General features: G+C 41.4%; 3 protein-coding genes across 19 annotated transcripts; 1 reads left to right on the forward strand and 2 right to left on the reverse strand.

The window, feature by feature from the left end:
• Nucleotides 1–917: 917 nt before the first annotated feature.
• On the reverse strand, nt 918–38,145 carry LOC124144637 (collagen alpha-1(III) chain-like). Of its 17 annotated transcripts, none has more exons than XM_048389429.1 (14): nt 38,049–38,144; nt 31,793–31,846; nt 31,159–31,235; nt 22,656–22,727; nt 21,690–21,810; nt 18,597–19,022; nt 18,459–18,527; nt 17,751–18,374; nt 16,784–17,152; nt 14,701–14,830; nt 7,479–7,669; nt 6,396–6,575; nt 3,431–3,584; nt 918–1,661 (listed from the first exon to the last, which is right to left on the reverse strand). In XM_048389429.1, exons 1-14 carry the CDS (start codon nt 38,104–38,106, stop codon nt 1,484–1,486), a joined length of 2,703 nt encoding a protein of 900 aa, XP_048245386.1. In that variant the 5' UTR covers nt 38,107–38,144; the 3' UTR covers nt 918–1,483. The 17 variants fall into 17 exon arrangements, with proteins under 17 accessions (XP_048245386.1, XP_048245388.1, XP_048245377.1 ...); XM_048389431.1 differs by having other exon boundaries at nt 17,751–18,335; nt 18,459–18,497; nt 18,576–19,022; XM_048389420.1 differs by having other exon boundaries at nt 17,751–18,911; nt 18,954–19,022; nt 38,049–38,145.
• Nucleotides 38,146–44,550: 6,405 nt separating this feature from the next.
• LOC124144662 lies at nt 44,551–60,076 on the forward strand. The gene is made up of 12 exons (XM_046514198.2): nt 44,551–44,676; nt 45,359–45,480; nt 48,624–48,680; nt 50,166–50,316; nt 52,138–52,226; nt 53,061–53,126; nt 54,080–54,221; nt 55,599–55,753; nt 56,968–57,157; nt 57,557–57,784; nt 58,871–58,924; nt 59,993–60,076. Exons 1-12 carry the CDS (start codon nt 44,643–44,645, stop codon nt 60,004–60,006), a joined length of 1,302 nt encoding a protein of 433 aa, XP_046370154.2. The 5' UTR covers nt 44,551–44,642; the 3' UTR covers nt 60,007–60,076.
• Nucleotides 60,077–65,056: 4,980 nt separating this feature from the next.
• Nucleotides 65,057–71,319, reverse strand: LOC125376871 (ras-related protein Rap-1-like). The gene is made up of 3 exons (XM_048389242.1): nt 71,181–71,319; nt 66,094–66,267; nt 65,057–65,445 (listed from the first exon to the last, which is right to left on the reverse strand). Exons 1-3 carry the CDS (start codon nt 71,317–71,319, stop codon nt 65,057–65,059), a joined length of 702 nt encoding a protein of 233 aa, XP_048245199.1.
• Nucleotides 71,320–72,089: the final 770 nt, after the last annotated feature.

The following is a 72,089-nucleotide window of genomic DNA, read 5'->3' on the forward strand; positions in this document are numbered from 1 at the left end:
TACTCTCACCATATGATGCATAAATATCACACTGTCGTTTCACGTCACATTCAGCAATACTCTCCCCGTATGATGCATAAATATCACACTGTCGTTTCACGTCACATTCAGCAATACTCTCACTCTATGATGCATAAATATCACACTGTCGTTTCACGTCACAATCAGCAATACTCACACTCAATGATGCATAAATATCACACTGTCGTTTCACGTCACATTCAGCAATACTCTCACCATATGATGCATACATATCACACTGTCGTTTTACGTCCTTTCAGCAATACTCTCACCATATGATGCATAAATATCACACTGTCGTTTCACGTCACATTCAGCAATACTCTCACCATATGATACATACATATCACACTGTCGTTTCACGTCACATTCAGCAATACTCTCACCATATGATGCATAAGTATCACACTGTCGTTTCACGTCACATTCAGCAATACTCTCACCATATGATGCATAAACATCACACTGTCGTTTCACGTCACATTTAGCAATACTCACACCATATGATGCATACATATCACACTGTCGTTTCACGTCACATTCAGCAATACTCTCACTCTATGATGCATAAACATCACACTGTCGTTTCACGTCACATTCAGCAATACTCTCACCATATGATGCATACATATCACACTGTCGTTTCACGTCACATTCAGCAATACTCTCACTCTATGATGCATACATATCACACTGTCGTTTCACGTCACATTCAGCAATACTCTCACCATATGATGCATAAATATCACACTGTCGTTTCACGTCACATTCAGCAATACTCTCACCATATGATGCATAAATATCACACTATAGAATTATATGTCCATGATAGTGTTTATGTGCACTTTGAGTCAGTGTATCATTGTTGTGAAAACAAACACAAATGACAATGAGAGGATAATGAAAGCAAGCAGTTTATTGGCATCACACAGAACGGTATTCACGTACATTTGGCAACATCTGGCCAAACGAAGAACACATTTCTATAATACAGGGTACAATTTTATATTCCAGCTTATTCTCGAAGGATACATTTTGGAAATGTGAAAATGTTCTTTGAATTTGAGGAATTGTGAGTGGACCACAATTACTGTACATAGATTGATGCTAGCTATTTATCTTTTAATGGCTGTCTCGTTGCCTTGATTTGGACGCATTTGACCGATCCTCTAGAGCGAATGTTAAATGATGCATTTTTTACTAGCGAAAACATATCCATTCCTATCTTTATATACGTGAAGGATCCGCTGATTCAAGCGAGTAGACAAACATCAATGACGTATTCCAGATAGGAGTCACCTTGAGGTCAGATAGATGGTATTATTGCTGGGAACATTCGAGGTAGGATAGTTTGGAAAGTCTTGGAATGAAAGCATCTTTTTCAATGTTATACATAGAGGTAAATGGAATTTTCGGAGTGTACAGTTGTATGGCAGACGTACATATCAGGCGGATAGGCTCTTCATTTTGGTTTATAAAGAGTTGAGAGTTGAGGTCTTGGAAGTTTGTTACAGCCTGGAGTGGTGCAGCAATAATGGCAGTCAATACTGGCAATACTTCCAGTTTGTTTCTGCATGCATCGCCCCTCGTCTGAAGTCTGGTGGTACCATTGTCTTGAGCAGGCAGTCTGGCTCACGCACCTGTCACGAAAAATATAAGTTGTTTGCTCGACAGCGTATCATCAATTCAAACTACCAAAAGCTACCACAAATGTTGGTGTTTCTTCTCTGAGCCGTATGTTAACTGTACCATGACCTGAAAGCCCGAAGTGAAGTATAACAATTTGGTGAAACCCACGAGAAAAATTCCCAGTGTATTTCTGACATACCCACAGACATAATCTCTGTGTGTGTGTAGAGTGTGTGTCTATGTGTAGTGTGTGTGTGTGTGTGTGTGTGTGTGTGTGTGTGTAGTGTGTGTGTGTGTGTGTGTGTAGTGTGTGTGTGTGTGTGTGTGTGTAGTGTGTGTGTGTGTGTAGTGTGTGTGTGTAGTGTGTTTGTGTGTGTGTATGTGTGTGTAATGTGTGTGTTTTTATGTGTGTTTGTCTACTAGTCCCAACTAATGCCGTTTTGTATTGAGCCACCACGGGACAGTTTAACATATATACCCCACTCAGACAGAGTATACAGACTCCGAGCCAACCAGTCCTTGTTTTATCCCCTTAATATCCAGACAGGGTAACAAGAAATACCATTGTATTACGTCGTTTGGTATGACGCGACCAGCGGTCTCCGACGCTCTAATCACCACACCAAAGAGGATATCCGTTTCCAGTGAATTGTACAGGTTTATGAATACATGTAAAACGTATAACAAATCCCTGGATGAACAAATACCAAAAGAGTCAGGTCAGAAGGTACGTTCCGTGATAACAGGATCCGGATTATAGAGGCATAAAAGCTGCAAGATAGTAGTCTCACCAGACAAACTTGTGATTGATATTATGAGCATCGTCATCTCAATCTCTCCTGTCGGATATGATGACAAGCAGCTAGCCAAGTCACTGCGCCCGGCCACTTGTTCTATTAAGTCGCCTCGTGTGAGCAGTGGGGGCACGGGTGGCCCAGTCGTCTTAGGCGCCGCGATTCGCTGTGCAGAGTTGCGTCCCTTTGGCTCGCCAGAAACCTAAGATTGAGGGTTCGAATCCCGGTTCGCCCCGATTATGTTTCTAGGTTTGTCAGCACAATACCCGTGCTTGTGGGTTTCACCGAAGTGGTAAACGTCTGAGACCTGCATCACTTCGGGCTTTCCTCCCACATTAAGCTGACACGCCACGATATAACTGGAATACTGTTAAAAGCGGCGTTAAACCCAACTCACTCACTCACTCATGTGAGCAGTACAGGTTGGTGCCTCTCATGTCAGTAGCGTTCACACATTTTATTTTAGTGAAATATTTGTGTGTGACATTTAGATCTATCTTGTGGGTGGTTGAGTTGATTGTACACCTCTTTTAGAAATATTCCAGCAATATCCGACAGGGGACAGCAGAAAAGGGCTTCACACATTGTACCAATGTGGGGAATAGAACCCATCTTCAGGGGGAAGTGCGAACGCATTCAGCACAAGGCTAACCTTCTATCTTGTGATTGCATGGTTACTTACTTCGTGTGGTATCTTGGGATCAACAGTGACGAGCAAGTGATTAACATTTTTGGATTTTTTCAAGACTGCAACTCTGGCCAATTGTGAGTGAGTATGGTTTTACGCCGCTTTTAGCAATATTCCAGCAATATCACGGCGGGGACACCAGAAATGGGCTTCACACATTGTACCCATGTTTGGAATCGAACCTGGGTCTTCAGCGTGACGAGCGAACGCTTTAACCACTAGGCTACCCGACCGCCCCATTCTGGCAAATAAGACAACTAGGTTCTTTAAGGACTAATGATAATGCATTGAGTGTTACCTTTTATACGTCGTCTGAGCGCCATTCACGTCATGTAGAACATCAACCATACAGAATTGACCTGCAGGACACAGTTGTTCCTTTGGTACAAACATATCCCTCGGGCTGCACGGAATCTTCGCGTTCAAGTCCCCGCAGACTTGACATTTCAGTCCTTAGTGAAAACAAAATTCTTTGGTCAAAACATTTATTTCGTCAGAATGTCTACACTGAAGAATTTTAAAAATTGTTATGTATTTGATGTAAACGCATAAATAAATTTTACTCAGCTGCATAATAGATTGTTTTTCATCAGTGAACGACGCTGAACTTCCCTAAACAAAAGAAATATAAACTACCGTTACATGGCTGAAAGCAGTCGCCGAAATACTGCAAACTCCAAAACACAATACCCGTGTTCAATATATCACCATCAAATAACCATTTCTTAGCGCGTATTTTTTAAATTTTAGCCACCAATAAACATGGGTGTATTCTTTCTTCTGCCCAGCACTTTATGTTTTTGCATACTACATTCGCTTCTGGACCAGACTCCATTAACTACAGGTCACTGTCATATAGCTGGAATATTGCTGAGTGCAGCAAACAAAGAAACAAAATAATCGTATTTATTTTCTAAAAACAAAGAAATACGCGTTTGTATCATTGTTTTCCTCAGTACAATTGAGGTAGAAGTGGATGGGAATTGAGGTAGCAGTGGATGGGAAATCGAAATAAAGAATAACAATTATGTTTGACCTGCCTATTGTTTTACAAAGAAATACGCGCTTGTATCATTGTTTTCCTCAGTACAATTGAGGTAGCAGTGGATGGGAATTGAGGTAGCAGTGGATGGGAAATCGAAATAAAGAATAACAATTATGTTTGACCTGCCTATTGTTTTACAAAGAAATACGCGTTTGTATCATTGTTTTCCTCAGTACAATTGAGGTAGCAGTGGATGGGAATTGAGGTAGCAGTGGATGGGAAATCGAAATAAAGAATAACAATTATGTTTGACCTGCCTATTGTTTTACAAAGAAATACGCGTTTGTATCATTGTTTTCCTCAGTACAATTGAGGTAGCAGTGGATGGGAAATCGAAATAAAGAATAACAATTATGTTTGACCTGCCTATTGTTTTACAAAGGAAATACGCGTTTGTATCATTGCTTTCCTCAGTACAATTGAGGTAGCAGAGGATGGGAACTCGAAATAAAGAATAACAATTATGTTTGACCTGCCTATTGTTTTACAAAGAAATACGCGTTTGTATCATTGTTTTCCTCAGTACAATTGAGGTAGCAGCGGATGGGAAATCGAAATAAAGAATAACAATTATGTTTGACCTGCCTATTGTTTTACAAAGAAATACGCGCTTGTATCATTGTTTTCCTCAGTACAATTGAGGTAGCAGTGGATGGGAATTGAGGTAGCAGTGGATGGGAACTCGAAATAAAGAATAACAATTATGTTTGACCTGCCTATTGTTTTACAAAGAAATACGCGTTTGTATCATTGTTTTCCTCAGTACAATTGAGGTAGCAGCGGATGGGAAATCGAAATAAAGAATAACAATTATGTTTGACCTGCCTATTGTTTTACAAAGAAATACGCGCTTGTATCATTGTTTTCCTCAGTACAATTGAGGTAGCAGTGGATGGGAATTGAGGTAGCAGTGGATGGGAAATCGAAATAAAGAATAACAATTATGTTTGACCTGCCTATTGTAACGAGCAACCTATTTATGTGTCCCAAGTTATTTGTACATGTTATGATCAGTGTTTCCGTTATATTGATACAAGGTAAACTGCATCTAAAAAAAAAATAAGTAAAACTGTAACAAATGAAACCCTTGGAATGATGTTTACTGACGCGGTAGCTTCAATGATTGAATAAAAGCATGGACGCTGGATTGTCTTAAAGCGGAAGAGAAACAGAAACATGAATCGATAGAGACAAGGTATTTCCCATTTATCATGGTGATTGTTTCAAGACTGTGGGTGCCATTCAAACTGATTAGCAGAGGTAGAACATTTTTCTTTTGAGTCAATAAATGGGATGACGAATCGGTCAGTAGTCCACGGGATTTTTATGATTACGACACATGAGTTCATGGTCGGATTTAGTTTTTAACGAGTCAAATTGATGTATTATGACATGTGACAAAGAAAGGTCAGGTTCGATTACCTTAAAAAGATACCTATAACACTAGTACAGTAGTGTGGGTTTTGTAGTTGACTTCACACAGACACTTCTCTGTTCCCCCCTCTGTGACGAGCCTGTCCTGTCTTGTTCAGAAGGCGTATTTTGAGCGATGGACTGAAGCGTTAGTAAAAGTATTGGAGTACAGTAAACTACAGTTATAACACGCTTATAACGAACTGACGGATATAACGAACTTACTTTTTTGGTCCCGACTATTTGCTGTAGTTATGCTGTATATATCCTTATAACGAACTACGGTTATAACGAACTATAATAAGTAGTCCCCTTGAGTTCGTTATAACCGTACTTTACTGTATAAACCTTGTATTGTGTTCATTGTTATGTGTTAGTGACAGTACATAAATGCTTATGGAGGCACTTCTGAGCAAGGGTCGATGGACCAATTGCTCCTTGACTTAAATGACCCTTGGTTGACCAGGCGAGTTGTGGAGTCATGGCTTAGACTGACCATGATGATGTGGAACACAATACATTTATTAACTGTAGGGTCCTGTTAAGTCCTCAACGCAGTTACGACAATATAAGCTTTTGAGGAACGACCAACGTCATTCAGGTGTTATGTTCTTACCACCCATGAATGGTCATGGCGACATCAAACCCAAAATAGACAGAGATGTGATTCTCGTATTGGAACCCACAGTGATTAACGCTTTTAACGTCTAAGGCATGCCACTTTGCACAGCCCTTTCAGGGACACCAACAGCTATTTAAGACATCTTCCATACATAACAGAATGTCTGATGGAGTCTAATCTGACCTCTCTTTGCTACCGTTGTAGGCGTTGGCGTTGAAGTCGACGTTGAAGTCGACGTTGAAGATGACGTTGACACCGACGTTGGGGGTCCTGTGACTGCTGTAGAAGATGTAACTCCTGAGGACTTCAACTTTACAGAGAGAACTGTCGTTGCTGTGCTGTCTGGATGGGGTTGTGCAGATGCTATATAAATGCAGTTGTGTGATGATTGAAATTAACGTCAATATTTAGTGAGTTGGGTGTAAGGCTGCTTTGAACACTATTCCAGTTTTATCACAGCGTGTCAGCTTGATGAAGGAGGAAAGCACGAAGTCTTAGATAGTTTCCACTTTGGTGAACCCCACGTGCATGTATATATGTAAAATAATGTATTGTATCAGTAAAACTGCAGAGAATTAGAATCGGCGACCGCTACCAAAATAATTCCATTCGGATTTTAGACAAGTTGCTAACGGCGTGCGTTAATAACTTGATCATTAATTATGTTAGTTGTAATAAACAATCATATTGTTTTCATTTCATTTCGTCTGATGACGAAATCAGATGACTGTTGTAAGTCCAATTCGCCCTTTGAAAGTGACCTGGCGCATCCTTGTTTGGACCTTCACACAACTAATCAGCAAAAAATGACGTTTTTACATTGGTAGATATCATTGGAAATATCATTCTATATCATCTTTTCATTTCAGAGTGTGTGATGAAGTACTGCTTTGACTACTGCATCATGAGAAATTTGGTTTCACCGAGGTTCCCTGAAAAGTCACGAAACCAGGACAGCAGTGGTAGCAGTTGGAATCCCTTGCAAATCTGCCGTATATGTGTCACATGCTTGTTGTAGGGCATAACCTAACCCAGGTTGTAATACTCATGAATATTCCAAGCATGAGCTGTCTGTGTGAAAGCCAAAACCAATTGCATCGCCAGATCAGTCATCGTCAAAATGGAGGTTTCTTTACCAACTTTTGACGAACACAAGCAATAATGAATTTGGAATGATAACAACACTACTAGATGAAATCTTATTTATTTTTATACAACGTAAATGTGTATTCTAAGGGTGTACATCAGGGTGGGGGGTTAACTTACTTTTAGGATTATACAGTGCCCCTACAGGCGGTATCGCGTCTTTGTTGCAACCGTCGCCTTGGCAACAAAAGCTGCACTTGTCCAAGGGCATGCCGGAAAAACCGGAAGGTGAACCGTCTAACAGGAAGCAGTCGGCTAAGCCTGCAGTTGACTTCCACCATTGTGTTTCGCACACATGTTCCGTGACGCATCTAAACGAAACAAAGATGATTTCTTCATTCGGGGTAATTCAACATGTGCAGTAGGATGTCTGCAGCAGAATGATTTTTTCATTCGGGGTAATTCAACATGTACTATAGGATGTCTGCAGCAGAATGATTTTTTCATTCGGGGTAATTCAACATGTACAGTAGGATGTCTGCAGCAGAATGATTTTTTCATTCGGGGTAATTCAACATGTACAGTAGGATGTCTGCAGCAGAATGATTTTTTCATTCGGGGTAATTCAACATGTACAGTAGGATGTCTGCAGCAGAATGATTTTTTCATTCGGGGTAATTCAACATGTACAGTAGGATGTCTGCAGCAGAATGATTTTTTCATTCGGGGTAATTCAACATGTACAGTAGGATGTCTGCAGCAGAATGATTTTTTCATTCGGGGTAATTCAACATGTACAGTAGGATGTCTGCAGCAGAATGATTTTTTCATTCGGGGTAATTCAACATGTACTATAGGATGTCTGCAGCAGAATGATTTTTTCATTCGGGGTAATTCAACATGTACAGTAGGATGTCTGCAGCAGAATGATTTTTTCATTCGGGGTAATTCAACATGTACAGTAGGATGTCTGCAGCAGAATGATTTTTTCATTCGGGGTAATTCAACATGTACAGTAGGATGTCTGCAGCAGAATGATTTTTTCATTCGGGGTAATTCAACATGTACTATAGGATGTCTGCAGCAGAATGATTTTAGTTGTCCTGAAATGTTAGAACGTTAAATCACGAGGGCGAAACATTTACAGGCAAATTTATTTCGTATGTGTGGCCATGAGGCCAACAGTACAATGACATTTTGTTGTGGGAGAATTCGTCATGGAGCGCCACGTGTATACTGATTAGATTATAGCTGAATAGGCGTAAACAGTTTTATTAATATTCAATGTATTATCCTTCTTTCAAATATTTTATAAACAAAAACTGCAAGTCGGAGAAGAATGTGGGAGCCGGGGAGCCAATATGCAAGTGTTCACACACGGTCTCCTCCTGGAATGCACTAGATTCTACATTGAGAGAAGCAGCTTCATTACCTCAGTTTTAAAAAACCCAACTGTATAAGTGTATTAAATCAGAAGTGCCTGACATATTCAAAAATATTGGTTCATAAATCCACCGTAAGCTAAGACAAGGATGTAATGATCTGAACGGTCACAAATTTGAAAGATTTATTAGCGATAATGCTGAATGTGTTTTTTTCAACGAAAGTGCTTTACACTACCTATTTACTTAACCAAATTATACTGAGGTTAGATCTGAAAACTATTGTTATGTTAATGGATATGATCTACGAATCGTCCTTTTTGGTAACGTCAGCCTAGACGAAGAAATGCTGCTGAACATCGTTGACTCTGTACATCATTTCTTCTCTATGAGCAAAAGATTTGTCAAAATATGCACTCTTATATAAATCTCACTAACAACTGTTTACCCTTGATGCAGCACATATGACTTAATACCAAGTCGGGAGCATGGTTGGCCCAGTTGTCTAAGGCGCCGCGATTCGCTGTGCAGTTGCGTCCCTTGGACACGCCAGAAACCTATGATTGTGGGTTCGAATCCCGGTTCGCCCCGATCACGTTTCTAGGTTTGTCAGCCCCATACCCGTGCTCGTGGGTTTCACCGAAGTGGTAGACGTCTGAGACCTGCATCAATTTGGGCTTTCCTCACACATTAAGCTGACATGCCGAAATATAACTGGAATACTGCTAAAAGCGGCGTTAAACCCATACTACTGTATAATAATACTAATGCTGCTTGTTTGAATTTTGTCGGGAGAGATATTTATATAGGCTCTGTCTGTTTATCAATCCCCTTTCATTGTACCAAGTGGAAAAAAATATTAATATTGTTTAAAAGAAATTCACACACGGAAGCAAATAATAGTTGATAGTATCTGGTATAGTTTTAAGTAATCTGAACAAATGTATAGTAACAATAAGAAAATTAACAAGTCCGTGGAAAATGCTTTGTTGCACGTTAATGTTTTTTGTTTTCCCTTTGACATGATATATCATAACAGAGTAAGAGAAGGTTTGGGATTCCTCTTGAAAGAAGTAAAATAACAACTGTTGTATACTGAACAGAGAGTCTTTTTATGATAAAAAAAACATTGACTATTAATTTCTTCTCTCATTTTCCAATGTAGTTCACTTCAAATTGTTTCTGTTTTCTAAACTGATAAGAAAAACGTTAAAATGATCACAATGTCATGAACCTGTTGAATGTTACCCTGTGAGATCTGTCACATCTATCACGGATTTTATGCAAAATACAGCCATTTCCAATTTTCTCCACTACTTATTGGAAACGTTTTGGAAAAGATTTCACTTCTCCCTTAATCCCATCTTTCATGCACGCAAAACATTAAACATATACTTATTGAGATCTTTATATTATCCATACAATAAACTAATGTTCATTCATTAAGATATTGATGGGTGTAGGGAACAGTCCCTTTCAATATCTATGATTTAACACACAAATTTATGTACAATTTGACAAATTATAATAATATGAATATCAAAATTCATCACCACTCTCCAAGTTCAGTAATATGTCACCAATTGGAAGTTGTCACAGATAAACACGGATTCTGACCAAGTCTGATCTTCTTTTACATAGAATGCATGAACTGGTTGAGTGACTTCTTTCCATCAGAATTACACACAGAGATAAAAAGGGCTAAGAATCCTTAAGATATCCTGTATACATGGTATTAAGTATTCACTACCAGTTTCCTCTTTTAATAAAATGTTACCTTTGGCATCACCAAGCACCGATACTCAGAAGGACAATTTTGGGCAATTGTACAAATCACAACCCCTAATGTTAAACCCCCACTGATTGTTAAGATAACAAATCCAATCCAATATCCTCCAATAAATAATGAGTAATGTCAGAATGATACCCTCTGAAAAGATACCTCTAGTCCCCCACCAAATATCCTCTTATTAACTTTTACCAAAAAAAAGAAAAAAAGTTGGGTGCCGGGCAATGTCCAGTATTTAATATCAAGAGAACTAATTTTTCGTAACGAGTTACGTTACCTTTCTAAATACCCTTATATACCTTCTATTATAAGAAATACATCTTTTTGTAGACCTTTAAATTTCAAGTGTTATATGCTACTAACGTTTAAATGTATCTAATTTTACCGTTTATAAAGGTGTTGAAAAATATCAATATGTCAAACGTATTTACATTTATCTTCACAGGCAGCGCTTGTTGCATTAACATTCATATATTATCACCATCAATTATAGTTTTTACGTTGACTTCACAGTCAATAGATATAAACCATATTATATTATATCATATCATATCATATCATATCATATCATATCATATCAAATCAAATCAAATCATACCATACCATACCATACCATACCATACCATACCATACCATACCATACCATACCATACCATACCATATTATATTATAGGTATATGACTTGACTATAAATATATAAATGATTTATGTATATACATTTATGTATTATGTAAATATGGATATATTAAATATAATACTAGAACCTATGGCTTGTGTTACAGAGGGAGAAAGTTTCAAATAATGATAAGATTAAGGCCTAATATAATAGTAATGTAAAGCATAGCAGAATATAGTAATATAAACAGTTAGACTGTTTTTTTAGCATGAGGGGCCTGCTAAATACAGGAAAACGTAAAAAGTACAGCCTAGCCTTAACATAGCGCTTGTACAAGAAACATATTCTCCAGCAAAGGTAATTAAGCATTAAGAAACGTAACAGACACTTTGGGCGTTCAATCCGTAATCTGAAGGTTTGTTCATAGGGACAGGACGTCGATCTTTCTGAAGCATTGTTTTCACACAACAGCCGACAATCCCCAAACTTACTCTGCTATTCTCGCCTTATTCCGCGAGAGAAGTTTCTGCTCTAGTGACCTACTGCGAGAGTAGTCTTCCTTCCCGGGAATACCCCTACCTTCTGACTTCAAACGACCGAGGCATGTATTTTGTAATCTAGGCTTACATACATTTACATACATTTACACACGAACGCACGCACACAAACATAAATACACACCCATAATTTCCATACATACATCCATGTAATGGTACATACAGCCAAACATACCATGCACACATACAGCCATGTTATCACACGTACATACTGAATAGGTAGGAAGCGGGTGAAGTGATCTGTTGTCTTAATCACTGACTCATGAAGAGTGTCAGTCAGCATGTATCAAATCTTTATAACCGGTGAGATTGTGATAACTGTCACATCTGACTTATATGTCCGAATGGCATGTCTAGAAAACAAGGGGTGAACCGTTACATAGTAATTCGGTGTAACGGGTGCTATGGAATCAAAGTACAGGCGTGCTGCATGTATATACAGTACATATATGTTACGATGATGTGTCATTCCTTAATCATTATGATGTGTATTATAAGCATAAACACTTAAAAGTAGACACATGTTAACGATAATAATGAAGGAGCGATAAATAAACGCAGGTCGGGTTAGTATTATTTCCTTGGTTAATTATAAATATAAGTTGGCGTTTTTAAAACACTTTTCATGATGAAAGAAATGATGGTGCAGAAAAAAGACTAGCAATTAACAGTGTAACCGTGATGCAATCGCGTTACTCAATACCATCCACAAAGAACAATATATAATTCATAATACATAAATAATTCATTTATGGATACCAAAGAAAGAATCTATATAACAAATTTTGTGTTATTATGTCATGAAATGCTTACTGATATCGCAAATCGATTTGTAGATATCTATAACTGAATGTATTAAATCAAATAATGTACTTTATCATCTAAAAATTCGAATATGATATAGTATCTATAGCCTTCGTCTCCGTGACCTTATGCCCATGTTTTAATAGTTCGTGAAGAAGGGTACAGTATCGTAACATTTACATATATAGTCATATTCAGATGATGTCTCTACATATATGTAAGGGCAAGCTTCTTCCCTTTATTTAATCAGTTTTCCTCCTGGCTCTGAATGTCTAATACAGGCTTTAGGATAACATATGTATCTTGTTATCATTGTGATTCAATGCGATTTGAATATTATTATTTACTATCGTACTTACTTCATGTTTTACATGAGACGTTTTATATTTACCACAAGTTACATTTATTGCCTGTAAGCTCAACACTATTGACAAATATTCTAAAACATGACTAGTAAACTATTAATGTATGTTGGAAAAAAATATATATTGTAAATGCCAAAATGATGTATCAAAGATCAAGTAGAAGATATTTTGACAGCAGCGCTGGGAATTTATTCAACAACCAACTGCTTTAGCTCAATGTTTACCTCTCCAGGCGGCCATTATGCAACGGCCATCTTATACACAACTCTGTGCTCACGTCTACAGGTCTGTGGTACAGTAATTAGTAGAACCCTCTCCCTCAAGTGTATCCTCTATGATATAACCTACTCTCATGAATTAAATGCTGCCCTTTCACAGCGTCACGGCTATGGAGCTGAGACAAAGAGACCCAACCAATAAAGTAATTAGGGTCCAATAAAAACAATGCTCCGCCAAACCTCATAAACATGATCACTGAGAGCATTCGTCACCACTCGCCCCTTTCCGTAACCTGCAAGAAGACTCGTCCCCCTATCGATGAATGTTGTGTGCGAAAATACGACAAACCAATCAGAATGCGCGTATGATTTCGAGTTCTTTGTCAAATAATCCCTCAGAAATAATTTTTGATTTGACATATGTCTTGCATCTAAAATTATACCCAAGACACATTTAAATGTGTTCAATCATACTGTATAATTCCGCATGTCCCGATGTGCTTTAAATTGCATCTGAAATATATATAATATATGGGGAAATATATGTAAACCCTTACGCAACGAGTTGACAATTGTTTTAGGTATGCCCGTTTGCGCTAAGACGGATCCCGGTCGCAAAAATGGCCACGAGAGGGGCACGAGTCGCTATTCGGCTTGTCCCGGAATAACACGAGTTGGTCACGAATGCACTGAGAGTCGTACTACAGACGCTTAATGTCACATTAAAAAAAGCATTTAAATAGCAATCCCATTAACCACAATCATGTATTCTCTTAACACCATCGCAAAACATCATGTAGAAGCCACAACAGAAATCACATCTAAAAATGAGACATCAGCAAGTACATATGATAAAATGTGTATTGACATTTTTCGTCAGGGTATTCAACAATTTCTCTCCTTTTTACCACCTCCAAGTTTAGCTTAACATGGGTCCTCCTTTGATCAAAAGTTTGTTCCCTCTCTAATGAGTGTGTCATGCGTTGCAGACGGGTGTCACGCGCGTGGCGGACGGGTTCCCCACGAGAGACCAACGGGGTGCACACGGGTTGCGTAACGCGTTGCCCATGCGTGTAGGGAATGAACTTCTAGGCAATAGTGTATCACACCATAGACCTAATTATGTTGCTGGTATGTCTTATGCATGCCTGCTTTGGTCCGAATCAGTAATAATACCAGAGCTAGGCAGTTGGTTCATTTTTCACATTGATCAGCTATTATCACAAGTAATCCCCCATTCGGAAAATATCGTAAATATCCGGAGAATGGCGTCTTACATTATAAATTCGAGATACAAAATTCCGCTTTGTATGTTGCAAATGTAATGCCAACATTTCTGCAATACGAGCGGCGATAAGAAATACACCTAACATATTAGCTGGGTACGTTGAAAATGACAGAACGGGTCTCAGACAATCAGATTCCGGGATTCATGTGTGAGGCAAGCTGACTTGATGTTATACAGGTTTTAGATGTTTATCACTTTATTGAAAGCCACCAGCGCAAGTATGGTGCTTACAAGCCAAGAGAAACATAATCGGTGCCAACCAGGATTCAAAATCACGATCATAGGTTTCTGGCGTGCCCAGGGGACGCAACTCTACACATCGAATTGCGGCTCCTTAGACGACTGCGCTACCCGTGCCCTCAATACAAGCAACTAAACATTACCCTTTTGTGAAGTTCCTCGCTCCTGAAAAACTTTGACTGATGGTTGACATGCAGTACGGTTTGTCCGTGGGGCAGTTCACCAGACTCATGTCATAGCAGGAGAGGTCCTTGCAGGTGTAACACTGCACGGCTGTGGAACATCAAGAAGAAAATAAACAGATGGAGACAAGGCACATGCTTACTCAGCTTCTTGGAAAATGGGGGTGGGTGTACCTTAATTAGAATTAATGGAAGTGTGCGCGTGTGCACAGACACAACATCTTATTTTGAACCAGCTTCAGGCTGTGTTGCTATACATGCACGTGCGGTATGTAGTTCCTAGATCAATGCCATTGAATTACAAAGCAAATACCCTGAACAGTTATTGTGTATACGTAACAACTTAGGAAACACAGATTGACAACGTCCTCAGTCAAAGCAAATACTCTGAACATTATTGTAGAAGAACTTGGGGAACACAGACTGACAACGTCTTCAGTCCTAGCAAATACTCGGAACATTATTGTATAACAACTTAGGGAACACAGACTGACAACGTCTTCAGTCCTAGCAAATACTCTGAACAGTTATTGTATAACAACTTAGGGAACACAGATTGAGAACGTCCTTTGTCCAAGCAAATACTCTGAACAGTTATTGTAGAACAACTTAGGGAACACAGATTGACAACGTCCTCAGTCCAAGCAAATAATCTGAACAGCTATTGTAGAACAACTTAGGGAACACAGATTGACAACGTCCTCAGTCCAAGCAAATACTCTGAACACTTATTGTAGAACAACTTAGGGAACACAGATTGACAACGTCTTCAGTCCAAGCAAATACTCTGAACAGTTATTGTAGAACAACTTAGGGAACACAGATTGACAACGTCCTCAGTCCAAGCAAATACTCTGAACATTATTGTAGAACAACTTAGGGAACATAGATTGACAACGTCCTCAGTCCAAGCAAATACTCTGAACACTTATTGTATAACAACTTAGGGAACATAGATTGACAACGTCTTCAGTCCAAGCAAATACTCTGAACATTATTGTAGAACAACTTAGGGAACACAGATTGACAACGTCCTCAGTCCAAGCAAATACTCTGAACATTATTGTAGAACAACTTAGGGAACATAGATTGACAACGTCCTCAGTCCAAGCCAATACTCTGAACACTTATTGTAGAACAACTTAGGGAACATAGATTGACAACGTCCTCAGTCAAAGCAAATACTCTGAACACTTATTGTAGAACAACTTAGGGAACACAGATTGACAACGTCTTCAGTCAAAGCAAATACTCTGAACATTATTGTAGAACAACTTAGGGAACACAGATTGACAACGTCTTCAGTCCAAGCCAATACTCTGAACACTTATTGTAGAACAACTTAGGGAACACAGATTGACAGCGTCTTCAGTCCAAGCAAATACTCTGAACACTTATTGTAGAACAACTTAGGGAACACAGATTGACAGCGCCTTCAGTCCAACCCAATACTCTGAACACTTATTGTATAACAACTTAGGGAACACAGATTGACAACGTCCTCAGTCCAAGCAAATACTCTGAACATTATTGTAGAACAACTTAGGGAACACAGATTGACAACGTCCTCAGTCCAAGCAAATACTCTGAACACTTAGTGTAGAACAACTTAGGGAACACAGATTGACAGCGTCTTCAGTCCAAGCAAATACTCTGAACATTATTGTAGAACAACTTAGGGAACACAGATTGACAACGTCCTCAGTCCAAGCAAATACTCTGAACATTATTGTATAACAACTAAGGGAACACAGATTGACAACATTTTCAGTCAAGCAAACAATTATTGTAAAAGAAATTATAGATGATAAATCTTGCTAATTTAAAGAGAACAATCTGAATTTACTAGTTATTGTGAAAGGAACTAAGGAATAAAAGCTTGATAACTTGTCAATTCAAATACTCCGTAATTACCAGTTACTGAAAACAAATTATTCATCCCTTTAAAATATTTTGTCAATGGCAACGTGATTTTAAAGTGAACAGCTGATATTATCGCAGTCTGAACGTAACCATGAAGGGACTTGTGTAAATGTCTGCCTACGTTTCACAGTGGTAGTTGGAGTAGTTGTCGTTGTGGAAGTTGTTGTAGTCGTAGTTGAAGCGGTTGAAGCCGTTGTTGGTGTAGTCGACGGTGCAGCAGTTGAAGGAAATTTTGGAACAAGTTTATTTGTTGACTTTGTTGGTTGTGCGGTTGTCGGTGGATTTGTTGGTTGTGCGGTTGTCGGTGGATTTGTTGGTTGTGCGGATGTCGGTGGTTTTGTTGGTTGTGCGGTTGTCGGTTGTTTTGTTGGTTGTGCGGTTGTCGGTGTCGGTTGATTTGTTTGTGCTATTGTCATTTTGGGCGACTTCGTTGGAGATGCAGTCGGTTTGGGCGTGGTCGGATGCTGGGTGACTGTTGGTGGGATAGTCGCTGGAACAGAGATGTGACACAGGACTAATATATAGGTCATATGGAGTATAAATAATGGTGTTTCTCAAGAACTATAAGTTCACTTTGTGGCCGCACAGATTAGTGTCCCTTGGGCGCATCAAAAACCTGGATTGTCGTGGATTACAATCCCAGTTCGCCCCGATTATGGTTCTAGGTTTATCAACAGCATACCCGTGCTCTTGGTTTCACCAAAGTGGTAAACGTTTCAGACCTGCATCATTTCAAGCTTTCCTCCCACATAAAGCAGGTCAGGATACAAACCTGGGATAAAAAAAATCTTTTTCCAGTATTTCGTATTTTCTTGAACAAAAGGAATTTTCAAAAATGCCTGTTTTCCCCCACTCAACTCCACTCACTTAAAACCAAAATCTAAAAAACTAATCAACCCAAATTAAAGAACCAAAATCAGTTGCATGTCTTTAAGAAGCAAACCCCCATCCCAAAATAACAAATGAATGATAAATTAATATAATAATACATACGACTCCTAAGAACTCATGGACCACCTGATTCTTTCATATTACATGGCAGATTCACTTTACCCATTGAGTGGCATATCAATTAGAATTGTTCTTACGTTGTGTTGGCGCGGCTGTAGTTGCGGGTTTGGCGTTTTGCTGGGCACAGGGACAATTAGCAACACTCTGGGCTGGGCTCATCTGGTTTCCGGCGCTTCCAAACAATATTCCTCCGAGATGAAGGTTGATGGTTATGTCCAAACCGGAACTGCCCAGGGCACCTATCTGACTACCTCCCTGGTTGACCGATTGACCATTTTGACCAGCTGGGCCATGATTTACGTAGCACAGTTGACCAGCATGACAGTGACAAGGCTGTACCACGTTGTTAGGCTGCTGTGCTGGTCTGTTTTGGGCTGGTGGGGCCTGTGTTTGAGGTGCGTTGGTGGCAGGGGGTTGTGTTGCTGCGGGTTGAGTTGCCGGAGGTTGTGTTGCTGGAGGTTGTGTTGCCGGAGGTTGTGTTGCTCTAGGTTGCGTTGCTGGAGGTTGGGTCTTTGCTTGTGGCTGGGGTGTCTTTGGTGGGTTTGTCTGAAGAGGAGGTGGTTGTGTCGCAGGAGCCGGTGTTTTGAGTCCCCCTTGTGCTCCAGGGCTTTTAACAGGCCCTGACTTGCCGCCTGGTCCACCTGACTTGCCGCCTGGTCCACCTGGTCCACCTGACTTGCCGCCTGGTCCACCTGGTCCACCTGACTTGCCGCCTGGTCCACCTGACTTGCCGCCTGGTCCATGTGATTTGCCGCCTGGTCCACCTGACTTGCCGCCTGGTCCACCTGGTCCACCTGACTTGCCGCCTGGTCCACCTGGTCCACCTGGCCCACCTGACTTGCCGCCTGGTCCACCTGGTCCACCTGACTTGCCGCCTGGTCCACCTGGTCCACCTGGCCCACCTGACTTGCCGCCTGGTCCACCTGAATGGCTCCCATGACCTCCTGACTTGCTGCCATGACCTCCTGACTTGCTGCCTGGTCCACCTGACTTGCTCCCATGACCTCCTGACTTGCTCCCATGACCTCCTGACTTGCTCCCATGACCTCCTGACTTGCTCCCATGACCTCCTGACTTGCTGCCAGGACCTCCTGACTTGCTCCCATGACCTCCTGACTTGCTCCCATGACCTCCTGACTTGCTGCCAGGACCTTTCGACTTGCTCCCATGACCTCCTGACTTGCTGCCAGGACCTCCTGACTTGCTCCCATGACCTCCTGACTTGCTCCCATGACCTCCTGACTTGCTCCCATGACCTCCTGACTTGCTCCCATGACCTCCTGACTTGCTCCCATGTGACTTACTGTCGCCGTCATCTACGTCATCGGCTTCATCCTCCGAAACTGTCCCTGAAAGATGCACACATGGATATTTAGCGAAAACAGGTATGATCTGCCGTCCAACGTTCCCTGTCTCAACAAGTAGTGAAAATTCAAAGTTTTTCACTTCCATCTCAACGCTGTCAGTTGTCGGGGAGAATGCATTACAATAGAAATAGTGAGGGTTTTTCCCTAGCTCATGCTATTTCCGGCGTCCAGTCCCTTAACCGGATCTGACGTAATGTCATGACGTCATGTTATGATGTAATGTGGTCTGGTCACTCTCAACGCTTGGCTGCAGACGGCTACACAACCCAATATATAAGTGAGTATGGTTTATACCGCTTTTAGCAATATTCAAGCAATATCACGGCGGGGGACACCAGAAATGGGCTTCACACATTGTACTCATGGCCGGAATCGAACCCAAGTGTTCGGCGTGATTAGCTAACGCTTTAACCACTAGGCTACCCGGCCGCCCCCACCAAGATATGAAGTAAAATATGTTGACCCTTAAGGTAGTTAGTCTTTCCCGCGGTCGTTGGGTTTCATGGGTTCCGAGGCAAAGAACACCAAAGTATCATCACCAACATTCGGGCCATACACACCATCCAACAGACAATAGATGATGATACCCGTGAAGATCCGGGGTAGAATAAGTCTTCAGGACCCATGCTTGCCGTGAAAGGCGGCTGTGCTTGTCGTAAGAGGCGACTAACGGGATCGGGTGGTCAGGCTCGCTGACTTGTTTGATGCATGTCATTGTATCCCAATCGCGTGGATCGATGCTCATGATGTCAATGAATGGATTGTCTGGTCCAGTCTAGATTATTTACAGACCGCCGTCATATAGCTGGAATATTGCGGCGTTAAACAGCAAACAGACAAACAGTAGAGGATGACGAGACAAGTTGTAATAGTTTACTAGATCACTCTAGTAAGTACATAACAACTTAACGAAGGGGTTACCATCACCAACAACATGGAATCGTTTGTAATCCTGGTCATACTGGGCAAACAACGAGTCTCTAGTATAACCTTTGATCCGACCCCATGAACTCTGAACGAGATCAGCCGGCTGACATCCTCGGATCTCCTGACATCCAGTTTACTAATATACCCCTCCGCATATACCCCTTACAAATCACGGCTGAATTTTAGAAAAGTTTCACTTATGGTTATTAGAACTAAGTTTAAAATTCGTAATCGAGTAACGTATAGGGTCACGACTGGCGCCAGATTGACTTTTATAAGGTCGTCACGTGAACTTGTCACACCCGCGTTCCAATTTGGTTCAGAAGTGTCGAGTGAATGCATTTAATTGCAACCTTTAACTTTCTGGATTCGACGACAAAAACGAATGTGCGAGTGATTTAGGAGAAAATATACCACTACAATATACTGTGTTTTCAATGTAGAGCTAGGTAACCTGGAGACTTAACCGCGCCTAATTGAATTTGGAACCGAACGCGCAGCATGGGGCCAAAATTCCAAGCTCTCTGTTGTCTTCAAAACGTAAATACATTCCCTTTGTAGATTTCTATCGTGTTTTCTGCACGAAATGTATTGCACACAACCTTTGAATATTGTAGTAACCGCATCTGTGCATTTTGTAACCTGTAATTGTAGATATAATTATTTAAATATGCCTACCGACAATGACTGACAAAAGTACTATTCTATGATGAATATTAGCTTCCGCGGTGATGCGGCCGTCAAACCAGCTGTTTCAATCAGAGGGGGTTTATGGTGATTTAATAGCCTCTGATTGACCAATCCGAATCGAGTAAATTCCAAATTCATGGTAGAATATTGCTTAACGTCACATAAACAAGCTTGCAGATATTCGCGGCGAGGAAGGCACAAGGAAATGCGTGATGGTGTCGTAACTGGTTTCGGGCGTCCAGTGCGACCCTAATACAGTTACTAAATGTATTGCCGTTCCTCGTCCTTGTGATCAATTAAGCCAGGACATTGCCCTCGCCTTGTCCACCACGGCTCGGCTCCGTCAAGGAGTGATTGGCCTAATGACCCTTACTCCAAGTTGTCTCTATCAGCATTCACACCCGCATAATAAAGAAACGCAACACCAGTTTATACTCACATAGTTTTACTTACTCTCAGCCCATCTAACAATACAGGACAGGATCAGACTGGCCAGGCTCGTCACTAGCTGGTGGAAACTTCGAACGATCGGGATTCGACTCGATCGACTGTAAACCGCGCACTACTCTCCTAATGTTGAGGGTATCATTTTATAGTGTTCGAGCCTGACCTGTCCTTGTCACATGTCTCAATACCTCCATTTGATTCGTTACAAGTTTATATCTGACCATGAACTCATGTGTGTTACCATCGGAAAAATACCAAAAACCTACGTGCCAGGTTGCTCATCTCTCTATTGATTTCGTGACTCGCTCCGAAGCTCCAAATGGATTATACCTTGTAATTCCCCATTTGTTTTATTAACTCATGGATAATAGCCAGAGACCAATCCAATGATAAATGTGAAATGTCCAGAATACACTTGTGATAAATGTGAAATGTCTTTTCTCTATTGATTCCTTTCCAACTAAAAGTTCTGTCACAAACTATATCTAATGCCACTCCTCATTGCAGCTATAATGGTTCTATTTGTTATCATTCGTTTCTGAGATGCATTTTTAACCTTATAACAATGGTATTGCGCCTGTTTACCATAAGGTGGTAGACCCTGGTTGCAGCCTGGCCCCTCACAACAGAACGAACAATAGCCTTCGAACTCTTCATCGGGGTTGCTGCAAGCGTCCTCGTTGTTCTCCTCGTAGACGTAGCATTTCTGAAATGATAGTGTGATGTACAGCACATTTATACATAGAAAGCATCCCCGCACGCCCGAGAAACTGGTGTTACTTTGTGTTCTGTATACGTACAATGTAATTATATCGTGGCGAAATATATTTCAGTTGTGCAAAATGTGTTATACGATAACATTTGGCAGGATGTTAGATACTGATTTTCCGGAAACAGAAGTTTATTTCCATGGTTTGGGATGTTTTTTTATAGCAACATTTATATGTTTGCTGTCAGGATGTGTCAAGTTTAGGAATTTATCGGTGAATAAAAATGCATATTGTTAGGGTCTCAAAACGGACTCCTTTGTGACTCTTAGGTCTTCATTCGAGTAAAGCAATATGAGAACAGACCTTTTATCTCCGTTATATTCACCATTAATATAGGAGGGACGGGTGGGCCAGTCGTCTGAGATTCCGCAACTCGCTGTGCAGAGTTGTGTCCCATGGGCATCCACAAACCTATGATCGTTAGTTCGAATCCCGGTTCGCCCAGATTATGTTCTTAGGTCTGTCAGCACCAAAGCCATACTTTCATCAGAATGGCAAACGTCTGAACCATGCATCACTTCTTGACTTACCCTGTTCGCAAACATGTGTTGTCATCACTGATCTCAAGTGGTCCATTCATATAATTTCCACAGCTATTTTGCACTTTACGCCAAATGGAATCTGTTTCGGCGGATAATCTAGACTGGTTATTCTCTGTCACTGACATTTTATATTCCCTCTCACATCAGGCTGACTGACACGCCGTGATTTTTGAAATACTGTTCGAAGCGGCGTTAAGCCAACTCACTCACTCAGTATTAAGGTTAAGTGCTAACTGTACCTGCATTGGGGCGCATCTCTTGCCAATCACGATCCCAGAGTCAGAAAACCAGATTTGAGTCAGACATCGGTTCTGTAAATAAAAAACGAGGAACATGACACCACACCAGCACATTTCATCAAATTTAGGAGCAATATAAATATAAATATTAAAAATAAGATGATAAAAGTCACCATGGAAACAGATCACAACAATCATACTCATAACAAGTAACAAATACGTCTATAAATGGTTCAAAGGTCCAACATGTTGTTTTCAAAATGGCTGCCAGCCTTAAAGTCAAATAGGAGTTTTATCCCCAACTTTTCGAGACATCGTTACTGGGGTCATATGCTCAGTGCAAGTAAGTAAGTAAGTAAGTAAGTAAGTAAGTAAGTAAGTAAGTAAGTAAGTAAGTAAGTCTTACAGACCCTGATACAAATATATATCAAATACAGCCCATGCAAGTCTATAATGCTTTGCAAGTCTAGATAAAAGCAGTATGAAGAGAGTCACTGGGCTCCCTTTTATTATATTATTATTAAGATAACCGAACAACTGTTTTTTTCTGTACGATATGTTCATTTCAGAGACTAGATGTTAGTCTAGTAAGTAAGTAAAGTGATATATTACACCGTGTCTTGATTTTGTCCATCCTTATTAACCCTTTTACCAAGTGTTTATGGCAATATATTGTATTGTTGAACAATGTTTGTAGCTGTGCTACATTGTTTCCGTTGAGGTCCGGGAGACGCTCATTGAATTGTGTTTGGACAGTGATTAGTCGTCAGGATTGTAGTATTGTTTAATGTTAGCAGCCGTCAGGAAGTTACTATATTTAGATGCTAGAGTGGTGTGGTAACTTCCGGAAACGGCGAGAGTCGTCTAGCATTGTACAGAGCCTTACAACACTGTGTAGACATTTCCGGTGGCTAGTTCGACCATATATATGTATAGTTGGACAAGGGAGTGTCTGGCTCATCTCTCACACATGTCGTCACACATCTAATCACACATGTCATCACACACTCATCACAAATTTCATCACACAAATTCACCTGAGAATACATCAAGACCAGCTTTCGTGTGAGGATCACCCCGTATTCCCTGCCTTTGCCCATCTCGAAAGCTTGACCACCGTCGCCGCTGGGTGAATATACTATTATCACTGACTTTTGCTATCACCACTGTATTTTAAAATTGTATTTGATACTGACCACTGCTATCATATTATATACTATCATAAAATATTGTACTACCACCAATGTACTAAGGCCATTGTAATTGCTGTTCAGTAATTTGTGTTGATTTGTAAACCAAGTTGATGTTGTAAATTCAATTCAATTGTTAACATTATACCACTTGTTGGTTGTTTCTTGGTTTCACACTAAGTTCTTTTACGTACAGATTTCGGAGTTTCAATTTGGGAATCGAGACGTAACAATAGGGACATTTTAAGTGTCAGTGCTTTCTAGTTTAAATACGCGGATCCTCCGTGGTGTAGTGGGTAGAGCATGGGCCCGGGGAGCGGGGTTGGGGGTTCGATCCCCTGGTCGCGTCGTTCTAAACGATGTTAAAAGATGGAACTGTTTTTCACCCAGTCTGTTGCTCATCATAAGAGGATAAAGTACTGGACGACGCGGAGTCAGTATGCTGTGTCTACGTGGGGTATTATTCATTATTCATTTTACGCTGCGACATGGAATCTCAGAAAGGCAGCACTACACACCTTCATGCCTTTGGTCTTCTTGTACAAGGAGCCACACACACACACACACACACACACACACACACACACACACACACACACACACACACACACACACACACACACACACACACACACACACACACACACACAGACACAGACACACACAGACACACACACACACACACACACACAGACACACACAGACACACACACACACACACACACACACACACACACACACACACACACACATGCCCATTGCTTAATAAGTGACATAATCATGCGAAGATAAACCCATTTTATTCACCTAGTTTGAATATAACTGTCCCATGCATAACCCATATGGGCGGGATGTAGTAGTATTATATTGTATGCCTCATGCTGGTTTGCTAGTTGGCTCTAATTGTTCTATTAAAGTCATCTTTTCCAAAGAGGCCAATCATAAGGTTATTATATGAACGCATTTGAAGATGACGTCGTATCTACACAAGAACTTAATTAAAACTTAGAATTAATTAACTCGGGACAGATAATCCGGAATTCCTCGTAGCTCGTAGAATAGTCTCCAATTACACAATCCCACTTTGTTAGTTAACAGATTCGTTATCTCTTGATTCTATATCTGGCTCCACTCTCAATACACACCTACTTTCGGGTTAAGTTGAGTTGAGCAACAACTGTGTCGTCAAGCAGCATAAGTGAATATGGTGACGTAAGCTGATCACGCGAATATATTTATAATTCTTATCATGTGTGTTTTTCGAAAGCTAGCAGCAGCTTGTTTAAGATGTAGGTCTGTGTTGTAGTGATGCAAATGTTTAATTTAATATTAGATTACACCCTCGAACAGGTCCTGAACAACCAATGCACGAAACGAAACGCTAACTCTGATTGCATAATACTATTAGAACGTGTTTAGATTAACCAATCATGAGACAACACAAACGGGCTGACCTCGCGTTAGCCGGGTCACAAGACGGTGCAAAAAAAAAGTTTGGCGATTTGTATGGCATCGTCTCTAAAAAGTATTGAGATCTGTCAAAGTTGAGGAAAATGGAATCCACTTTCTCATTTCCTGTGACTTTTATTCGGATCAACGTTTCAATCTGCTAAAAAAAGTCAATTTTACCCTGAACTTCTGGCCTTCCAACGTACATCATACAGCGAGACCATTTACTGACGCTTCTATCAGTAAATCAGGCCAATATGTACAGACACAGGCATTATATATGTTACAGTCAATGTGAAAACTGACTCAAATTTTCACTTTGGCAATTTACAAAACTCCTATATATTTCTGTCATTTAAAAATTATGTTACCATGTATTATATTATGATGACGAATTCCAAACATTGTATACTCTAATTCATCACCCGTTGACTGAACATGATATGACAGAAGAAAACGAAAGTCAATGTGAATTTTTTTTAATTTTTGGCTTCTTATCAAAACATAATTTACCTATTGTGACATTTGAAGCCCTCTTGAACTTTGTAATAACTTTTAGTCAATCTGACAGGAAAATAATTGTAAAATGACTGAAATATTATGGTGTTTTGTAAATTGCCAAAATGAACATTTCAGTCATTTAACACTGTACCATAGATATATATTGTTATGCGAGAATGTGTGTTATACTGATTTTACGAAATTAGTTCTTGTATTTCCCGAGTGAGAGCAAGATAGAAGGATGGTGGCACAGATAGATGGTGGCACAGATGGATGGTGGCACAGATGGATTGTGGCACAGATGAAATAAATCAATAAGTCCCAAGCACTGGTTAGATGCACTCGTCATGGTTCGTGCCTGGCTGGTAGTCCAACATCAGATCCAGCAATTTAGCAGACAAAAGGCCCACCTTCAGTCGCAGATTTTGACAAGATCACATCTTGAAAGTATTGCCAAACCTGACCCTTTCCAGAAGACCCTCCAACAATTGGCTTCAAACCCTTATGTCGGCTACCTCCGCCATCAGATTATAGACACCTATCAAGAAAGCCCCCCAAACCACGCCAAAACCTCACCACCAAAGAGAGACATGTCATGACTGAATTTCGGAAAAATAACACCATCACCATAACAAAAGTTGATAATGGTAAAGTAGCCATGAAAACCCAAGATGTTCTTCAGCTTGACAACAATACCCTCTCTGACACGACCACCCACTTCACTATCAAGAAAGACCCCACAGCAAACAAACCTAGAACGTCTTCATAAGAAGACAATGAAATACCTCCACCAGAAAAAGGAATAAATGACACCGTCGTCAACCAGTTGAACCACTTTAATTCCCAAGCCCGTTATGCAAGAACAACAGTCGACATCCGCACGAACCCGCCAAAAGGCAGAATACTCATCTGTTCCAGAACGGGCAAGTACTTCTACCGTCTCCCGTAGGCAAATGTGACAAGTCCTACATCAGCGATTCCTCTTATTTCGTCAATCAGCTAAAGGAAACAAACTTCACAAGCACCATAGTCAGCTATGACGGCATCGACCTCTTCACCAACATCCATATACAAGAAGCCATCCTCTGCAACAAGCTCCAAACCAGAACTGACGACCTAGACACCAAACTCATAGCCATAGCCAGTATCATCAACCTCACCCCCTGCTCCTTTGACGTGTCCCTCCAAACTATACATGATGGAGTGATGACATCAGTTTGCCGCAAGTCAACACACACAGAATAGTACATCCACTACAACTCCTGTCACCATTCCCAGATAAAACAAGCCAGCATCGCCACCCTCACCCGACCCGACGTGACAAATCCGTTTGCCATCCTGATGCCATCAGCAGCCAACTGACCCATCACAAGAAAACCTTCACTTCCCTCAACAGTTATCCTGCCCACCTAGTCTCTAAAACCATCAAAGAGACACTCAGGAACTCCGAGCCCAGATCCACACCTGCCCCATCGCCCATAAGAATCACTATACCATGCCAAGGCCCTCTCAGTCATCAGATGTCTAGCCTCACCAAGACAAAGCCAGCAAAGATGTCACCTTTTCCATCGGCAAGAACTACAAGACCCATCTACGAGCCAATGGCAGAGGCATCAGCAACACAACTCAAAACCCCAGGGAATGTATATACCAATTCCTCTGCAAATTCTCTGCAGAAACCTTTAGACCACTCAACACCAGACTCAAGAGAACATCCGACCTATGTCAACAAACTAGACCAGAATTCCACAATTTCCGAACACACCGAACTGACCACCAAAAACAACAAATAGCTTCAAGGAAATAAAAAGAATCCACTGACATTAGAATATACCGGTCACCCATGAACCGTGACCCGGAAACATCTAAATCTGTGGAACATCTAAATCTGTGCGTGGGACTTACGGATTTAATAAATCTGTGCCACCATCTATCTGTCGCATTATCCCACCATCAAGGCTAATAAATCCATGCAGCTTCCATGTATCCATTGCTAATTACCAGTCACTGTCAATTTACCCCTGCCTTCTATTAGTCCATTGTTTGTTTCCAATCAGTCTAATTAACTTCTGGCTAGTCTTGTTACGTTTCCACCTTTGCTATCTGATTAATGAGATCATTACTGTGATCATTTATAGTGATTTATAAACACATGTTCATGCTATAGTCGGAGTTGTACAATCAACTCTGCTTTATGTAGAGATTTCTATTGGATATGGAAAGGGTCATGTCGCTTTATTTATATGTACACATACATACTCTCTGCATCCTAGCATTCACTCACCTGATGAAGGAGTATGCGTATACCCTGAACGTTTTTTCCTCATAATAAAGAAGTTTACATCCATAAATTCTCTCCCATGTGCATCACTTCTCAATGCTATTCAAAGTTGTTATTCGAAGATATTTTGGGCACATAATCTTTCTTATATTATTGTTTGTCGAAATTGACCTTTCACTTTGACTATCATGTATCATATATGAACTATAAACAAACACATCACTGTCCACCTTGACTATCATGCATCATATATAAACTATTAACAAACACATCTCTGCCCACCTTGACTATCATGTATCATATATAAACTATAAACAAACACATCACTGCCCACCTTGACCATCGTGTATCATATATAAACTATTAACAAACACATCTCTGCCCACCTTGACTATCGTGTATCATATATAAACTATTAACAAACACATCACTGCCCACCTTGACTATCGTGTATCATATATAAACTATTAACAAACACATCACTGCCCACCTTGACTATCGTGTATCAGATATAAACTATTAACAAACACATCTCTGCCCACCTTGACTATCGTGTATCATATATAAACTATTAACAAACACATCTCTGTCCACCTTGACTATCGTGTATCATATATAAACTATTAACAAACACATCTCTGCCCACCTTGACTATCGTGTATCATATATAAACTATTAACAAACACATCTCTGCCCACCTTGACTATCGTGTATCATATACACATGTATTATCTATTTACAAACACGTCAGGACAGGACATGATGAACTAAGGTTACATTAAACACGCAATATTCCCTTGAACAATCTACAGTCAGGTCAAAATGAACCTGCTGCCTAATGGACTGCGGCAGGCACTGTCTGTGAAGAGGACAGTTTGAGGTGTTTGTAAGGGGGGGGGGGGGGGGGGGGGGGGGGGGGGTTTGTAGCCTGGTGGTTAAAGCGTTCGCTCGTCAGGCCGAAGACCCGGGTTCGATTCCGGACATGGGTACAATGTGTGAAGCCCATTTCTGGTGTCCCTAGCCGTGATATTGCTATAAGCGGCGTAAAACCATACTCATTCTCTCACTCACTCACTGTCTTTGATTGAGCATCAGCTAACTAGACTTCCAGTTAGACACCATTTCGCAATGACGAAACTTCATGTTCGCTTTTAATGTACCTTGATAATAGAATCCTTTCACGTGTCTCCCGTGAGATTCGAACCTGGAAAGTCCGCATCGAAGGCTAATAAATGTATTTTTCTACAACGGCGACATGGCGGAAAAAGTGTGTCCTCAACAATCATATATTTACCAACAACAAGACGAATAGTAAACCTAGATCTGTTTATGACAGGCGTGTGGGTCAGTTGTTGCCGTGCGGTATTCTGTACATTAAAAGTACGTGTGATTTAGAAGCTTTTCGTTAAATTACGCCTTTCCCGTGCCCCGTTCCACAAAGCGATCGTAGCGCTAAGGTGATCGTAACCCCCATACTTTAACACAGGCTTATAATAGTCGTAGCGCTAAGGTGATCGTAACCCCCATACTTTAACACAGGCTTATAATAGTCGTAGCGCTAAGGTGATCGTAACCCCCATACTTTAACACAGGCTTATAATAGTCGTAGCGCTAAGGTGATCGTAACCCCCATACTTTAACACAGGCTTATAATAGTCGTAGCGCTAAGGTGATCGTAACTCCCATACTTTAACACAGGCGTATAATAGTCGTAGCGCTAAGGTGATCGTAACTCCCATACTTTAACACAGGCTTATAATAGTCGTAGCGCTAAGGTGATCGTAACCCCCATACTTTAACACAGGCTTATAATAGTCGTAGCGCTAAGGTGATCGTAACCCCCATACTTTAACCCAGGCTTATAATAGTCGTAGCGCTAAGAGCGCTTTGTGGGACGGAAGCCTGATCAGTGCTATTTCCTCTCATACTTGGACCATCACCCTGGGCAAACGATATTTATGTGATCGATAAATGTGCTCGAGTTTGTCCAATAGAAATTGTATATACACTTGCAAAAAAGTCACCTCCCTCTCCTCTCATTTTAAAAACAGATTCGCTTATGAGCGATTTGCACGTGCCAAAGACACAGGGGAAATATATCACGTGCGTCACGTCACGATTCATACAGTGTTCTGACCGATAAGTACAAAGTTCTTGAATGTCTTTTAAACCATGGATATCACGATATGGTTGTGTACACATGTCAGGTGCAAAGGTTCTTTGTATGTAGGCCATGTCTGGGCCACGCCACGTGTCTGGGGTTGGCGTTTTATATATAAGTAGATCAATCCACTCGGACCACGGTGCCTTATCTTTGTCCTGGCGAGTTCGAGTCCTCGTGAACTAACCAGTAACTATTTCATCAAGAGTTCTTGCGTCTGACGGCCATGTGAAGTCTTAATAATATCTAAACGTAAAACAGGCAACACCGTATGGATGTTACGTGCGTGCCCGGCCTGAGTGGGGAGACATGTGGCAAAGGGGAGATGTGAAAAGGGAGAGATGTGAATAGGGAGAGATGTGAATAGGGAGAGATGTGAAAAGGGAGAGATGTGACTAGGGAGAGATGTGAATAGGATAAGATGTGGTTAGGGGGAGATGGGACTGGGGAGAGATGTGACTAGGGAGAGATGTGAATAGGATAAGATGTGGCTAGGGAGAGATGTGACTGGGGAGAGATGTGAATAGGATAAGATGTGGTTAGGGAGAGATGTGACTGGGGTGAGATGTGAAAAGGGAGACACGTGGCTAGGGAGAGATGTAGCTAGGGAGAGATTTGATTAGGGAGTCATGTGGCTAGGGATAGATGTGAATAGGGAGACGTGTGAATAGGGAGAGGCGTGGCTAGGGTGAGATGTGAATAGGGAGGCATGTGAATAGCGAGAGACGTGGCTAGGGAGAAATGTGAATTGGGAGGCATGTGAATAGCGAGAGATGTGGCTAGGGAGGCATGTGAATAGCGAGAGATGTGGCTAGGGAGAAATGTGAATTGGGAGGCATGTGAATAGCGAGAGATGTGGCTAGGGAGGCATGTGAATAGCGAGAGATGTGGCTAGGGAGATATATGGCAAGGACGTCCTACCTGGCTATGGAGACATCGTGTAAGATGTTGACATTCAGTGTTGTTCGAGGCATCTGTGCAGTGGTAGCAGGAGTGACCTGGAATATCAGACAGTGGAAAATCGTTACGTGGCACCGAGAGAGAGAGAGAGAGAGAGAGAGAGAGAGAGAGAGAGAGAGAGAGAGAGAGAGAGAGAGAGAGAGAGACTTGCTCTGATGGAATAAAGGGACTGGGATATCAGAATGTATAAAGCGTTAAGTGAGTCTGCTGTTTACCACCGCACTCAGCAATATTCCAGCTGTATGACGAACCAGACAAACCAGTGATTGACATCATGAGCATCGATCTACGCAATTGGGATACGATGACATGTACCAACCAAGTCAGCGAGCCTGACCACCCGATCCCGTTAGTCGTTTCTTACAAGCATGAGTTGCTGAAGAAAATTTCTAAAGCGGATCTTCACGGGGCGAAGCGTTAAGTCGTCACACCGATGGGGCCGGGTACAATTCTCCGCTTTCGAACACGACCATTCCCCGTGACCCCGGTGTGTCATGGTTGGAATAGTGCTGAAAGAGGCGCAAAACCAAATCGTCTGTACAGATAAGGGTCGTGACAGTTGTTTCTAGTAATAAAACAGTGCATGTACAATTACCTGACTCACTGCTCCTATCAACGGAAGGCGCTCCTGCACAACAGGCCAGAAGGACTGAAATTAGAATTTAGAGAAAAAGGTTTTCATTATTTTGTACAGTTACCATGGTTACACTCATATGTGCCCTATCATAAATTGACATTTGTTTACCAAGTGTATATATTCCAATACGCGGTAAAAATGAACTTTGATGTGAAATAACAGCGACATAAAATGTTTGTAAGAAATCTCTGCTGTAAACATTGTCCAGTGTACGATTCTGACTATATGTTTAGGAACCACATCGTTATGATACCAGGTCTGCGGATCCTGCCGCACATACAAGAAATAATTAGCGCTGAACGTGTCTAGAAATGTGTTTACAACCTCCACGGAACAAAGTTTACACGTGTTGTATCTACACACATAAATAGAGACCATGATCCCACAACATATAGCGACATCCCAAACAATTGCGCGTTCAGAGGTCTAAAACTGTCCATATCTTAGATTGAGGGTTGGTTTATAAGCTTGTTGTTTAAAGCCGCACTCAGCTAAATTCCAGCTATATGATGGCGGTCTGTAAATAATCGAGTCTGGACCAGTCAGTACAGTGATTGACATCATAATCATCGATCTTCGCAATTGGGAAACGATGACATGCATGTGAGTGAGTGAGTGAGTGAGTGAGTGAGTGAGTTTGGTGTATTTCAGTACAGCATGACGTGTCAGCTTTAGGTGGGAGGGAAGCCCGAAGTGATGCAGGTCTCTGAAATTTACAACCTTGTGAAACTAACGAGCACGGGTATGGTGCCGACAAACCTAGAAACATTATTGGGGCGAACCTGGATTCGAACCCACAATCATAGGTTTCTGTGCCCAAGGGACGCAACTCTGCACAGCAACTTGCGGTGCCTTAAACGACTGGGCCACCCGTGTCCCCCAATATATTAGACACGTATACCTCATTAATATTACCTGCCGGGCTGTGAGAGAATACACTTGAAAATTGGATTTGATCAAACAGTTACAAATGTTAACAACACGTTACTAGGCTGACCTGTTGTCAGAGAGACACTGATATGATGGGTGTAATATCGCCCATGTTACCTGTATCACCTACATTCCACGTACCATCGAATAACAAGTTCTTGTTTCTTTTGTTTTAGACACCACCAACCATGGACGTATAAACTAAGCGCAGAAGGAAGTATAGGTTGGCAATTTGTAATTTTCCTAAAAACAGCGATAACTAGTGGAAAGTGGGTATTAGGAATATGATTGCCCAGGGACAGGTACCAAAAAACACCTAACCCGAACGCGCCACCTTTGACGGCGCTCGTGCGGTGACAAAAGAAATGGTGAAACAGGTTCCCGCCTATGGCATAAACTGCACGTGCATGTTAGCTGTATAAATGCGTTCGTCTGCAGGGTATAACCGCGCGTGATGAAAGTCCACAAAAGAAATGCCACGGCTGTCACAGGAGCAGAGAAAGAGAGCCATCGGTATGGCCGAAATAGGGGCAACACAGGTCCAAATTGCCAGAAGGTTTGGTTGTACACCATTGACAGTAGCCAGGTTGATTCAACGGTACAGACAGACAGGGAGGACACAGGACAGGCCTAGAACCGGACGACCCCGAGTGACAACACCACTGGAAGACGGTCAGATACGGCTCATTCACCTGCAAAACAGATTCGTAACGGCGATGGGGACATACTGCAAGACTGACTCGGTACTTTCTAAACCAGCAGAACGTTGACGTTTTGCCCTGGCCTGCCCACTCACCCGATATGAATCCTATTGAACATCTGTGGGACCATCTTGACACACAGATTAGAGCACGCCATCAGCCTCCCGTCAACAGACAAGAATTGCAGCAGGCCCTGAGAGACGAGTGGCAACGGATTCCAGTCCACGTCATCAGAAGACTGACGTCATCGATGAGGCGGCGTATCACATCATGCATTGAGGCAGCTGGAGGTCATACACGCTATTGAAGGCAACTGTGTCGACAATGAACTTGTAGTGTGTCTGACAATTTTTTGGTGACATTTCAGACAACTTTTGAAAATGAAATTTCTTACCCCACCATTGTTGACCTTGAGCTTACATTACCTGTGATTGCATTCAAACTGTGGTTGATCATTTGTTACCCCTCCCTAGATTTTATTATGATTCACAACAAAACCTCTTCTTGTTATTTTTTTATCGATCATGGAACTCGACCTATATTTTCTTTTGCCGCCCAGTTTAGTTTCTTTTGCCCAGCAGTTTATTTAGTGAAATGAAAACAGAGTTCACTTGAGGATTTCAGCTTGTTTGTTCTACTGTTTGTTGATTGTAGGCCACTTGGTGGTTGTTGCTTGGTTTCACTAAGTTCGTTCATGTACAGATTTCTGGTTTAACATGGTGGTTCAATTTGTGAATCGACACGTAATAAGTGTAATGAAAGCCGAGTTGACTTCAGGATTTCAACTTGTTTATTCTTTTAATACTGATACTGGTACAACTAAATGTATTGCACGCCACCATCAACAGATGCCAGGGTAATGTTCTCATCTCCCCATCACCACAGACCACTGTGGGCCAGTAGATACAGCGTCAAGACGGGGAGCGGAAGGTCGCTAAGAGAGATTACTTGTTGTTTCCCTGCCTACCGTTCGACAAGGGAGATAAAACAAGGATTTGAGTCAGTATACAGTGTCCGAGAGGGGTATCCATGTTCACTGTTGCATGGTATCTCAGTGGGCCAGCACTATAAACCGGCATCAGTCCAGACTAATACGAGCAGAAAGAAAACCACACACACATTACATGCACGTCGCTATATGAGCGCAGTAATCTTGAACGCCACACCCATCACTTCACCAACTACAATCGGGTCACTCATGTAATGGCTATTCCCCTTTCGACTGCTCAAAACAAGAGGTGCAAGATGATACCCTTGTGATGGTCAACTAGTCAAGTTACATGGCATCAACACGCTGTTTATACACAACCAAACTACCTGCGGGTTACAGCTGTTGCTGCTATAGGCGACATCCCCTATCATCACTTGTCACTCTGTTTCTTTGTTTGGGTTATCTCTGTGTCACTCAGGATAAATTGAGTTCTGACCTGACAACTAACCCGGTACGACTATGTTAAGGTCCACCCACTGGCGCGTACCATTGGAAAGGTAGGGGTAACGGGTGGTCCCTGGCAAGTGGTACGATGGATATGTGCGTGTCCTGTCATGGCTAACAACTCGTGGCGAGTCCAAAAACAAATGACAGTACGACGGGATGTAAGATACCCGATGACTGTGTAAAATGTGACTGAACCTTTCCTTAGGTTACAACGTAGTCTAGTGGTTAAAGCGTTCGCTCGTCACGCCGAAGACCCGGGTTCGATTCCCGTCATGGGTACAATGCGAGAAGCCCATTTCTGGTGTCCGCCGCCGTGATATTTTCTGGAATATTGCTAAAAGCGGCGTAAAACCATACTCACTCACTCACTTAGGTAACAACAGTTGAGAAGAATCGCGACTATGAAAGGAATTGATTTGCTGTAAAAGTGGAATACTTTATTTTACCCTGGAGTAATATTGCTAGTTGGATTTATATTGAGATAACTGGATAATCACTAGTCTTCATATTTTGATGCTGTTTCTGTATCTGATCCACTCGTCAGACCACGTTTGACAACGATGCTGCTCCCACCTATTGCCATATCCCCCCTAAAACTGCCAACATTTTGGAGCAGTGTTGTCCACATGCAACTACGTTACATGATGACTGGCCGGTTCTCCTCTTGGTCCTTTTGTATTGCCATATCACCCCTAAAACTGTCAACATTTTGGAGCAGTGTTGTCCACATGCAACTACGTAACATGATGACTGGCCGGTTCTCCTCTTGGTCCTTTTGTATTCTCATATCCCCCCTAAAACTGCCAACATTTTGGAGCAGTGTTGTCCACATGCAACTACGTTACATGATGACTGGCCGGTTCTCCTCTTGGTCCTTTTGTATTGCCATATCACCCCTAAAACTGTCAACATTTTGGAGCAGTGTTGTCCACATGCAACTACGTAACATGATGACTGGCCGGTTCTCCTCTTGGTCCTTTTGTATTCTCATATCCCCCCTAAAACTGCCAACATTTTGGAGCAGTGTTGTCCACATGCAACTACGTTACATGATGACTGGCCGGTTCTCCTCTTGGTCCTTTTGTATTGCCATATCACCCCTAAAACTGTCAACATTTTGGAGCAGTGTTGTCCACATGCAACTACGTTACATGATGACTGGCCGGTTCTCGTCTCGGTCCTTTTGTATTGCCATATGACCTCTAAAACTGCCAACATTTTGGAGCAGTGTTGTCCACATGCAACTACGTTTCATGATGACTGGCCGGTTCTCGTCTCGGTCCTTTTGTATTGCCATATCACCCCTAAAACTGCCAGCATTTTGGAGCAGTGTTGTCCACATGCAACTACGTTTCATGATGACTGGCCGGTTCTCGTCTCGGTCCTTTTGTATTGCCATATCACCCCTAAAACTGCCAGCATTTTGGAGCAGTGTTGTCCACATGCAACTACGTTTCATGATGACTGGCCGGTTCTCGTCTCGGTCCTTTTGTATTGCCATATCACCCCTAAAACTGCCAGCATTTTGGAGCAGTGTTGTCCACATGCAACTACGTTTCATGATGACTGGCCGGTTCTCGTCTCGGTCCTTTTGTATTGCACATAATTACTGCATGCGCTTTGCAACAAATATATTTCCGTTCCATTAACACCTTGCGATTTGACTGCGTTTTACACCATCTATATCCCATATGTTTTATCTAGAACCTCATAATTAAAAACACTTTTGATCATGTCATAGACATGTCTAGAGTTGGAAGCTGTTTTCGCACTACATACGAATTGGGTACAAGTTGTCGAACAGCGAACTGGTCGAAATTGTTGGAATTTGATCACTGGACGATTTCGCGACTTACTTGGGCTCATGAGACTCTCGCCTTTGTCACATGCGATACCTTCTGTTCCGATACGTATAAACAGACAGACCAGTGCCAATACTAGCTTTTGACAATGATGGAGATATATTTGTACATTCTTTCTCCATATAATTTATGACATCATTGGCCAATTCCCGAACCTGAGAATGTATGATTTGGCCATGCTTACCTAGATCTGCCATTCTTATTCGTTTGTAATTAACTTCTATCATCGACTTTTATAGGTTTTGTATCGACTTGTCACAACGATCGCTTTATAATCTTATGACTAACAATTTCATCGTCAAATATGTATGCCCCAATTCTGTGTACCGCCTGCCTGTGTTAAGGCGTTTGGTGAGTTGGCTCAATAATCCTTGATCACAAGTAGTTAGTGAGTGAGTGAGTTTGGTTTTACGCCGCTTTTAGCAATATTCCAGCAATATCACGGCGGGGGACACCAGAAATGGGTTTCACACATTGTACCCATGTCGGGAATCGAACCCGGGTCTTTAGCGTGACGAGCGAACGCTTTAACCACTAGGCTACCCGACCGCCCTGATCACAAGTAGGATTGTACAACTACAGATTGGTTTGTTTCTGTCAAAATTATATATATTTCAGAGACTAAGCGTTAGTCTGACTAGTCACGCGAGGGTTAAGTGAAGAATCTTATTCACTTAACTACAATGAAAACTACAATGCTTAGAATTGGCTTACCTCAACAGTGGGGCGAACAATATTTTATCAATGTTGTCAAAACTGGAGTCGTAGCGTAATGACCAGATATCACAACCTCATAATTCAGTTCAAATGAGTGTATTAATAGCGTAAGAACGCATGACTTTTCCTACACTTAAACATGATGTTCACAGCAGCGCAAGAACTAACGGTAACTCTTCACGCTGTATAAAAAGGCGGATTGATGAACTGGAGTCATGTCGACAATCACTGGATTAACTCAAGTGGTTTGGTGAACACCTCGATCTTATATCAGAGTGGTACCACAGGTAACTAAAAATATGAGCTTCATCGTGAACACTGCGGCTGCCTAAATTACAAATATGTTCAGAAAAAGGTGTTTTAGGGCGCGAAATGCGCCTCCACAAACACACAAAAAATTATTATGATTTTACCACGGAAATTATAACATGTTTTTAAACAAAGGTTTGAGCAACTAATATCGCATATGATAGATAAATTAAGAATAATTTAATAATTTAAAATGTTAAAGATTTGAAATGATTACAATCCTTGACGAAATTGTGAAAAAAACTCTCTCTGCTTACCCGTGAGGCACAACAACACTTGCCCGGCCATGTCTGAGCAGGTTCTAGTTGACGGCATTCTATGTGAAACCCCTATATTAGGGGGGAAGGATGCTACACCCATAAACCTCCTTCTCAAAAATAGCATTTCAGCATCACGCCGACTTACAGGAACGTGATCTACTTTATCAAGCATCTTGCCGAAGGAGCAGGGCAGAGCGACTTGCGTGCTTCAGCTGCGGGGATGACGGGAACCCGCGCGCAATCTTAATTTGTGGCAAGGTGTTTTCATATATCTCTTTGAGACAAGCCAAACTGAATCTATCTTGTAAATATCCGTAGAACACATGAAACCGGGTGCGGTCTGTATTGAAGCGTTGTGAATTCCATTTTTTAAAGTCGTATAATCCGGTGGACTCGGAACCTTTGCAGCCCCTGCATATAACCAGTCTGACACGGGGCGACATCAGTCGCCGACCAGTCCGACACAAGTGAATTATGTGAAACACTTATGTCAGAGCTGATGTCAACTGAATGAATAAATGAGTATGATTTTACGCCGCCTTTACCAACTTCACGACGGTGGAAACCAGCAATGGGCGTCACACAATATAACCTTGTAGGGATTCGAAAGCGGACCTTCGGCGTTAGGAGCGAACGCTTTAACCACTAAGCTACCCCATCGCCCCTGAAGTTTAACTCATAATAACGAGTCTGACTATCATTTGACTGTAAATCTTGAAAAAAAACAAAATCTGTGACATTGAAAAATGGGGGTATTTTACACGAAAAGTGGTATTACAAAGGTTCGAAAGTTGATAATCTTTCATACAACAAATATCTTGCAGCCATCTTCTCGAAGACATTGACATGGTCGAAAAATATTGCAAATGTTTCACTACAAGCCAATAAAGCATTGTATGGTATTTTTAAGTCACTGTGTATTCTAAACCCTATCCCATTAGATACGTTTTGTTTTTTTAAAATTTGATGCACGAGTCAGCTTTATGGGTCTGAAGTGTTGGGTGTTGAAAATGTTCGCGTTTATGCCTGTAAACGCTTGTTACAAGTGAAGGATGCCACTTCAAATCATGTTGCAAGAGGAGAATGTCTGTATGTTTATACGTACAAACATGTTTTAAAATATTGGTGCAGTATCTTACGCATGTCTGAAGGTAGATATGTAAAAAGTGTCATAATATGATGTTTAAGCAGCGTAAATTGGTAAAATTAATTGGGCTTCAAAATTAAAATATATTCTCGTTTCTGGAGATTTGGCTATATATGAGATGCAACAATTGGTCTATATAGCAAGATATTTATATATTTATATTGCAAGATTTCTAATTGTACATGGATCAGAGGAACACATTAACTGATTAAATTTATAACGAAATGTGTGAGAAAAAAATCCTTGACTAATATATTGTACTTATGACATAATAAGCATTACAAATGATAACAATCTTCAATAGTGTTACAATTACATAATTCACACACTCGCAGTTCTCTTGGTTGTCGAATATATGTCGTCTTTCTTTTTTTAATTGGTGTGAACTGCAGGGTTTCTGTACATTTTGAAAGAGCCATAAGATATAATTCCGAGGAGAAGGATAGTGCATAAAGGGAGCAACTATTTGTTTCGGTGCCCCGAAGGAGCATTCGTCACCACTCGCCCCTTTCCGTAACCTGCAAGAAGACTCATCCCCCTATCGATGAATGTTATGTGCGAAAATACGACAAACCAATCAGAATGCGCGTATGATTTCAAGTACTTCGTCAAAGAATCCCTCAGAAATAATTTTTGATTTTACATATGTCTTGCATCTAAAAATATACCCAAGACACAGTTAAATGTGTTCAATCAAACTGTATAATTTCGCATGTCCTGATGTGCTTTTAATTGCATCTGAAATATAAATGATATATGGGGAAATATATGTGAACCATTGCGCAACGAGTTGACAATTGTTTTAGGTATGCCCGTTTGCGCTAAGACGGAACCCGGTTGCAAAAATGGCCACGAGAGGGGCACGAGTCGCTATATTCGGCTTGTCCCGGAATAACACGAGTTGGTCACGAATGCTGAAGGAGCTCACCATGGCATTCGTCACCACTCGCCCCTTTCCGTCACCTGCAAGAAGACTCGTCCCCCTATCGATGAATGTTATGTGCGAAAATACGACAAACCAATCAGAATGCGCGTATGATTTCAAGTACTTCGTCAGAGAATCCCTCAGAAATAATTTTTGATTTTACATATGTCTTGCATCTAAAAATATACCCAAGACACAGTTAAATGTGTTCAATCAAACTGTATAATTCCGCACGCCCCGATGCGTTTTAGAATGCATCTGAGATATATATAATATATGGGGAAATATATGTGAACCATTACGCAACGAATTGACAATTGTTTTAGGTATGCCCGTTTGCGCTAAGACGGAACCCGGTCGCAAAAATGGCAACGAGAGGGGCACGAGTCGCTATTCGGCTTGTCCCGGAATAAGACGAGTTGGTCACGAATGGCACCATGGCAGTCTTGCTCCTGTGTTGCCTTCACACGAAATACGAATCCTAAGATAAATGCTACTGTATTGTCTCCCAATTGTTGTATCTCATATATAGCCAACTCTCGCAGAATTTTTTTACTTTTGAAGGCCAATTAATTTTATCAATTTTTGCTGCTTGGAATACAACAGTTGGTAGACAATAAAGTAGCTTTCATCTTTTTGATATGTCTCAAAGTACGTTTACAGTGTTTGGACAAATAAGGTTTCTCATATATCTATCCATGGTGAAGTTTCTTTTGCGGTTCAGTATATATTGTTCTTGAGACAATGTAAATTGAACTTACATAGAATGTATTACCGTCTCTCTCCAATATGACGTGTCTTTAATACGTGTGTGAATGGGCCGATGGCCTCTTCACATTTTTGTAATAAACATGATCGATAAAACACCTGCCATTTGAAAGGAGAATATCTATATTTTAGAAAATATTGCATATCAAATGTTATGTTTTTTTATAAATTGATTTTCTCCAAACAAACAAAATTGATTTTGACTTTCGACACAAAACATTACTATTTAATACCCCAAGACACATGACTGTGTACTTGAATGGGTGAGTGAGTAAGTTTAGTTTTACGCCGCTTTGAACAATATTTCAGTTATAATGTTACAATAAGCCAACTTGATCATCATGTGGGAGGAAAACCCGAAGTAATGCAAGTCTATGAAACCAGCGCGTCAGGGTATGACATTTTTATCAGAACAATGCTGGGTCCCTGGTCCAGATTCCGCTAATTATAATCCTTGTTTGGGTTGTATTCCAAGAGATGAACATGTTTATCTGGGTCATTTCTGGCTGATTCTCACATCATGCATATAATGCTTACCCCTGTCACACAACACTAACTCCATTGATCGCTATACATGGGACGTTGTCGCGTGAACATTCAGTGTTACAATAGGTCTTCAGAAACCCATGCTTGTCTAAGAGGCGACTATGCTTGTCGTAAGAGGCGACTAACGGGATCGGCTGGTCAGGCTCGCTGACTTGGTTGATGCATGTTATCATATCCCAATTGAGTAGACCGATGCTCATTATGTCGATCACTGGACTGTCTGGTCTTGACCTGATTTTTTACAGACCACCGTCACACAGCGGTAATATTGATGAGTGTGGCGTTACACAACTAATAACAAAGCCAGAAGCGTAGAGGATGCATCAGCGCCATATATATATATATATATATATATATATATATATATATATATATATATATATATATATATATATATATATATATTTCATTGATGTTTGAAAACGAATGAATGCAATTTCTACTTTAGTTATACCGCCTCCGTGGTCAAGTGGTAGAGCGTCTGCCTAGAGAGCGGAAGGTCGAGGTTCGATCCCCGGCCACGTCGTACTAACAGAGGTTAAAAGATGGTACTTGTTGTTATCTTGGCTGGTGCTGGATATTAAGGGCCTGAAACAAGGACTGGTCGGCTCGGAGTCAGTATACTGTGTCTCAGTGAGCTAGCACTATGAAATCGTGCTGGATATTAAGGGCCTGAAACAAGGACTGGTCGGCTCGGAGTCAGTATACTGTGTCTCAGTGAGCTAGCACTATGAAATCGGTGTGTAGATTGTATCCCCTTATTGCCGAGTGACAGGCTGGGAAACAACAATTACCGACTTTAAACGTCATTTGGCGAATCAAACCACCGATGGGCAGACGCTCCATATCACAGACCAGTGTACTGGTACACGACTGAGATAGGGTGAAGGGTAAGTGAGGATCATCGGATCCAGTCGCTGCTAAGGGACAGAACTCTGCGCAGCAATTAAGACGCGATGCCTTACAAATAACCAACTTCTTCAAGAATATCACATGCGGGTGTGAAATAGCAGAAATACATAGCAATATGTCTTTAAATCACATAGGTTTAAACCTAGCTAGATACTGACTGATTTGGGGGCACGGGTGGCACAGTCGTCTAAGGCGCCGCGATTCGCTGTGCAGAGTTGCGTCCCTTGGGCACGCCAGAAACCCATAATTGTGTGTTCGAATCCAGATTCGCCCCGATTATGTTTCTAGGTTTGTCAGCACCATACCCGTCCTCATGGGTTTCACCAAAGTGGTAAACGTCTGAAACTTGCATCACTTCGGGCTTTCCTCCCACATTAAGCTGACACGCCGTGATGTAACTGGAATACTGTTAAAAGCGGCGTTAAACCTAACTCACTCACTCACTCACGACTGACTGATTCACGTGTCATAGCGACAGTGTGCGTGTCAAATAGCACAGGTGAAACCTTGCCAATGAAACGTGCGCCCGTCCTTAGTTCTTGTTAAGTCAGAGTGCAATAAAAGGTTCCGACCCCTGTCAGAGCGTGGGCGCTGAGATAAGGACCGAGATATGAGGCAAAATGGAGTAATAGTGATACGTGAAGAATTCAAACGGTGCTATCTCTGTGTTGTATCATAACGTAATGGGGTCACATAAAACGGTGTCACCGTGTTACCTCTCCAGCCGTTGTTGAATCCACTGACGTGAAGGGTCTGCTCTGTACTCAACTAACAAATGTTATATTTGGGATTACACTTTCTTAGTAAAGTACAGATTCTAGTACAACTAAAAAAAGTACTATTTGTACTTTACTAAGAAAGCGGGGGCACGGGTGGCCCAGTCGTCTAAGGCGCCGCGACTCGCTGTGCAGAGTTGCGTCCCTTGGGCACGCCAGAAACCTATGATTGTGGGTTCGAATCCCGGTTCGCCCCGATTATGTTTCTAGGTGTGTCAGCACCATACCCGTGCTCGTGGGTTTCACCGAACTGGTAAACGTCTGAGACTTGCATCACTTTGGGCTTTACTCCCACATTAAGCTGACACGCCGTGATATAACTGGAATACTGTTAAAAGCGGCGTTAAACCCAACTCTCACTCACAAAAAAAAGCGTTATCCCAAATATAACATTTGTTACACTTGACCATTTTCTAAATGGCATTGTGTGTTCATACACTTAACTACTCTTTATGTAAATAATTTTCAACAATACAAATAACAATACACGTAAAACTACTACTACTACTACTACTACTACTACTACTACTACTACTACTACTAATACTACTACTACTACTGACCCGTGAAGATCCGGGGTAGAATAGGTCTTCAGCAACCCATACTTGCCGTAAAAGGCGACTATGCTTGTCGTAAAAGGCGACTAACGGGATCGGGTGGTCAGGCTCGCTGACTTGGTTGCAGCATGTCATCGATCCCAATTGCGTGGATCGATGCTCATGATGTTAATCACTGGATTGCCTGGTCCAGACTCGATTATTTACAAACCGCCGTCATATAGCTGGAATATTGCTGAGTGCGGCGTTAAACAACAAATAATAAAAAAAAAACCTTCTACTACGACTGCTACTACTACTACTACTACTACTACTACTACTACTACTACTTCTACTACTACTACTACTACTACTACTACTACTACTACTTCTACTACTACTACTACTACCACTACTACTACTTCTGATTTTTTTGTCCAGAATTATGTTCGCATGTGTTCCCTCGTTTAAGAAAACTTATCAAAGGCCGGAAAAAAATGGTAATGAAATAAAGATTTTATTGACAATATGCTTCTGACAAAAAGATGTTTAGTACAGTTGGTGCATCATGACATGGACGTAAGGCTAGTTAAATCATGTTTATATTGACCATGCCCTTCCCGCAACTAAATTCCCCCGTGAGACATATTTTACTTATTTATAAGAACTTTTCAGCTCAAATTTCGTTTTTTGCACCGATTCCTACTTTGCCCATATGCTGTCCGATTCACAAGGGAACCCAGTTTGGGTCAAAGTGGTTTTGTTATCCTGCTTCCAGCCGCAATGGGCGTTCCCAGTCTAGCGGGGATGGCTCAAGGGGTCAGTGTCGGTTGATCGAAATGCACAAGCCCTGGCGACATAGATTATGACTAGACAACCGCAATCCATGTGGAGAACTTCTCACGGACTAAGGCATAAATACGAAATAAAACAATGCTTATCCCGGGGTTTCTCTCAGGAATACACACTTGCTTTTAAAACATGATTTTCCCACAAACTGTGTTCGTGACTGTTGGTGAGTATTTTTGAAAATATTTTACATTTGTTGAAATCATGTCAGACATGATCGTAAAATCTTCACCTAAAGGTTGGGTGAGTGGGTGAGTTTTTGTTTTGATCTCGGTTATATACTTAATGTGGGTTGACAGCTCGAGGTGATGGAGGTGATGCAGGTCTTAAAAGTTGGTGAACCCGAGATGTGGTGCCTAGCAACCAACAATCATAGCCAGGGCTTACTCACTCACTCACTCACTCACTCAACCACTCTCTCACTCAGCCACGCACCCACCCCCGCACCCGCCCACTCACTCACTCAAACACTCCCGCACTCACTCACTCAACCACTCACTCAGCCACTCACTCACTCACTCACTCACTCACTCACTCACGCACGCACGCACGCACGCACGCACGCACGCACGCACGCACGCACTCACACACTCACTCGGGCGGTGGGGTAGCCTAGTTGTTAAAGCTTTCGCTCGTCACGCCGAAGACCCGGGTTCGATTCCCGGCATGGGTTCAATGTGTGAAGCCCATTTCTGGTGCCCCCCGCCGTGATATTGCTGGAATTTTGCTAAAAGCGGCGTAAAACCATATTCATTCACTCACTTTCCTCACCCTCCCTTCTCGTTAGCCTACCCTCCCTTTCCCACAGAAAAGCGGACATCCTTATAACACATGTAATTATTGTTCAGGTCTACTCCAGGGCATTGTATGCCCGGGCCCACCAGGTCACGAGGTCTCATGCTATCACTGTGAACACAAGGATCACTTTCCAGACTGTCTTAATAAACCTCATGTTTGCCATCCTGACGAGGTGAGTAATCGGCACTACTGGCGACCATTAAATCAAGTTATCTGCAGTTGAAAACAAGCAGGGTGGCAGTTCTTATGTGGCAGCTTATACTGTAAGTTTATTTCTAATATGACCTGTTAATTTGAGCGCTCGTAAAATAGAGTGACTGGCCTCAGTTGTTTACAGTCAATGCTCCGACCCAGGGCTTGTTACCTTCGTCAACCTTCCTGTATAGAGAGCTCCGCTGTGAGGAGCTTCTTTACACTCCATTCTCCGACCCAGGGCTTGACACCTTCGTCAACCTTCCTGTATAGGGAGCTCCACTGTTAGGAGCTTCTATACACTCCATGCTCCGCCCCAGGGCTTGACACCTTCGTTACCCTCCCGGTATACAGAGAGCTCCGCTGTGAGAAGCTTGCATTGTAACACACCGAACAACACTACAAACCACCCTAAATCTAAATGCTGCACTTACTCGAGAATCAATCCTAAAACCACAAAATAATCTAGACAAATTCAAAGCCTTAGGCGTATACTTAATTAAAACAGGACTAATTAGTCGCATCTAAACCCCAAATAAACTAATAAAACCAAATCACGTAAACAAACAAACCACCCACCACACACAGCTCCCTTAGTTCGCCCCCTACCCACTCTTGGCATTTATTCCAAATCTCAAAATTTCAAAATTACAATATAAGCAACCCTTAAACCCCCCTCCTGGGTTGCAGCACCAAGTCCTTTCCCCCCTTTCGGACACAGTAAATGGCCTGGCGGGCCCGTGTGCGACATACGCTTGCATTCGGAAAGCGCACGTAAAATCTCCAATGTAAGTAAGAGAAGCTTGTTTACAGTTCGCGATTCACTTCCGGGACAGACTACCTCATGCGAGGCGCTTAGCGAAGTAACAGTGTCAAGAAGGCTGTATAAGAGCGAGACGTGGACGATTCGAGGCCCCCCTTCTAAAACTTCTACTTGCACACGGGCAAGATACCTGTCTAAAAGCGCCGATTTTTCTGCCTGTATTTCCAACCACAGGAGTCCGTATCTAAAAATAGACACCCTCATGCATATTCATGACCATCTCCACACGCGAGCCCGAAGGCCCTTCGGGCTCGCGTGTGGAGATGGTCATGAATATGCATGAGGGTGTCTATTTTTAGATACGGACTCCTGTGTGCTAACATTGTTTCGTGGACTCCAGAACGGAGTTGGTATCTCATTCACGAAATTCAGAACAATCGTGAGTGTCCTGATGTGCGTGATAGAGTCTGCTATTTATTGCTGCTGTCACATATCTGAACAAGCGTATTGCCTTTCAGGATTGTAAACGTAAGCCTGCTTGTTGCAATATAGTTTGTTGATTTCCATTGATGTTGTGTTGTTATTTACGGATTTCACAATTTAGTTCTGTACGAACCGATTTCCTGGGTTTATCTTAGCGTTTCAACTTGGGAATCGCATGAGTTACACAATGTAAATCGCTGTATGTTAAATTGAAGGAGTTAACGAGGTGTCATTGTATCAATGCAACTTTTATATATCTGTTTTGTTTTATGGGTGGCGTTGCCTAGATGCGTTCGGGCGATCTGTTTTATAGTCACCTGCTTTGTTTTTTTATCATCAAATTTCATTTTTCAGGACAAGGTAAAGTTAAATTTTAGAAACTTTGACAGAAATTACCCAGATATTTAAATGACAACTTTTCATGCAATGTTACTTGGGGTGACGTTTCTTTTGCGGTTCAGTATATTTATATTTAACCTACATGTATCACACCATAGACCTAATTATGTTGCTGGTATGTCTTATGCATCCCTGCTTTGGTCCGAATCAGTAATAATACCAGAGTTGGGCAGTTGGTTCATTTTTCACATTTATCAGCTATTATCACAAGTATATTTTCATTTAAATATGTTTGTCCTCCAAAATCTGTTTGGCATATTCCTCCTAATGAATTCCTCAAGCGTGACCCTATCATTTGATAAGTTGTTAAGCAGAGTTTTGGCCCATAGTCATCCTGCATCTTACGAGGGTGTCTTCAAATCCCAGTTCGATTTGATTTATGGCGCTTGCTTTTGTAATAAACATCTGAAACCTGCATCACTTGAGGCTTCACTCCGTCTTCAAGCTGACACGCCATGATATAACTGGAGTACTATTTATCTGGAATACTGGAACATTGTTTATCTGGAATACTGTTTATTTGGAATACTGTTTATCTGGAATACTGGTATATTGTTTATCTGGAATACTGGAATACTCTTTATCTGAATACTGTTAATGTCTATCTGGAATACTGTCACTGTTTATCTGGAATAATGTTACTGTTTATCTGGAATAATGTTACTGTTTATCTGGAAAACTGTTACTGTTTACACAGGGTATCTGTTCATCATAAATTAATGCAAAAAAGATCGAGACCATTCCTCATAATTCCTAACGAATCGGAACAAGTTGGATGCTCTTTGACAATTTAACAGTTAACGCATATTACATTTAAAAATAACATATCGACAGATATATTTCTAAGTAACCTGACCTCGTGACCTCTACAGTTGCTGCAACGCTGTAAATTTCAGTTTTGTCAGGTCACAGAATGAGATAAACATGATATTTGAAAATAAGAGACAGAAAGTAGTTCTGACAAAAGCTGTCATGTTTATAAATATACATTTTTTAAACTATACCTTTATATACCGCGGGTATCCAGGTACTAGTATCTGTTCAAATGTTTTATTTCATCCCCGATCAGTGGATCCGTTTACATTCCAGTTATCATTCTCAACTCCCTGGGGAGTATACAACCCAAGCTGCCCAAGGGCGCTAAAGGTTTTTACATCCACGTCACATATCGGGTACCCATTCCCTGCAGAACAGAGGCACATTTGAACTAAGTCACTTGCCCAGGGTGACACCACAACTTTTGACACTTGTGTTTTGGGTGTATGTACATATTCGTGTTTCCACCATCTGGTCATGTACCATCGGACGAGTGGTTTTTTTTAAGTGCACATGGTGTATGTACTGTACACTAGGGGTAGTGCCAACACTGTAAGGACCTGTCAACATTGTTGGTCCCAAGGCTGAATAACAACCCATATTTTATATAAATATTGTGTTTTATCTCCAACTATATGACCAATGTGTTGCCTTCTTTACAGGTGTGCGAGATACTGTATGGAGGTACTGAGACCGTCGTCAGGTGCGCGAAGGCACACGTAAGATGTTAACTATTTTCATAAGTTCAAAGACTGCCCTCGTGGTCTAGTGGTAGAGCGTCCGCCCGCAGAGCCCCGACCGCCTCATGCGAAAAGATGGTACCTGTTGTTACCCTGCCTGGTGCTCGGCATTAAGGGGCTTATACAGTTAAACAGCGACATGGTATCTCAGTGCGCTAGCACTATAAAATCGGTAATAGTCCGGACTAGTACATGCAGATGCAGACACAGCCACACACACGCACGAACACACGCACACACATAACAAACACACACAACGTGCATGCACGTCGCTACAGGGTTCAATGATCTTTGACGCGACCTTGAACCCCATTTCACGTCATTTCCATGTTACTGCTACCTCTACCGCGTTTCTATGTCAAAAAAAATAACTCCTGTGTATGGGATTGCACAACTATTTGTTTGTCAATGCACATACGACAAAGTCCTTTTGCTTGAGTAGAAGCTTCTTTACGTCACTCTGTCACGTGCGAATGCTGATACTCGTACACGTGACTTACCGTAATATAGTCTTAGAGTGAGTGAGTATGGTTTTACGCCGCTTTTAGCAATATTCCAGCAATATCACGGCGGGGGACACCAGAAATGGGTTTCACACATTGTACCCATGTCCGGAATCGAACCCCGGTCTTCGGCATGACGAGCGAACGCGTTAACAACTAGGCTACCCGACCGCCTCATATATGGTCTTAGAATACCACTTGTTAAAACAAACGATCGCGATCGATGTGATATTTGTTGTGATCCGTATTGCACAAACATACGTTCCTACGAGGGACAACCGAGGTCGCGACAGATAGGATGCTTGACCTCATTTATTGACTCACGTCACTGATCATTTTAAGTGAACAGAGATTCTCCACGCATCCGCCCATCAATATAAGTTAAGTCTTGACCAGATAATCCAGTGATTGATATCATGAGCATCGACCCCTACAATTGGGATCGATGACATGCATCAACCAAGTCAGTGAGCCTGACCAACCGATCCCGTCAGTCGCCTCTAACGACAAGCACAGTTGCCTTTTACGGCAAGCATGGGTTGCTGAAGACCTACTCTAAACGTGTCGAAGGAGCCTTTGACTTTAGTTCAATCACGTCTATTAAGAACAGGGGCCTTTTAAACCAAAAGGTCTGAATGCAGACAAAGGTTCAAGCAAATTATTTAAAATTGTATTTCATACTTGATTTGTATAACAAACGTCATACATTGATGATAATGTTTGGATCTGATGATGATGATGATGAAATACATGTAATGACATTTATGGACAGAAGTTCTGTATGCCAAATCAGCTGAAAATTATTTATAAATTAAGTTCTCTATATCCGAACGTGACCACAGTTTGCCATTGACAAGAACGTCTTCGTTATAACCGATGTATCATTACATCCAGCTTCGTTATAACCGGAGTTTCAGTTTCATAATAATCTCATTCTGATCAAATGTTTCACTTCCATTAGGAATGTCAACACGATATTGATAAGGCGAATGTTCACTGTGGGATTGGAGGATCACAAACCAATCACGGATGTGAGATTTGTTGCGCTGACGACGCATGCGTGTCGGAACAGGTGGCGGCGATGCAGGGACTTCCGCTTGCGTCAACACCAAGTGAGATCCGGCTCATTTTGTTGTTTGTAAGGTGACAGACATATTGGTTATAACAACATCAATAATGGAATAAATAACAACAAAACAAAACTTATAAAAGCAAAATGATGATGATGATGATGATGATGATTATTATTATTATTACAGATTTAAATATAAAATACAGCAAAGAGGGTTTGGGTGATCCTGGCACAGTCAGGCTGGTTAGGCTCATCATCAGCTCAGGGCCCTTGCCCCCTCTACACACAGCCCAGACAGCGAATGGGACTTCTCCCAGGAAGCGCTGCCTGGTCAAACACACCCAGAACTTTTCGGAGAATGTGAAGACTCCCCAACAATGCAGCCTTCTGCATTACCCAAATTGTCAGACGGGCTGTAATCCTGGAAGCAAACCCAATGTCAGTCAACAGATTGGGAGGTACAAAACCTAAGGCACCGAGAACAATAGGGAGTCGGACTACTTGGTACTTGGGATGCAAGCGTGACATTTCGAAAGCGAAGTCCGCATATTTGCCATGTTTTCCTCAATCTTGTCAATCACATTTGTGTCAAAGGGGACAGAAAATTCAATGGTATAAATGATTTCATTGGATTTATAGAAAATGACAAGATCAGGTTTGTTGGCCTGGATACGTCTAAGGCTGTATATGGGCCTAGTCCAAAGAATTTATCATTTTACATGACGCCCTCTACATAATCCGGGTCGTACCATGGGTGGACCTCTGTGTCAAAACCACAAGCATGGCGAAGACGGTAATAAAATGATCGAGCTACACCATCATGTCGTTTAAGATATTGTGTTTGTGCCAAAGCTGGGCATCCACTGACAATGTGTTGGACAGTCTCATTAAATTGCATAATCCACATTAGTGGGAAGTGGCTGGTCTTGAGCAGCAAACAGAAAGCCTTCTGTTTCACTTTCCAGGCCACCGACTTCATCCAAGCGAAGAACTGTGCAGAGTTGTAATCAACACACTCATTTCAGCACCGTCCAGGAGTACAGAACCATCAACAAAATCAACACTGACATGAAGATTATGTCCCACATTCTTGGCTCGTTTAAGAAAACTGTAGAATGCCTTGTTTTCATCATCATTATCATCATCATCATCATCATCATCATCATCATCATCATCATCATCATCATCATCATCGTCGTCGTCGTCGTCGGCATTATTATTATTATTATTATTTTTATTATTGTTGTTGTTGTTTTGCTTTTTCAATTATTATCACAGAATTCTTGCATATTTTAGCGAGTCTTTATGCCGGTTTGTCAGGTAAAGTGCTATGACGTAACCACACCATTACGGCATCAACAACGACGTCTCCGTTTTCCTAGTAGCTCAGGGGGTATTCTCTCATTGCACACTTGTTATAATACGACGGAATATGTAAACTTGATCAGTTTACAACCACAAACAAATCCTGCATCAGTCAATTCTGCTTCACTGTGTACAAAGCGTCATCAGAGGTTAAGGAAGCATTGGTGGCCCAACGCCACAGTTCGTTATACAGAGTTGCGTCCGGCCGTAGACGCATCAGGATCACGTTTGTTTTAATCCCAGTTTATTGGTTTGTCAGAACCGTACCCGTACTCATGGGTTTCACCGAAGTGGTAACCGTCACAGACCTGTATCACTTCGGAATTTCCTTCCTCGCCGTGATAACAGCTGAATTTCTGTTCAAAGAAGCGTTAATCCGACGGTATTCATCCCGTCGAAGCTCGGATTATCTGCCCCTAATGAAAGAATGTGTGTGGATCGCTTATAATCAACTCCTTTTTAAAACTGTATATCAATAAAGTGTCTTATGTTTCAGCGACTGCCCTGATGAGTTGCCCCGGTCACTGTCGCCCTGACAACGTCGACACATGTTTAGTTAACGCTCATATGTGCAGTTCCGGCGAGGTGCGTAACACCGTTAATATTAGTCTTAGCGGTTGACCGATCGAGTTTAATATAATTTCCCGATATTTGCACATGTTTCCTCAGCGAATCTCAAAGCTGATTATTCAGTTGAAGCAAATTGACGTCATTCTGCTATATGTTAAAGTTATCAGAACAAGAGGCTGACTTCAATGTATTTTCCATAAATGACGAAATTTCTTGCTATTTTTGTAACTCGGCTATAGGGGTACGAATGTCAGATTCGCAATAATCATTTAATAATAATTTCTTGGTTTGTCAGTACTCTACCATGCTCGGTGCGTTCACCACAATAGAAATCGTCTAAGACTAGACTTGTACTTCACTTGGAGCTTTCTTCCCACATCAAGCTGATAAGTCTGTGAAATAACTGATATAATGTAATCGGGACAGTGAATCAAACTCACTAACTTAAAGCACAGAAAGTCAGATTGTCTCTCATGAAAAGAATGCCAAAAGATCGGGACCAATCTTCACTCAAAATAGATAACCCCCAACGAATCGTAGCTTGTTTGTTAACGCTGAAGGATATCAAGATATCATTCAACCATTAGCTGTATCTGCTATCAATCAACTGCAATCGTAATGGTTAGGAAAGTCATTTTTCATCATAAATCCACAGAAACTCGAAATAACATTGTCAGTTACCATTATCAGAGACAACAGAAATCAGGACACCGTTATTCCGGGCATCCCGTGTTGCGTACGCTACGTTCGTACGTCTACAGAGAACATAATACCGTGAATCAAATTGTTAAAAAGGTCTATGTCCATTGACGGCGTTCATTATGTTCACTATTTCTATCTTTTGGACAGTTTTGTCAACTTGAAGCCGAACATGGGGAGCTGAGAGGTCATTGCACAAGAGACATAGATCTGCGGGTAAGTAGAACAGCATAAGCAATGGTATCTTAAAGGGACTCTCTACAGTTTAATCCACGTCAAAACGTTGTAAAAAACGTTATTGTCTCCACATTTCCAAGGTCACAGTGTTGGTTGATAATTCAAAGCATAAACTTGCTTGGTCTGTCACACTGCCTCAGCAAATCCACCCTTTCAGAGCAATCCAAATATCTGGAACGGGTAATTTCTCAAACGATCTAAAGTTAAACGTAAAAAATATAAATATTTCGCTAATAAAAAATAATTGTCATGACCATAATATTGTCTGGAACATAGGCTTTACCGGTCGATCGATCTTCCAGCTGAGTACTTCTGTCTCGGGAGACCTGGATGCAGATGCTGTTTAATGAGTTTATATAAGCAGCTGTACATCCGTATCAATCGTAACCGACAGGCCACGCCCACAAATGGAATACTGTTTTCTGATTTGCTGATAGTAAGTGGGCGGGGCTTGTGTTGCAATATTACACTGGACGATGTCACGGATTTCGTACTGTTGCTTCAGTTTTTCGTGTGTTAATGATAAAATAAGCAGTCTGTGAACTTATCATTGTTGACATATTTATTTTACAAGAATTGGCTCAAGAATGTTTTTTGCGCTCATGCAGGTACAAACGTTCAAAATGGTGTCCACACTTTGGGTAAATTCACTACGTGTGTATGCACACCGACTTGCACGTGCATACACCCATAAACACAAAAGGTGTTGAAGTCAATTCGGAAATATACACACATGTACATACACCTGTGCATTCATTTTGAAGCCCAAAAGCCAAGTTAATTCATTTATAAAGTGTCCATGCGTTTACGTCCATTATATATCATGAACAATAATTTCTGGATTTACAACAAAGTTAAGCTGTTCTGTTCTTCCAGTGTTAGACACGGGTAAAATATCTATGACAACAAACTACTTTATCCCACTTCTTCAGAGATGCTTGGCCACTTCCTATGATGAAAACACTGCGGTATGCAGCGAGGGTGACCTTTCCTTGGTTCAAGGACATCACAAGTGTACATACTGTTGTTTGGACAGCAACTGTGGCGTGGCTCCTTTCTTTAACACCTCCACTGGTGAGTATTCCGTAGTCTACATGTGTTTATTATACTATACATCAATATCCTTTATTGTAAGGGGAAAGGGAAATGAATGCAAGATGTGCTGCAATCTGCATGGTTGCAATGCGTTGGAAGGGAAAGGAAACTGATTACGAGGTGCGTTCAGTAAGTTTTGCAACATTACTTCAATAAAAGACCAAGTCGCAGAATATCTTTTGCAATTTTATTTTTTAATATAATCTCCATTCACCTTAATACACTTATTCCATTTGTCCTTCAGGCTTATAATACCACTTTTATAGAAATCCGCAGATTGGCCCTCTGGGGCAGCATTTATGTCCTCGTCATCCTGAAAGCGTCTTCCACGTAGGGCAGATTTCATTTGCCGGAACAGGATATAGTCACTGGGGGCTAAGTCTGGGCTGTGGGGTGGATGATTTAACTGTTTGAATCCACATTCACATGGCGGCCTGTGTTATTCTCGACTTGTGACCCGGAGCATGTAAAGAACTTATTGAACAACGCGTTGTTCATGTTTGAGAGAATCCATGATTGTGACCACCCTCAGGTAAAATGCTAAAATGTCCATAAAAATTCTTGATTGGGGGTGTTATTAAGGAACAGAGAGACATGGAGAGAGAGAGAGAGAGAGAGAGAGAGAGAGAGAGAGAGAGAGAGAGAGAGAGAGAGAGAGAGAGAGAGAGAGAGAACATTGCACATATGCAGGTTCAATTTCAAAAGTTAACGACGCAGTCCCATTTCCTCCGAAACCAATACTGAGTCATAATGACCATTACATTATGTGTTGTGCGGGTGTAATTGAGAATACGACGCCCGGAAATTGTAGCTTTTAAAACTGCAACTCTGAAATCACATAACATTAATCCCCTAAATACACCTGACATTTGTCCAGAACAACTGTGGTTCAGCCCTGCCAAGACTCAAGTACCATTTTCTTCCAGCATTTTGGGAAACATAGTATTGCTTTCAAAAGAATCAGGACCAATGTGCTATTCGAACCCACGATTATCTGATCCTGGCTCAGTTAAGGGACGTTACTCTACACAGCGACCCGTCCACTCGTGCCCACTCATGTCCTTCAGGCTGGGAGTTGAAGCACGGTGGCCCTGTTGTCTAAGGTGCCCTATGTCGCTGTGCAGAGGTGCGTCCCCAAGCGTACCAGAAACCTGTGACCGTGGGTTGAAATCATGGTTCACTCTCACTCTCACTCATGGTGCTCGTGTGCTTCACCAACGGGTAACCGCCTGAGAATTTCATCACTTCGGGCGCCGTGGTATCAGTGAAAACCTGTAGACGGTGTTAAACCAAAGTCAGTCACAGAGTCACTTACTCCTATTGAAAGTATGTGTGTGCTTCTATCGTGTCTACTAGATAACATGGGGACAACGATGGCAGCAGGAAGCACTGGACAGTCAGGGTCTCCCATGCCAGGGTCATCTCCAGCACCAAACCCTCTTCTCTACGGACAATGTGTTGATCAAATCATGGACAACGGTTGCCCTCTCCTGGCGCCGAGTGTTTGCAAGGTAATACATTCGTTGTAAGATTTTCTTTGATAGGGCATGTGCTTTTACAATTAGTATACATGCATAGACACGGCTTAGTACCTTCCTATTATGTAAGTTAATGAGTGTTCAAGGTTCTGTCAATATCTTACCATGACATTTATACAAACGAACAGAACGCACAGGTTAGGGTGTGTGTTGTCCCTCAGAGTCGGATCATGGTCATGATCTCCCCAGGTGCCGGGTTGACCCCAGGGTAGAATATATCCTCAGCAAACCAGGATAGTCCAGCAATAAGAGATATTGGGAATATAGAAGCATAGAGGCCTTCAATAGTATAGTAAACAACAAGTACCCTCCGCCATATTTTACTCAATCTCAATCTCATTATAATCAGATTTTAGGTCTCGCTATCGCTAAACAAAGATCTGAGGACATCCCATTACGATTCACGTCAGAACGACCTTTCATCCGACCAATCAAAGCGTCGCTTACCAGATCATGAAAGTGAGAGTCGGGATGTCTTTTCTAATCATGCAACCTCGAAAACGTTAATACGGGGTATTCCGAACGACAGTTACGGCCCTTACGACTTATTCCTTCAAAATCATCGTCTATCTCTCGCTTCCATGGGATAAACATTTGAACGGAGGAGGCGTTGCACAGTACGTGGGAAGCACTGCCATACAATCTCAACCATATATTAGACATTCCGGAATGTTTGTTTGTTCAGTTTTCAAAATTTTAATCGAATTTTAATTGAACTGTATTTTTCAAGCGTAGTCTGAAATGGAAGTCGCCAGGTTGAAACGAGTGTCGTAAAGCTCGAGAAAGCAGCTTTCTAATTGGCTGATGTCGACTTCTTGTTAGTCATTTCAGTGGTCGGTCAAAGTTTGCGAAAGGTCAATCTGACGTGAAACGTGATGGGATGTCCTCAGATCTTTGTTTAGCTGCAGCGAGAACTTAGATCTGATTTTAATAAGATTGCACTGAATCTACATCTCGAAATTCACGCAACCTATGCAAACAAATGACGGATTGTTAATCTTTTCCTTCATAATGTGGGCATGTTCTTAGCAAACGCCTACACATTTAGAAACACCTAAATATATTTTTCCATTAATGAAATTGTTATAAACTTTACTCCAGCATGCGTGATTTTTACTGCTATATTAATGTATTATGGGTCGTAAGTCTGTTACTGAATGTATTGTTTGTCTGTTTGTCCCTTCCAGAATGACTTGGGTGTCCAAGTGTGCCCCCAGACATGTGGTCTGTGTGATCTCTTGGAGTCACAATTTCATGGCAAAGCTTTATGTGAAGACCATCTTATCAACAACGAATGTGAGATATTCAAAGTAACGAAAGACATTTGCAATAACCAACTGGCCAAGTTCACCTGTCCGGACACGTGTAATATATGCGGTGAGTATGCTGTTATGGGAACTGATGTAACGATAGTCACATTCCCACACTCAAACAGTCACACACAGTCACACACAGTCACACCAAACACAGTCACACACACACACAAACAGTCACACACAGTCACACCAGACACAGTAACACACACATGGACAGACACACTCACAAACATTCTCGCATTCGCAAACACCCGCATTTATTCGCACGCACTCAAGAACACAAACAACTCATGTATTTTGGTTGTGTTTGATAATTGTTCAGAATAAGCGAATGAATATTAACAGTAATTGTGTAAAATTGAATACCAGATCTAGTTCTGAACTAACACGAGTCTTTTGCAAATGGTGTGATTGCAAAGGTATACAAAGACCATATATATTGTAATCTTTCTCCACCCAGAGACAGTTCTTCTGGATCTCGTGAACCAAGTCCTCAATGGGGATGTCCCGACGGCAGATCCATCGGCAACTCAGATGACAGATGGCGCCATGGCGACGGCAGACATGACACAAGGAACGTCGGGGGCGTGTGTTGACACGCTGCAAGGAATGAGCTGTGACACATTGAACGGCATCTGCTCCAACCCTCTGGCTCACACAGTGTGCAGGAGCTTCTGTGGACTGTGTGGTACGTATTGAAGTTAGTGAGTGAGTTAGGCCTAATGTCCTGTTTGTTGGTAATTGACCAGAGTATGGCCATGGGTTAATTACCTTCCAACATTTCTATGTCAGCCCTTGAAGAATTTGAGGTGAATATCACTATCTGTTTATCTGCCAATTTTAGCCCAAGAACATGCTTTCGCCTCAAAGAATGAGGATGAAACTACGTGTATATCTACAAATTCCTCATCCTATGGACCCGGGTGACCAGGCCGTCAAATGCGGTGCAATTTGCTTTGAGGGGGGGGGGGGGGGGGGGGGGGGGGGGGGGGGTCACGCAAGAAACCTACAGTTTGAACGAATCCCGGTTCGTCCGATTATGTTCCTAAGTTCAGCACTATACTCGTGCTCGTGGGTTTCACCAAAGTGGTAAACGTCAATGGGTTGGATCACTTTGGGCTTTCCTCCTACATTGAGCTGACGTGCCTTGATATGTCTGAAATGTTTTTCAAACCCCAAACCGACCACTGACCCTACTGAACAACACTAGACTCGTCTCTGAAAATATATAATATTGATAGAAACAAATACAACAATAGAAACATTTAAATTGAAAACCTAGACTTGCTTCATTTATGATAAATCATTCTATTTAATTGAAAATATAGGCATGCTTCATTTATGGCTTTTACATAACTGAAAGGGCTGGGCGGAGGGCAAAATGGCTGGGTCAAGGATTGTGAGACAGACTAGGGCCACGCCAGTCCTTGGGGCAAATGTTTAAGACCTGAATCAATTCCCTGTATCTTTTCACTTTCCTTTCTTCTTACACATAAGGGATGGTAGGGTGGCCTCGTGGTTAAAGCGTTCGCTCGTCACGCCAAGGACGCGGGTTCGATTCCCGATATGGGTACAATGTTTGAAGCCCATTTCTGGTGTCCCCCGCCTTGATATTGCTGGAATATTGTTGAAAGCGGCGTAAAGCCATACTCACTCACTCGCTCACTACCAAAAGATGACAGTGGTATAACTGAAACACGGTTTCAACCGCAATTAAACTCGACTCACTCACTACTGAATAATGCACACTTATCATCGTATTTTTTTTTGGCAGGAGACGGCGCTTCCTCTGCGGCAAATACCGTCAACATACAGACAGTTACAGCAGGTTTGTATAGATTTAAGATTCTTTAATACGGAGATCGCTTTGGTGGTCCAGTGGATAGAGCGTCTTTACGGAGACCGCCTCCCTGGTCCAGTGGATAGAGAGTCTGTACGGAGACCGCCCCTGTGGTCCAGTGGATAGAGAGTCTGTACGGAGACCGCCCCTGTGGTCCAGTGGATAGAGAGTCTGTACGGAGACCGCCTCCCTGGTCCAGTGGATAGAGCGTCTGTACGGAGACCTCCCTGGTCCAGTGGATAGAGCGTCTGTACGGAGACCGCCTCCGTGGTGTAGTGGTTAGAGCGTCTGTACGGAGACCGCCTCCGTGTTGTAGACCGCCTCCGTGGTCCAGTGGATAGAGCGTCTGTACGGAGACCGCCTCCCTGGTCCAGTGGATATAGCGTCTGTACGGAGACCGCCTCCCTGGTCCAGTGGATAGAGCGTCTGTACGGAGACCTCCCTGGTCCAGTGGATAGAGCGTCTGTACGGAGACCGCCTCCGTGGTGTAGTGGTTAGAGCGTCTGTACGGAGACTGCCTCCGTGTTGTAGTGGATAGAGCGTCTGTACGGAGGCCGCCTCCGTGGTCCAGTGGATAGAGCGGCTGTACGGAGACCGCCTCCCTGGTCTCGTGGATAGAGCGTCTGTACGGAGACCGCCTCCGTGGTCCAGTGGATAGAGCGTCTGTACGGAGACCGCCTCCGTGGTGTAGTGGATAGAGCGTCTGTACGGAGACCGCCTCCATGGTGTTGTGGTTAGAGCGTCTGTACGGAGACCGCCTCCATGGTTTAGTTGATAGAGCGTCTGTACGGAGGCCGCCTCCGTGGTGTAGTGGATAGAGCGGCTGTACGGAGACCGCCTCCATGGTGTAGTGGAAATAGCGTTTGTACGGAGACCGCCTCCGTGGTGTAGTGGAAAGAGCGTTTGTACGGAGACCGCTTTCCTGTCCAGTAGATGGAGCGTGGGAAGTTTTTTTCCGAAAATTCCAAACAACCGCGTGGCTTCTTTATGTGTATCACATATGTTTGAAAGTAACCAGTTGAACGCAGTAATAAGATTCACGACTTTCTGTTTCAGTTGTGCAAGGATGAGACAATGTACATCAAACACTGTGTCAGGCGTGCCATCGTGTCGAAAGAAAATAAACGTTTCTTTTGTTGATTTTTAGTATTTGGTATCCCCTTTTACAAAGTGGTTGCCATAGTTACATATAGGTGTTAGTGAGTGAGTATGTTTTCACGCCGCTTTTGGCAATATTCCAGCAATAATACGGCGGGGGACACCGGAAATGGGCTTCAAAAATTGAACCCATGTCGGGAATCGAACCCGGTCTTCGGCGTGATGAGCGAGCACTTTAACCACTTGGCTACCCGACCGCCCCTCATATAGGTGTTATACTCAATCAGTGAGTTGTGTATATATCAAATATTTCAGCAATACTTCAGCCATGTCAAATTTGGCGACACAAAGTAAGTGAGTTAGTTGGGTTTGACGCCGTTGTTAACAGTGTATGGAGTCTAGTGCACATTGATCCACTGACTGGGTAATAACGGTATCACTCAGTGTATGGCGTCCAGTGCACATTGATCCACTGACTGGGTAATAACGGTATCACTTAGTGTATGGCGTCCAGTGCACATCGATCCACTGACTGGGTAATAACGGTATCACTCAGTATATGGCGTCTTGTCACATTGATCCACTGACTGGGTAATAACGGTATCACTCAGTGTATGGCGTCTAGTGCACATTGATCCACTGACTGGGTAATAACCTTATCACTCAGTGTATGGCGTCCAGTGCACATTGATCCACTGACTGGGTAATAACGGTATCACTCAGTGTATGGCGTCTAGTGCACATTGATCCACTGACTGGGTAATAACGGTATCACTCAGTGTATGGCGTCCAGTGCACATTGATCCACTGAATGGGTAATAACGGTATTACTCAGTGTATGGCGTCCAGTGCACATTGATCCACTGACTGGGTAATAACGGTATCACTTAGTGTATGGCGTCCAGTGCACATCGATCCACTGACTGGGTAATAACGGTATCACCCAGTATATGGCGTCCTGTCACATTGATCCACTGACTGGGTAATAACGGTATCACTCAGTGTATGGCGTCTAGTGCACATTGATCCACTGACAGGGTAATAACCTTATCACTCAGTGTATGGCGTCCACTGACCCAGAGGAACAATTCTAGGTTTGTCATCACCATGCCCGTCTTCGCTGTTTCGACATCAGTTTGGGCGTCCCTCCCACTTATGGCTCCCACTGAAATATTGACAAATGAACCTAAATGTTGGACACCTGGTGACGTATTTGGGTGTCTCGTCTTCATTGTGTATGTTTGACGTGATATCGATGTCATGCAAAGGCAAGTTGCAGGTATTTGTTGCTTTTTGATACAATGTGTACACGTAACACTTTGCTTTAGGTACAAAAACATAACAAAAATCCAACTCCATTTAGACAATAACTGTACCCTAAAATGTACTTGTACATATCACAGGGATGCTCATGATGTCAATCACTGTATTCAATAATCCAGACTCGATTATTTAAAGACCGCTGTCATATAGCTGGGATATTGCAGTGTTAAACAACAAGCTAATAAACAAACACTCACTCTACGATGTTGACAGTTTGAGACCCCTGAACGCGCAATTGTTTGGGATGTCGCTATATGTTGTGGGATCATGGTCTCTATTTATGTGGGTAGATACAACACGTGTAAACTTTGTTCCGTGGAGGTTGTAAACACATTTCTAGACACGTTCAGTGCTAATTATTTCTTGTATGTGCGGCAGGATCCGCAGACCTGGTATCATAACGATGTGGTTCCTAAACATATAGTCAGAATCGTACACTGGATAATGTTTACAGCAGAGATTTCTTACAAATATTGAACATTTTTTGTCGCTTTTATTTCATAACAAAACACATGTTACCTCGTACACATACATACATATATACACTTGATCACGGACGTATATACTGTATACGTCTTTGACTTGATTTACTAATGTCAATTTATGATAGGGCACATATGCGTGTAACCATGGTAACTGTACAAAACAAACAAACTTGTACACATCACGAAAATGAAAAGACGTCCATCTCACGGCGAAGGACACCGAGGATGGGCTTCACGTGTTGTGCCAATACAAGGAACGGAACCTGATCTTGTGCCCAGCCAACTCTGAAACCAACAGACAACCTTCAAAATGAGCAGTAGTCGCAGAATTGTAACTTGGCCATCGATTGTTCATCTCACGAAGTGCATATTTGGGTCACGTGATTGGTTACAAAAGCACAGGGCACATCAATATTTTCCCGAATAACGTGGCCCATCTATTGTGGCCGGTTTGTTTAAGGTCTTCCAGCCTTTTCGTATGACTCGCTATCAACCTTCAACATACATCCACCTCGGGCGTAAAGATATCTGGGATTTCTGTACGACATCCGTATTGCAACCAACACATAAGCACGCTATTCCATGGCTGGCAGTTGCTGTCGGTTGCTACGATTAGTGGGGGAACGAAACTTGCAACTTGTACGAGAGAAAACACCTCAGCCTACAACAACCAGCGACACAGAACAATGGCAATGTTACCCCGGTCCCACAATGCACTTGTGTTTCGAGTCATGTGACTAATCTGAAGCAAATTCATATAAAACTTAAATCTAAATCACACTTATTGCTGCATGGGACTATGAATCATCACACACGCAACGGATACTACAACGTGAATATTTAGCCATAATCTACCCATTTAGTTCTTTTTCAATTATTTTTACTACGTATACTTTGTCTCGCAACGACAGGGTGCAGGCAATTAGATGGAACAGCCCGTGAGTTAGCCCTGCTCGTGGATTTTCAATTTCGCTTATTGCAGATTTTATTTTAAACCAAACTCCAATACAACGTCAGTTTTGTCTAAAATTCGGCACCTTAGAAAAGTAATAAGCTAGTCTTACCCCCGTGTGTAGTGTAATAAAGTATAGTTTTGCCCTGAATATTAAAGCGTCAAAGGGCTATCTTGAAACGAGTGTGAACCACTCGAATCAACGTATATGCTTTACCAGCCCTAATCAAGGGATTACACTAATTAGCTGATTGCCCAAACCCTGGGAAATGTGCAAAACACATTGTGTAATGACGGGCTATAAAGGCTATTGGCTGATAAAACATGTTGTCGTTTATATTGATTTGTGGTAGACTAACGTACTGGCACGTAAGGATCGTCAGCTATAATTATTGACATAACACACACGTGCTTTCGCTCTTCAAACTTACTGCCGGCAGACAGCCCATATCGGTGGGTATTTGTCCGTCCTTATTACAGTGAAAATAGATAGGACACATTGAATATAAGATTACTTTACATGGAATTTAAGATTACTTTACGTGGAATTAAAGATAACTTTACGTGAAATTAAAGATTACTTTACGTGGAATTAAAGATTACTTTACATGGAATTAAAGATTACTTAAGGTGGAATTAAAGGATTACTTTATATGAAAGTAAAGATTACTTTACGTGGAATTAAAGATTACATTACGTGGAATAAAAGATTACTTCACATGGAATTAAAGATTACTTTAAGTCGAGTTAATGATTACGTTAAGTTGAATTAAAGATTACTTTACGTGGAATTAAAGATTACTTTACATGGTATTAAATATTACTTTACATGGAATTGAAGATTACTTTACGTGGAATTAATTATTACTTTATGTGAAATTAAAGATTACTTTACGTGGAATTAATGATTACTTTACGTTAAATTAAAGATGACTTTACGTGGAATTAAAGGTTACTTTACGAGAAATTAAAGATCACTTTACGTGGAATTAAAGATAACTTTACATGGAATTAAAGATTACTTAAGGTGGAATTAAAGATTACTGAAATAAAGATTACTTTACGAGGAATTAAAGATTACTTTACGTGGAATTAAAGATTACTTTACGTGGAATTAAAGATTACTTGACGTGGAATAAAAGATTATTTGACGTGGAATTAAAGAATACTTGACGTAGAATTAAAGATTACTTCACAAGAAATTCACAGAATATTTCAAACAAATGATACATATAGTCTATTCATAAAATAAACATGACAATACTCAACGATCATGAAATAAAATTACAGCATACAAAGTAGGTTTCTAAATAACCTTATAATAATCGTTGAACCAAGATATAATCCGGTACTTGTGTAAAATGGGAATTGGGACAAACAAAAGTCCATGACGTAAGAAGCGAAATTAGACGAAATAGGAATCTGTGATCTCAATAGCTGAATATATGAACCCTCAAAACCCTTGGGCATATGGGGATTGCCTTCGACAACGTAGGGTGGGTAAAAATAAAGAATGAAACGATGTTTCAAAAGTCGTTTTGGTCCGGTGAACAGAAACGAAATTTGAAAAGAAAAAGTGTATCCTTTCAACATTCATCCTTTTTAAAAAAATTTCAGTACGGATGAGTATACACTATAACACAAGTTTTATTTCTTTCTTTGTTGTTTAACGCCGCACTCAGCAATATTCCAGCTACACGACGGTGGTCTGTACATAATCGAATCTGGACCAGACAATCCAGTGATTGATATCATGAACATCGATCTACGCAATTGGGACACGATGACATGCATCAACCAAGTCAGCGAGCCTAAACAAAACGATCCCGTACGTCGCCTCTTACGGCAAGCATAGTCGCTCTTTACGGCAAGCATAGGTAAACTGAAAATCATGCTAAATTTTCAGAAAATACCCAGTCGTTAGGTACTTCAACAAAGCACTTCGGAAGAGTTTTATTAGAGGCCGACTATTTGATATTCATGAAGGGAGGGGGCTTTCTATCGAAATTATACTGGAAAATAATAGAAACAATATTATTATGCTCAAGACCATTGAAAAAAGAATATCTGCCAGAAAAATTACATTGTTGCAATGTGTTCTTCTTAAATAAATATTGAGATTCATAGTTTTAATATTTTTAAATATAATACAAACTGCCCATAACACATCTCAGGGTCCAAAATGCTGCAACTTTTCATACGCTTTATATGTTCCCTGACATTTGCAAGTGTTAAATATAAACACCTATTTGACACCTCTGGCTACTTCAAATCAACACTGTTTTGTCGCTTGGTATGTTGCTTGGCTCTTGCAATGGTTTCTTGGGAGAACCCATGGTAAGTATTCGACCTCTGTATTGGAAACTTCCCTCGATCCGGAACCGGAGATTTCTTCTCACTCAAGCAATCAAAGCGAGGTCGTGTGACTTTGTCATTCCTAGGCTGAACTGTGCTCTCCTTTCTGACAGCGAGCTTCATGGACAGGACCATATCGAACATGCCCTGTACATTCAGGTTCCATCTGGCGCTCACCTCCACATGGGGACAATTCAACTTTCTCGCCATGTCTAGTGCCATCTCGGAAGTGATGATTCTTTTCTCAACGTTGTCCAATTTATTCGCAGCAAATAAAATAGGAACGTCAGCGTTTTCTGAAAAAAATGATGGATACTTTGAAAAGATCATTTAAAGGACGCCATCAATAGATACCCAAAGCCTGGAAGACATAAATTGACACGTGACCTAACTACGTCAACATGGAATTCCCTTTCTGTACTGAACACAAGTGGTTTAAGTACTAATTACTTATGTGTAGAACATCCTCGTGCGCCAAAGATAGCATGATAATGAATTCGTTGTTTCGGGAGTAACCAGATTTTAGAATCAGTACTCGAGGCAGATTGAAAGCAATTTTCTTCTATTTGTATTATATGTCAACAACAAACTAAAGAAAATTCCACATGACGATGTGATTCAAACGCTGAGTCGCTTCAAATTGGAAGGGGAGATGATGAAGTTTGATAAAATGTAATCCTCCTGTGATGTCAACATTATCTGAAATGTATTTTGGCGGCCATTTTGGATTTTCGACTAAAATAGTTTTCACACTGAATTTCACATTTGATCTATCAAAAAGACATTAAATAAAATGTTTGGGCATGAAAGGTACTTGGACATTTACATGACTTCTTGGTTATTTTTCAAATTGTAAGACATTTCCAGGCTTTAAATATTCTATAAAGTGTCAGAACGTTTCCAGGATGTTTCGTCCTGCATGTATCCTACACACTGTTACTTACTCCTGCATGTCTTGATCATGTTGCAGTATCTGGTGGCCTCCCTGAAAGAATGCATGTCGTCTATGGCGTATACTACGATGAACATTGTTCCCTGTGTGATTCGCAGAGATCTCATCGCAGGGAAGTCATCTCCACCGGATGTGTCGATGATCTCCACAGCTCGAAATAGGCCATCTGCAAACCAACTTATATATCACTCGACCTTTTCAAGGAATTATAGGCAAAGTAGCACATGTAAGACAAACATATCATACATACATCGTGACCAAGACATTATATCACGTTACAGTGGCATTTGACCCAGGCCACAGACAAGAAACAAAAGCGACAAAACCCTTTCTATTGCCACAAGACATCTCTGCTAAACACATGTCTTCACACACCTTACAAGACATATCTACTGTCACACACCCTTTCAACACAATGTCTACTTCCACAGAACCTGACAACACTTATCTACTGTCAAACACCCTTACAACACAACGTCTACTTCCACAAACCCTAACAACACATATCTACTGTCAAACACCCTTACAACACAAAGTCTACTTCCACAAACCCTAACAACACATATCTACTGTCAAACACCCTTACAACACAACGTCTACTTCCACAAACCCTAACAACACATATCTACTGTCAAACACCCTTACAACACAACGTCTACTTCCACAAACCCTAACAACACATATCTACTGTCACACATCCTTACAACACAACGTCTACTTCCACAAACCCTAACAACACATATCTGCTGTGAAACACCCTTACAACACAACGTCTACTTCCACAAACCCTAACAACACATATCTACTGTCACACATCCTTACAACACAACGTCTACTTCCACAAACCCTAACAACACATATCTACTGTCAAACACCCTTACAACACAACGTCTACTTCCACAAACCCAAACAACACATATCTACTGTCAAACACCCTTACAACACAAAGTCTACTTCCACAAACCCTAACAACACATATCTACTGTCAAACACCCTTACAACACAACGTCTACTTCCACAAACCCTAACAACACATATCTACTGTCAGACACCCTTACAACACAACGTCTACTTCCACAAACCCTTACAACACATATCTACTGTCAAACACCTATACAACACAACGTCTACTTCCACAAACCCTAACAACACATATCTACTGTCAAACACCCTTACAACACAACGTCTACTTCCACAAACCCTAACAACACATATCTACTGTCAAACACCCTTACAACACAACGTCTACTTCCACAAACCCTAACAACACATATCTACTGTCAAACACCCTTACAACACAACGTCTACTTCCACAAACCCTAACAACACATATCTACTGTCACACATCCTTACAACACAACGTCTACTTCCACAAACCCTAACAACACATATCTACTGTCAAACACCCTTACAACACAACGTCTACTTTCACAGACCCTAACAACACATATCTACTGTCACACACCCTTAGAAGACAGTGTCTACTTTTACAGACCCTGCCCAACCGGTGGAACCCGTCACAAACACATGCAAAGGCAAGCCAATTGTTTACCTGGATAAACACGGTAACATACGGTACAAGTCAAAATATGGAATTGCTCAACATCAAAGGGAAAGTTGACTATTGGAAAGTTGAAGCCATCCCTTTTGTCATACAGTCTTGTAAAGACTGTTTTGTCACTCTGAATCTTTATGCATAGATCTAATATGAAACAGGCGAGGCGGTCTGAATGGTCTCCTTTATTTCTAGCTTAGGTGGGTAAAGCAGTGGAAGGGAAAATAGGTTCTTTGATGGTTATCGAACATATCAGATCATCGATATTCCTGAAGCGTAAGTTAAACTTCTTGGCTAAATTACCTAGTTTTTGACTTTGCGATTCCGAGCAGAAATTCCGATTCATATGCATAGAGAAACAAATCCGCAAGAAGGGGACACAAGTGGTGCCCATGGGGATGCCTACTTCTTGCCTAAATGTCTTATCCCCAAGTTCCACATAGATTTTATCAATGAGTAAAAGAGTGTATAACAGGTCGGCTAAAGGGGGTCCAAGTTGTGCCCATGAGGATGCCTACTTCGTGCCTAAATGTCTTACCCCCAAATTTTCCAAAGAGGTTATCAACGAGGAAGTTCAGCATTTCACATAATTGTTTTCTCAGTAAACTTCAGATGGCATTTGCTTTCATTTTTGACAAATCGACCCGAACCTCTGAAAATGGATATGTAACTACACGTATATCTGTGGTCACCACGTTTTGTGACAAACGCCCAACAGATCAAGGAATGAAGGTGTTCCTTGAACTTGTCATGTGGAATAGTGGGGTACAAAGTTGAGAAATAAAATATTTTGACAGAATTGAACCAGTTTCTTTTCTGAGAATGTGGATGTCAAGCAAATCTTTTGAATTTTTGAGAATCCACATGATATTAATTCCACCTGTCTCAAATACTTTCTGTTAATATAAAGAAAGTATTTCCATGATTGAATTAAGGATTATGGTTAATTAGGATTTGGTGGAACATTTGCAGGACGAGCAATAAATTTGTACAACACGTCTACTGACACTGATGCTTGCAGCTTCATGTGTACTGAACATTCACTCTCCACTAGCAGTGACACTGATGCTTGCAGCTTCATGTGTACTGAACATTCACTCTCCACCAGCAGGCGCCACAGAACGTGTACAACATGTAAATAAGGTTTTTACCGTATCAAAATGATCTAAAAGTAAAGATAAACATGGTAAATGTCTTCCCTTTTTGTTCCAATATTGTGTTATGATCACTTTAAATGGAACTCTTATATTTTGATAAAGAATATATGTTATGTGTATAAAAGTAGTACATAAAAACATCCATCTGTTGTATTATTAGTAATATCATTTCAAAGGCATTTATTCTCTTCAGAAATGCAAAGTTAATAGAAAGGCTGCGAATGTCTGAAGATGTCAATGATTGTGTCACGATACTATATAATCAATCCCTTCTATTGATTTTATCAGTATACATTGTTTAATCAAAATGAAATAATAAAAATAAATAAAAGAATATTTTCGACTGCAATTACAGACTAGAGGAATCAAATTAATATTTTTCCTTAATTACCAACTTGGTATTCTTTCCCTCTTTGATTGTTTTCGTTAAAACGTAAGGCAGCTGACTCTTTTTATTTCAGATAAAACTATCAAATGAACAGTTTTGTAGAAAGAACATAGTTTGACACAACAAAATGATTTAATAAGGCAAACGCATTATTGACGTGAAAAACTGGAGTCAATTTCTTTATTTCGGTTTTTCACGTTTTATATTTACTTTTTTGTTTGTGTGGTGGGTCTGGGGTGATTAAAAAGGTTAACGAACGTTTATTCGACTTTTGTATCTGCAACAGATACGTTTCCAAAGCCATGAAAACAACGGGTACGTTACCAAAGCCATGAAAACAACAGGTACGTTACCAAAGCCATGAAAACAACGGGTACGTTACCAAAGCCATTGAAACAACAGATACGTTACCAAAGCCATGAAAACAACGGGTACGTTACATTAGTACTAGTCATTATTCAATATAAAAGTTCTTTTAAACAGTTGTTCTCACGGAACTATTCCTTGTCCTGTCATTACAAAGCTTCAGTGAAGCAGGAAAATTTTAATTTCGTCACATCCCTAAAAGACCCGTGAAGATCCGGGGTAGAATAGGTCTTCAGCAACCTATGCTTGCCGTAAAAGGCGACTATGCTTGTCGTAAAAGGCGACGAACGGGATCGGGTGGTCAGGCTCGTTGACTTGGTTAATGCATGTCATCGTATACCAATTGCGTGGATCGATGCTCATGATGTCAATCACTGGATTGTCTGGTCCAGACTCGATTATTTACAGACCGCCGTCATATAGTTGGAATAGTGCTGAGTGCGGCGTTAAATAACAAACAAACAACCAACATCCCTGAAAACTAGTAACGTATCTGCTGGTAACGTGATTGTTGAACAAATTCTTCACAGAAACATTTCGCATAAATATGCACACCATCACCAGCTACATTCCACGCCATGCTTTTGTATGTTGCTGAGCTGTCATTCAGTGGTAACGTACTTGCGGTATCTTGCGTACCCCTTTGTAAATTCAATGTTAAAAGTACCGTGCAAAAACCATTGGCCAGTTTGTGGTAATTTGGTTTTGTATATACACACTATGGGCAAATAGCTTTAAAATACAGTATTTGACATTCATGTATTTACTGCAGAGACAAAAAGGGCAGCATATATGTTATGTAATATGACGACAGTATATTTAAGTTTAATTTCTTTTAAAAAATCATACAAAGTTATTTTTTATTTACATGGTATATATTAGAATGAAATCCCTGATTTAGAAAAAGCAATCATAAAATTATTACACATTTTCTTCAACAAAGCCTGTTCCGGGGTTCAGAAGGTGTTGAGGATTTTCGGGTAGAGACAGTGTCTTTGAGCTTACAGCTATTTTTGTCAGGATAAATACTGAACGACTCAAACCCTAGGCACTATTAGTTGGGTTTCCTTAAGACAAGTCTTGAACACAATACAACGTTATGTATATGACGGCTGATATAAAGGCGTCAGGGCCAGGTAAACAAGTGGTTGATAGCATGATCAACATCATCAGGGTCAAGGTCACACAGCCTGTCCACCCAGCTCCTATTCAGCCGGCTTTGACGACAAGGGTACGTTACATACATTCACTATTGTTTATTGCTGCACTCAGCAATAGTCTAGCTATGTGACTTCGGTCTGTAAATAATAAACTTTGGACTACAAAATCAAGTGATTGATATTATCAAAAAAATTCAGAGAATGTGAAGACTCCCAAACACTGCAGCTTTCTGCATTACCCAGATTGTCAGAAGAGTTGTATTCCTGGTAGCAAACCCGGGTACTCTCCCAATGTCAGTCAACAGTTTGGGAGGTACAAAACCTAAGGCACCGAGAACAATGGGGAGTCGGACAACTTGGTACTTGGGATGAAAGCGTGACATTTCGAAAGCGAGGTCCGCATATTTGCCATGTTTTTCCTCAATCTTGTGAATAACTCAGATTCAGACCCACCTGGAAACTTGACCACCTGCGTATAGAAGTCCTCGACGGTGGGGGAGTAGGTCCGGCGGTATGTTCTCTCTGTGAACTGCTGGATTAGCGAGGTTTTCCCCGCCGTAGCGTGTCCCAGCAGAACGATCTTGTCCAGCATGGTGATTTAGGGGTGCGGTGGAAGGCAACAGACAAACACTTACTTTTGAAACAAATTGTGTCTGTGGCGGGTGTTACCAGTAGAGACAGACATGTTGACCCTTTTCGGGAAAGTCTGGTGTCATCACTAATTTCCAGTGATCCATTCAAATAGTTTTTAACTACTATTTTGCTGTTTACGCCCAGTGGGATTTGTTTCTGCGGACACTCGAGTCTGATCAGTCTCTGACGTTGACGTTTTACATGCACAAGACTTTATTTTCACTGTGTCCAAGCAACGCTTTGAAAAACGTGTGAAATACGTGATACTTTGGACGCAAGCGTGACATTTTAAAGCGAGAGCCGCTCGAGTAGTAAGTGACTGTTTTAGGCCAGCCGACTTCATGCAAGCAATAGAATCTGCACATTAACTCGTGTAATGGTCGTTCAGGGAACCTTCCCTTGAGAAACCGAACGGCGAATCTTTATATGGACATTTCTATCCTCCATCTGCTTTCGATATGTTGGCCTTACCCATTTCGAACCCTCTTGATGACATGTTCAATAAATATTTAGCATACTTTCAAACAATCTAAACTAATAACATATTGAACTACTTCTTGAGCATTTCTCCATTCCTGATCAAACATTCTGATTAATCATTCTCGAAATTGTCTTGAAAATCCTTTAAAAAAACAAATTAAAAAAACTTTAGATATACAACTACAACTACAAAGTCAATGTCCTGAACAAATAAACACATGACGCATGCTTGAACTGTGCTACTATAGG

Source organism: Haliotis rufescens, unplaced genomic scaffold (assembly GCF_023055435.1).
Source record: "Haliotis rufescens isolate VD_foot unplaced genomic scaffold, xgHalRufe1.0.p SCAF_8, whole genome shotgun sequence".
In the NCBI taxonomy this organism is placed as follows: Eukaryota; Metazoa; Mollusca; class Gastropoda; order Lepetellida; family Haliotidae; genus Haliotis; species Haliotis rufescens.

Excerpts from the sequence above, each read along its gene's own strand:
- LOC124144637 (XM_046514136.2), bottom strand. The coding sequence starts at position 38,106 with ATGCCGTCAACTAGAACCTGCTCAGACATGGCCGGGCAAGTGTTGTTG. Across the intron at positions 19,023-21,689 it reads CCAGGGTCTACCACCTTATG|GGACAGTTTCGGAGGATGAA; the intron begins GTAAACAGGCGC and ends TGCATCTTTCAG. Across the intron at positions 3,585-6,395 it reads TACAACGGTAGCAAAGAGAG|GACTGAAATGTCAAGTCTGC; the intron begins GTCAGATTAGAC and ends GTTTTCACTAAG.
- LOC124144662 (XM_046514198.2), top strand. The coding sequence starts at position 44,643 with ATGATTTTCCCACAAACTGTGTTCGTGACTGTTG. Across the intron at positions 52,227-53,060 it reads ATATGTGCAGTTCCGGCGAG|TTTTGTCAACTTGAAGCCGA; the intron begins GTGCGTAACACC and ends TCTTTTGGACAG. Across the intron at positions 57,785-58,870 it reads GAGCTTCTGTGGACTGTGTG|GAGACGGCGCTTCCTCTGCG; the intron begins GTACGTATTGAA and ends TTTTTTTGGCAG.
- LOC125376871 (XM_048389242.1), bottom strand. The coding sequence starts at position 71,319 with ATGCTGGACAAGATCGTTCTGCTGGGACACGCTACGGCGGGGAAAACC. Across the intron at positions 66,268-71,180 it reads GCAGGTGGTCAAGTTTCCAG|ATGGCCTATTTCGAGCTGTG; the intron begins GTGGGTCTGAAT and ends GTTGGTTTGCAG. Across the intron at positions 65,446-66,093 it reads CATGATCAAGACATGCAGGA|AAAACGCTGACGTTCCTATT; the intron begins GTAAGTAACAGT and ends CATTTTTTTCAG.